Consider the following 72,089-nt stretch of genomic DNA (forward strand, 5'->3'; position numbering starts at 1 on the left):
CACAACATATCAAAATCTATGTGATGCAACTAAAGCAGCAATGAGGGAAATTTATAGCACTAAATGCTTAAGTTAAAAAAGAAAGCTCCCAAATCAATAATCAAAGTTTCTACCTCAAGAAACTAGAAAAATATTACAATACTGTCCTCATGGGGAAAAAAAACTAGAAAAAGAAGAGCAAAATAATCCCAAAGCAAGCAGAAGGAAGGAAATAATAAAGAACAGAACAGAAATCAACTGAAAATAGAAAAAGAAGAGAGAAAATTAAGGAAATGTAAACAGGTTCTTAAATAAATAAATAAATAAATTTTATAAATCCTTAGCAAGATGGACAAAGATAAAAGACAGAACATATATATCACCAATATCAGGAATGTTGCTAAAAAAAATTAAAGCAAATATGAAATAACAATTTTTACACATTGGCTAGGCAAAAACCAAAAGAATGATAATTTCCAATGTCAGCAAGAACACAGGCAAATAGACATTCTCATACTTTACTAATAAAATTATGTATATAATTTTGGGGGGAAGAAATGTAACAATAAAACCCTTCATCCCCATAATCTATATCTTAAGAGTACAGTTGGCTCTCTGTATCTATGGGTTCCACATCCATGGATTTAACCAATCACAGATCTAAAATATTTAGAAAAAAAATGAGTAAAGGGACACAAAAATCTACTACAATGTACACTGAGAAGTTAAAATAAAAAATAAATAAATAAAATAAAAATAAATAAAAATGCAACAATAAAAAACAAAAACAATACAGTATAATTGAAAAGGACGAGTCAACACCAGTTAACGATCCACCGGAGAGAGCTCGTTTTATTAGGCAGCACACACACATATATATAGGGCTTTAAGGGAAAGCTGATTGGTTTAAAATACAATCCCTATTTAGCATACTGCATGGGGCTTGGGGGGAGCTGACTGGCGTGCGATTTGCGACGGCAGGAAGGAGAATGCGGAAGAGAAGGGCAACCAGCGCCATGATGGGGTGTGGCCGAGAAGGATTTATGTGATCAGGGTGTGATCCCTTGGGGCATTTGGGTTCTTACAATAATAACCATTTATATAGCATTTACGTTATATAGATATTATGAGAAATCTAGAGATGATTTAAAGTATACTGGAGGATGTGCATAGCTATATGCTATATAAGGAACTCGAGTATCTACAGATTTTGGTATTTGCAAAAGGTCCTGGAACCAGTCCCCTGTGGATACCAAGAGATGACTATATATCCTTTAGAAATATAACCCTAAATTTACACATTAAAAAGATGTTTATTGGTGGTGTCTCATAATAAAAAAAAAAACCTGGAAACTACCTGAATGCTAATGGAGATGAATTTTTGTTACAATCCTATTGTGGACTAATATGCAACTATTAAAGAGAAAGAATTAAGACGATTTACCAGAAATGATGTGAATGATATATTTTTTAATTGGCTAGGCAAGCTACAGAGTGCTGTGTGCAATACTACTGAACACATTTTTATAAAATTAAGCATAAACACCCTAAATATGTAGGAATACGCTTGTATATATTTGCTTGTGTGGAGAAAGATAAGGAAAGAAAACACACCAGGCCATTAACCTTGGCCATTGACATTGACTGGCTCAAGAGTTTGGAAATCTTGTCACAAAGAGCACAAACTACTTTATGATTATAAAAATTAAATAAAAATCAAGAAATAAAAAGTAAAGAAAAAAGAACTTTGGAGTAAGGTTAGATCAAGTTACTTAATTTCTATGAGCCTCAACTTGCTCATCTATAAAAAAGGAAAAATAATACACATTCAATCAGATTATTGAGGAAATTTAATGAAATAACACTATAAAGCACATAACTGTTCATGGTCATCACTCAATAAATTTTGGTTATAAACATGAAATGTAGGGAGCTAAGAACTAAGAGTTCATTAAATGTCTCTATTTAGAGGCAGAAGAAAGTGGCAATAGGAAAAGCAAAAAATAGAAAGCTGGCATAGTACGGTATGATACATTTGTCATCTATTTCCTTTTCTAAGTCTTGGCTTCTTCAGCTGATAAAGCCAAAGAAAATGAGAAATAAATAAAATTGCCACTGAAATAGTAAGAAAGGTGTCATTGGAAAACCTAAAAGGGGAAGTTTCAATATGATAATGGTTGAGGAGGAGAGAAAATCATGAATGAAAACACAAAAACAATGGATGTAGCTTTCTAGTTGGAAAATTCTATTAATGGAGATAAGAGAGGAAACTGCAGACCTGAAGAAACTGTTTTCTTCAAGATGGAGCCCACGCAAGATGAAATAAGAAAGGAAATATAAAAAGTATAAAGGAAATATAAATAAACATAATCACCAAACAGCCAAAGATCTGGGGAATGGTGAAATCCAAGGAGCAGGCCAGAGGGATATCTCTGAGACAAGAAAGATGGCCTTTCCTCTCCATCTGTGAGAGGGAGAAAAGAGTAAAAGAGGAAAGAGGAAGGGAGACCAAATACCCTGACAATACACATCTCATTTTGTGAGGAGAATGGAATAAGATTTTTTTTTTTTTCTCTGCTCCAATCTCAAGAACATTTCTTTGGAGAATATATGCACTTAATGGTTTGCTGATGCCTGACGCCCTGATTGCTCTTTCTCTGGAAGAAAAAAAAAATGGGTAAAATTAGGCTCTTGGGAAAACCCTAATGGTACATGAGAACTACACTTTAATGTTCCAATAATCAGGAGTAATTATTTCTGCCTAATTTGGGCATGAGAATTCTGTGTTTCTGGCTGCCAGAGGCAGAAGCCTGAAAAGTCCTGTTCTGTTGCACAAGTAACAGAGAAATTCTAGGTGAAGAATAAATGTTTCACCTGCAGAAGGAAGCATCACTATGATGGAAGTATCCTATAGGTTGTCCTCACCAGAGAAGCCATTAGGTATCAGTCAGTATCACCATTCATAATATATAAGGAACTCAAGAAATTACACAATAAAAAAAATAAAAATAATCCCATTAAAAAATGGGCAAAGGAGCTGAATAGACATTTTTCAAAGGAAGACATACAAACGGCCAACAGGTACATGAAAAAATGCTCAACATCACTAGTTATCAGGGAAATGCAAATTAAAACCACATTGAGATACCACCTCACCCCAGTTAGACTGGCTATAATCAAAAAAGACAGTGAATAATAACAAATGCTGGCGAGGGAGTGCAGGCTGTTGTCTCTATACTCGCTGTTTGGTTAAGTGATGAAGTATTTGGATCCATTCCTTCCTTCCTCATAATTACATTTTATTATGGTACAGAGGCTTTAGAATGAGATTCATCAATTGGATCAAAGCTGTCAAACTGATCTTATTAAAATTTTGTCTCCTATTTCAATTCAGGAAAAAAGTTTTCAATCACCACTATTTTGTACTAAGCGATTTTATATAGCCAGCTCTCTTTTCTTTCAAACAGAACTACCCAGTGATAACTTGGTTTCTTTTATTTTCTTATAAAGCTTTTCACCTTTCCTCTAGATTATATTAAAGATCTCTGTAATGTTGGTATTCTCTTGATCTAATAATTCTCGAAACAAAAGATGATCTAGGCTATGTATACCCTTGGTGTCAAATGCCTGGTAAAATGTTTATGAGTGACTTGAAGATTTAAAGGTTTTTAAGCTTCACAAAGAGGAGACTGTAGAGGATAATCTTCAAGTGTGCATATATGTATATGTGTGTGATTGTATATATATACATATATAATTATTGACTCATCTTAAGTCTCTAGTTCATGTCCTGCTTCCACTCCCTATCAATGTGAAATTTTACACTGTGAAAAGGGGGTAGAATTGGAAAACTTTGAAACATTTTAAGGAGACTTTTTTTTTCTTATTAGTTACATAATTTTGGGTCAAGATGTAGCTCTTTGAGATGAGACAACTGAAATATTTCATTGCCATTCCTAATGGGGCTCCTTGACCTCATGAGAACAACAAAATCTCCCAAGCTGCTACCAGTCATCTTAGTCTTTCTTTCTATTTCTGCATAGTTGTGGACACATGCGCCAAATGCCACATAGCAACTTGAACAGGGAAGTTTTAATATAAAAAAATTACAAACTTTTTACAAAGAATTAATTAAGAGGGATAAAAAATAAGAAATGTTCCAGTATCACAAACTCCCAAAATACTCTACAACTGAGGATAGATACCCAAAAAAGGATTAAACTTGGAAGTGGAGAGAGGGCAGTCCATCCCTTGGATGGGGGTTCAGCCCACTGGATAATAGAGAAAGACTTCTGGGTTTTCCTGAGCCAGAGTTTGTTCAATGTCAGACCAGGGGTAAATGCAGAGAACCATCTGTTGGGGCACCCACAAAGTTTTCCAGGAAGCTGCACACTAGGGTTGCTGTTGAACTTGTTGGCACAACTGGCACAACTGGCTTAACCAGGAAGCTACCAGGAAGCTGCCCACAGGAAACTCAATGGGAAGGCTCCAGGAAGCTGGAATGCCTTTGGAACTTGCCCTCTAGAAGCCAGCTGTGGTACCCACAGAATTCCGCCAGAAGCTGACATGCCACTGAATTTGCTTCTAGGAAGCATTTTAGTGTCTATGAAATTCATGAAGCCACCTGCTGAACTCATTAAAGGTGAGCTCCACTGGGTGTCCTACATGCCAGCCTAGATCCACACAAGCAGGAAGAAGCAAAGCACAGCAGGCGCTGGATGAGAAGCCCCTCCTCCTTCAGTGTCTCCCTAGAGCTCTTTACTGACAAGGTTAACATCGTGGCAGCGGGCAAGGAAGAAATGTTTCAGTATCACAAACAGCAATGAGGGTATATTTAGAGACAATAAATCTATAACTGGCACAATTTCATACATCAATACCCAAACAAACAAACTGGTAATACATTCACCTTCACTTAAGGTGTCAAGATTCAACTATGAACCTCCTGAAAAATAATGTAAAATTTTCACAGCATTAAAATGATGCTATTTTCTAGATGAACCAGCATTTTAGCTAACCTTTAGGTAAAAGACAAAAGACAAACACGACTCTTAAAATAATTTTCACAATATAATTCTTAAACCAATTAGCATATTCAAAATTTTGTAATTAGCATATTGGAAATCCTAAAGCATCACTACGTATTTCCACTCCAGTAATAACATTCCAATTATCTGGCAAGAAGTCAACATTTTCTGAACAGTTACTGTGAGCCAGAAAGTCTACAGCTATTTGCAGGTGTGCAGTGAGAATTAACTCCAGCAAGTCTGAAATTCACCTGAAATGTTTTGCTAAACAACTTGCAAGGCCCTGATCCTTAGCCAAAACATGAAACTTACTAGTTAATAGTGTTGCCTTATAACCATGAATCTGAGGACTTTCAAGGTCATTCATAGTATCTTGTCATGTCATCATTTTTTATTGACAATAGTAAGATTGGCGATTTACTCCTGATCTTGGTAAGATCCCCAGAGCCGGGAGAAAGGAATGATGCTTTGCTGTAAGGGCTGGTTAAGTAATGGGAATAGGCCTACCTAACCAATGAGCTATAAGAAACTCTAGCTGAGACTCTATTTTGGTGTCCCTGTTTCCAAAGTGTCCTATAACCATGTCAGTTCTTTCTGATCTCAGAGAAAAAGTGTTCCTGATATAGCCCTTACAGAGGGAAGGCAATTGGAGGTCAGCATCTGTCAACTCTGGACTCCTTGCTGGGAGTCAGCCTTTGGCTATCATGAGTATCTTTACTATAATGATGTTGCTATATTGTATCCTTTTCTTGAAACAAACCGTAGCTTTATAAGCATTGTCTTTTGGGGTCCTAAGTCTTCTATAGCAACTGGACCCTGTCTAACTGATATTATTAGTTCAGCAAGGCTGGTTTAAGGTATAATAATTGCTGGGCCTTACAAGGTGAGTGAAAAAACGTTCCAAATATAGCATATGTTTTACCCCAGAGAGAACCACTGGAGAAACAGTTTGTAAAGACTTTATGAGCCTCAGAAATTCTCCATTTGGCACCTCCCCTCTTCCCTTGCTTGAAATTTCACTAGATTTGACAACTATTAACAGAATCCTACATCCCATCATGTTGCCTTGAATATTTCCAAGCCAGTAAGTTTTTGTCATTTTTATAATGAAACCCAAACGATGAAATGTGTTGGCTCTGGGCTGCATTTTTTCTTTTTCTGAAAAGCCAAATATTGAAAACAGTTTGTAATAAATGATACTTACATTTCTCACCTCAAATTTTCATCTACTTCTTTGCTAAAAATCTGAGGGATCCATTGGATTTGCTTGGTTTTTGTATATGACCCTCCCCATAAAAGGTATTAGTTTCTCCTGTATAAAAATGTCTTTCATTTTGCAGAATTTCTTTCCTAAAGCTCTGCTTGTTAATCTAAATTAGGATGAAGAGTAAAATATTGGACATTTTTCAATATATTGTTATTTCAATAACATTCAAATAATGTTATTTGTCTTCTCCAAAACACAGAAATACAAACTAAGATTTTGTTTGGGGCTTAAATAGTAATTATGCTTCAAATTTTACCTGATTAATATATTGGACATAATTTTTTACTAGTCATTATAATCTAGGCAAAGACATATTTTAGTTTCTAAAATTGCCAAGCGGGTGAAACAAAATATCAAGCCGTTCACCTCCCCTGTCATCTCTGATGTGATAGCTTTGGTGAAGAGCACAGCAAAGACCTAGCACTACTTCAATGCACAGCATCTGGGGGAAGAATTATGATCAAAGGAAGGAGAAGTGGCCACTGTGCACAGCTTTCTGGTTCAGATGATGATTTGAGATCTAACTCAATGCCTCTCAACTTTGTCAAAAATCAAACCAAGCAGCCTAAAATGGGAACCTGAAAGCAGAATAGGCCCAAGAGAGACAGTAACAACACCTCCATCTCCAACCACATCATTTATCTTTGGGACCTGAGGGGTGAAACTGGGGTGTGGGCAATTGGGACTATTTCTACCTTTTCCCATTTGGCCTGGTAAATAGACCCCCTTCCTTCTTTTCAATTGTTAAAGCTTATTTAATTTAGTTGAACCATGAGGGTACAAGCTAGAGAAAATTGAAATAGGCTGTCTGTAAATCAAGTGAGCCCAGAAGCCATACCCAGCACATTTCAAACTGTTCCTTTAAATGGAGTTCTTACTATAAAATACTTCTGTTTTATTAAATTATAAAGAATGGTGTTCACCTTGCAGAATGTGAACTCAACCTGACAAAGACTTTAGAAGCTGAAAACATATGGTAAAATCATATATTTAAATCACAGTTAAATTTAAATATTTGCATAAAAACGCCTTCACAATAATTGCAGAAATCTTTCATCCATAACTCCATCTTTATTAAACAGAAATAGTTACTGAGCAAATAGCCATTTTCTGTGACTTTCCTGCACTGTAGCAGGAAGACAAAGCTTAATAGATAGGATTGGCAGTCACTGAATATAGATATTTTCAGTGGAAGACATTTCTTCAATGATCATATTCAGTTTGCTACCCTTTGTCATTGGGCATAGATGAAAAAGGCAACAGGTAAAATCATCAAACTGAAAAATTAGCCCCAATTTTGGATTGGACCAATCTGGGAGTAAATCCAATCTCCCAGCTATGCCATTGACTGGTTGTATGAACACGAACAAGTTACTTGAGTTCTCTGAAACTCAGTTTTCTCACTTAAAAAATGAAAATAATGTTGCGGTTATTTTAAGAATCTAAGTGATGACTAACATATAGCCTAAAACTTTAGGCATATTAAAATCATTGCTGATACTATTATCCTATTTATCTTTATGGTTTATCTGAATTTCAGGCATAGCTCTGAATTTCTGCTTCACTAGACCTTAGTTTGCTTGTGTATCAAATGCTAGGTTGATTTAGACCTATAATCATGGTTCTAACCACCACTGACATTCTTTGAATCAATGACATTTTCTCTTAAGATTCAAAGGAAGGAGCAGGTAGGTGCTGCCCCTGCCAGACCGCACCCCCAGCCTGGGCGAGTGCGTGCCAACCAGGGAGGCACCCCTGGAGAGGCCAGAGAGAGAGCTGCGGTGACCACGCACCCTGTGGTGCAAGCGTGACTGAGCAGGTAGGCACCACCACCACCGGACCCCACCCCCAGCCCCAGCAAGTGTGCACAGACCAGAGAGGCCTCCCTGGAGAGGCCCATGAGCTGCAGTGACCATGCGCCCCGAGGCGCCCCTGTGGGAACAGATAAGTGCCACTGATGGACTCCCAGCCCAGTGCAGTCTGCACGCCCAAGAGGACGAACCTTCTGCCCACAGGCACTGAGGCAGCTGTGCCAAATTGGCAGGCCCGGCAGGATCCTAGACAGACAATAGGGTCGAACCAGTGGACTGTGAAATCCCTTGCCACAATGACTAAACATCGAAGGAAAGATACCAGAAATTTGGAAAATCAAGAAAGTATACCACCAAAGGGTAATAACTCTCAAGCTCTACATCCTATAGAACAAGAAGCCCTTGAAATGTCTGACAAGGAATTTTGGTCATAATTCTAAGCAAACTAAATGAGATACAAGAAAACTCAGCTAGACAACATGATGAAATGAGGAAAAGTATACAGGACCTGAAAGAATAAAAGTACAAGGAAGTCAATGCCCTGAAAAAGAAGGTAGCAGAGCTTGCTGAGCTGAAGAATTCATTCAACCAAATAAAAAACACAACAGAGAGATTAACCAGCAGGCCTGCATTAGCAGAAGAGAGAACTTCTGGCCTTGAAGATGGGCTATTTGAAATAACACAGGCAGACCAAAAAGAAGAAAAAAGAATTAAAAACATTGAAGAAAATCTAAGAGAGATATCAGACAACCTTAAGCATTCAAATATCTAAGTCATTCCAGAAGGGGAGGAAAAAGGAGATTGCATTGAAAATATATTCAACAAAATAGTGGCAGAAAACTTCCAGGTATAGGAAAAATCACAGATCTTCAGATTCAGGAAGCTCAAAGATCCCCAACTATATTCAATCCAAAAAGGTCTTTTCCAAGATGTGTTATAGTCAAACTGGCAAAACTCAAAGACAAAGAGAGAATCTTAAAAGCTACAAGAGAGAAGCATCAAGTAACCTATAAGGGAGCCCCAATCAGACTAACGTCAGACTTTTCATCACAAACCCAAAAAGCCAGAAAGGAATGGGATGACATATTTAAAAAACTAAAAGACAGAGATTGCCAGCCAAGAATACTTTACCCTGCAAGGCTATCCTTCCAAAATGAAGGGCAAATAGTATTTTTCTCAGACAAACAAAAACTGCAGGAGTTCACTACCACACAACCAACCTTATAAAAAATTCTCAAGAGAGTACTGGGTTTGGTACCTGACAAATAACTACCACTGCCATAAAAATTCAAGAAAAATCAAAACCCACTAGTAAAATAAAAATGCTAACAAGGAAGAGAAAAAAAAATTTATCTACCACCCAAAGAAACCAACAAATACATAAGACATACAGGAAATCAGAAGAAAGGAACAAAAGACACTTAAGACATCCAAACAAAAATCAATAAAAATCTAGGAGTAAATCAACACCTTTCAATAACAACTCTTAATGTAAAAGGATTAAATTCACCACTCAAAAGAAACAGACTGACTGACTGGATTAAAAAGGAGGACCCAACTATATGCTGCGTCCAAGAGACTCACCTCACCTATAAAGACACAGATAGACTAAGAGTGAAAGGATGGAAAAAGATATACCATGCAAATAGAAATGAAAAATGACCCAGAGTAGCTGTCCTTATATTTGATAAAATAGACTTTAAACTAAAAACCATAAAAAGAGATAAAGAGGGCCACTACATAATGATAAAAAGTTTTATCTATCAAGAAGACATAACAATCATAAATATATATGCACCCATTGTTGGAGCAGCCAGATTTATAAAACAAACTCGATTAAGACCTAAAGAATGAGATAGCCACTAATACCATAATAGCAGGGGACCTGAACACTCCACTATCAATATTGGACAGATCATCTAGGCAGAGAAACACAAGATCTAAACAACATTTTAGATCAATTGGACTTGGCAGATATCTACAGAACATTCCATCCAACAACCTCAGAATATTCATTCTTCTCATTAGTACATGGATCATTCTCCAGGATAGATCACATGTTAGGTCACAAATCAAGCATCAACAAATTCAAAAAAATTGGAATTATCCCATGTATTTTTTCAAATCACAATCAATTAAAATTAGAAATCAATAACAAATGAAATTCTGGAAACTAGACAAACACATGGAAATTAAACAGCCAGCATTCTACTTAATGACATATGGGTCCAAGAAGAAATTAAAAAGGAAATCAAAAAATTTATTGAAACTAATGAAAACAATGATACATCATACCAAAACCTGTGGGATAGTACAAAACCAGTACAAAGGGGGAAATTTATCACATTAAATGCTTACTTCAGAAGAATGGAAAGATAGCAAGTGAACAACCTAATACTTCACCTTAATGAACTAGAAAACAAGAACAATCCAAACGCAAAGTTAGCAGATGGAAAAAAATCATTAAGATCAGAGCAAAACTTAATGAAATTGAAACCCAAAAAACAATACAAAAGATCAATGAATCAAAAACTTGGTGGTTGAAAAGATAAATAAAACTGACAAACCATTAGCATGGCTAACTAAAAAAAGAAAAGAGAAGACCCAAATAACAAAAATTAGAGATGAAAAAGGTGATAGTACAATCGATACCTCTGAAATACAAGGAATCATTAGTGACCACTATAAACAAATATATGGCAACAAATTTGAAAATGTGGAGGAAATGGATAAGTTTCTGGACACACACAAATTACCAAAACTGAGCCAAGAAGATGTAAAAAATCTGAACAGATCAATAACAATAAAAGAGATTGAAGCTTTTATCAGAAGGCTTCCAACAAAGAAAACCACAGGACCAGATGGGTTCACAGCAGAATTCTACCAAACATTCAAAGAGGAATTGACACCAATTCTCTACAAACTATTCCAAAAGATTGAAACAGAGGCAATTCTGCCAAACTCATTCTATGAAGCAAAAATCAACCTGATACCAAAACCAGATAAAGACACAACAAAAAAGGAAAACTACAAGCCAATATCCTTGATGAATATAGATGCAAAAATCCTCACTAAAATAGTAGCTAACAGAATACAGCAACACATATGCAAAATTATACACTGTGATAAAGTGAGATTCATCCCAGGGATGCAAGGTTGGTTCAACATATGCAAATCAATAAATGTGATGCACCATATCAATGAAATCAAACACAAGAACCATATGATCATCTCTATAGATGCTGAAAAAGCATTTGACAAAATTCAACACTCATTCATGATAAAGACTCTCTACAAGTTAGTTATAGATGGAAAGTATCTCAACATAATTAAAACCATATATGATGAGCTCACTGCCAATATCATCCTGAATGGGGAAAAGCTGAAAGCTTTTCCCATAAGAACAGGAACTAGACAAGGATGCCCACTCTCACCACTCCTATTCAACATAGTGTTAGAAGTAATAGCCAGAGCAATCAGAGAAGAGAAGGAAATAAAGGGCATCTAGATTGGAAAAAATGAAGTCAAACTGTCCCTGTTTCCATATGACATGATCCTATATACTGAGCAGCCTAAAGCCTCTACAAAAATCTCTTGGAGGTGATAAACAATTTCAGCAAAGTTGCAGGATACAAAATCAATGCACAAAAATCAGTAGCATTTCTATTCTCCAATAGTGAATATGCATAAAGAGAAATCAAGAAACCTAGCCCATCTACAATAGCCACCAAAAAAATAAAATACTCAGGAATAGAGTTAACCAAGGATGTGAAAAATCTCTATAATGAGAACAACAAACCCGTGTTGAGAGAAATTAAAGAGGACATAAGAAGATGGAAAGATATCCCATGCTCTTGGATTGGAAGAATCAACATAGTAAAAATGTCCATACTACCCAAAGTGATATACAAATTCAATGCAATCCCCATCAAAATTCCAAAGACATTTTTCTCAGAAATGGAAAAAACTATCCTAACATTTATATGGAATAACAAAAGACCATACATAGCCAAAGCAATTCTGAGCAAAAAAAATAAAGCTGGAGGCATAACACTACCTGACTTTAAACTATGTTACAAAGCTATAATAACCAAAACAGCATGGTACTGGCATAAAAACAGACACACGGATCAATGGAATAGAATAGAGAATCCAGAAATCAACCCACACACCTACAGCCATCTGATCTTTGACAAAGGCACCAAGCCTATACACTGGGGAAGAGACTGCCTCTTCAGCAAATGGTGCTGGGATAACTGGATATCCATATGCAGGGGAATGAAACTAGATCCATACCTCTCACCATATACTAAAATCAACTCAAAATGGATTAAGGATTTAAATATACACCCTGATACAATAAAACATCTTAAAGAAAACACAGGAGAAACACTCCAGGAAGTGGGACTGGACTCAGACTTCATGTATACGACCCCAAAAAGAATGGGCAACCAAAAGAAAAATAAACAAATGGGATTGTATCAGACTAAAAAGTTTCTGTACAGCAAAAGAAACAATTAACAGAGTTAAAAGGCAACTAACAGAGTGGGAGAAAATATTTGCCAAATATACATTGGACAAAGGATTAATATCCAGAATATACAAGGAACTGAAACAACTTTAGAACAAAAAACAAGTAACCCAATTAAAAAACGGGCAAAGGAGCTAAATAAGCATTTCTCAAAGGAAGATATACGAATGGCCAACAGACATATGAAAAATGCTCAACATCACTCATCATTTGGGAAATGCAAATCAAAACCACACAGAGATACCATCTCACCTCAGTTAGGATGGCTAATATCCAAAAGACTGTGAATGATAAATACTGGCAAGGTTGTGGAGAAAAAGGAACTCTCACACACTGTTTGTGGGATGGCAAAATTGTGCAGGCTGTATTGGAAAATGGTATGGAGGTTCCTCAAACAATTGCAGATAGATCTACCATATGACCCAGCTATCCCACTGCTGGGAATATATCCAGCGGAATGGAAATCATCAAGTCGAAGGTATATACCTGTTCTCCAATGTTCATTGCAGCACTACTTACAATAGCTAAGAGTTGGAACCAGCCCAAACGTCCATCATCAGATGAGTGGATAAGGAAACTGTGGTACGTCTACACAATGGAATACTACTCAGCTATAAAAACGAATGAAATACTGCCATTTGCAGCAACATGGATGGACCTAGAGAAAATTATATTAAGTGAAACAAGTCAGGCACAGAAACAGAAATACCACTTGTTCTCGCTTATTTGTGGGAGCTAAAAATAAATAAATAAATATACAAATAAACTGTGGGTGGGGGAGGGAAGAAGACACAACAATCACAATTCCTTGATGTTGTTATGACAAGTGAACAGATATGAGGTTGTTGGGATGGAGCGGGAGAGGAAGGGGGAAAGGAGTTTTTAGTAATGCGCCACAATAATCAACCATATTGTATATTGATAAAATTAAATTAAATTTTTAAAAAAAGATTCAAAGGACAGTGGTCAATATCTTTTGCACAACACTGTGACTTGAGATTATTTGTGCTATGGGAAGCATTGGTGTCACATATGGGTGTCACTTCCTGAATTTACAGGCAAGCTCCCTTATTCCATATTCTTAATTAGAATATCTCTAATTAAGAAAGGCTAGAGTGGTCACTGTGACTGTAAAAATGCATTCACATTTGAGAAACAATGGTGAAGAGATAAATTTGCTCAATTATTTATCAAATATTAGTATTTGTGAGGCTCCAAAACATCACATGCACATTTTGCACATTATTCTATAAAGAAATATGACTTTTAAAGCAAACAAATAAAAGAGAAAGAAAGAGACAACAATCACAATAATCTGTTGAACTTTCAAAAGGAGAAAACAGAACCAAGGCCACCAGAAGTGGGAAAGGGGGAGGGGAGGGGAGGCTAGTGAGAAATTGGTAAACGGCCACAAAAAATGATTACATTGTGTAATGTTGAACATACTAGTTATACTGAACTGAGCATCACAGGTATTGGTATCCAATTCTGCATCCCACAGATATGTACAATCAATTATGTTTCAATAAAAAAAACCTAAAAACAAATATATCTACCATAAAACTGGGCTTTTTTCATTTTTATTTTATTTTAATTGACAAAAAATAATTGTACATATTTATGGGGTACAATACGATGTTTCAATACATGTATACATTGTGGAATGACCAAATCATGCTAATTAACCTCTTCATCATCTCAATACTTATCATTCTTTGTGGTGAGAACATAATATTTTTAATAAATAATGTAGATAGATGCACAGATGCAGATATATAAAGGATACCAGATTTAGAATAGAATCATGCTGTATATATCTCTATATTTGTGTAAATATTATAATTGTGTACATATTTTAATGCTTTGTATACTATGAGAAGCATCTCTGTTTTGAAAAAATAGATAATTTATAGTTTCATAATATTTTACTTTAGTAACAGAATTTATATAACAACTTTTCTCATATTTTAAATGTAGGCTTATTCCAAATTTATGTTAATCTAAAACAAAACTGAAATGGATATCTATGTAAAAAAAATTTATTCTATCTGTGATTGCATTTTTATTTAAAAATTAATGTTTCTTTGATATTCATATATTCAGGTTGCTTCCCATCAAGTATCCACCCTGACATTCCACAGAGTGCAATACCCAGTTATGTGACTTTACTCACACCACCACTGATAAGCACACGTTTCCTCCCTAATTCAGCAAGTAACAGAGGGGGGCACTACTGTGCACTTTATTATTAATGTGTTATTTTATGTTTACAGTCGTCTCCACTAAAACGTTTGTGCCAGTTTTTAAATTGATATGTCTATCTTCTTCTAGTTTATATGTAAGAGATTGTTATACATTCCTGATCTTTAGCTTTTGCTGTGTCATATGAACCACATAAATTTCCTAAATAAAAAATATTTTAATATGAAAAAATAATAAAATAAAGCAAACAAATCATATTTTTGTATATTAGGTTGTAGATAAAAATTTAAAAGGAAAACAGTGGATTCATTACAGTTGGAATTTCAAACTAGTAAAATTCATCAAAAATTTCAGTGCAAATGCCTAAATATTGCATGAAGAGGAAGATAAAAATTAAGGGAGGTCTCTGCCATATACCATACAAAAATAAATTCTGTATATATCGATGATTTAAGTGTTTGTTTGTTTTTTTAAAAAAAGGTTTAAAAATAGAGAAGTATATTTTTAGGTTTTACAGTGGGAAAGTCCTTTCTTAATACATTACCAGTGAGAAATAATATAGGAAAAAAACTAACAAATTTGACTACCATCCCAAATAAAGTTTCTCTATGGCAGAAGACACTCTAAAGAAAGTTTTAAAAGACAAATGACAAATTTTGAGAATATTTATCAACATCTACCAGACCAAAGGTCAATGTCATTTTAGATGAGTTCGTGACAGCATTTTGAAGGCATTACTGCCATGAATCCTGAGATATTTCAATTCACTGTCAAGCCAAGCCAAGCCACTTCTACCTCTATACAGGATTTCCAAGGGACCCTTACACAAGGAACCAAAGAGAAATTGAATCAAATTGCCACTTGTTAACAGCTAACACCTATGCCAAATATGTCAAATGCACCAAAAGTTGATTCAGAACAAAAGCCTTAGTCTCATTAGGGCCTCTTTTTTTTTTTTTTTTTTTTTTTTGACCAGTAATGGGATCACAACCCTTGGCTTGGTGTTGCCTGCACCACGCTCAGCCAGTGAGAGCACCGGCCATCTCATTAGGGCCTCTTAATCTTTCTATCCTCACCTTTTAACACCACCCCTTTCCCATACGAATTATGAAGAGCATTCTCAGGAATGACTACACAGAGCAAGCAAGGTAACTAGGCCTTAATAGTATCCCTAACTTGGTTCAGCAATTCTCCTACATAGAATTTAAGCAGAAATGGCAAGAAATTGACTGTCTTGACCTGTGCCTAAAACTGGAAGATGTAAAGAGAGAGGGAGGGGAACATGGGTCTCTGTGCATGTAAGATACAATAATGTTACCCATGATTAATTGTAGTCCAATTAATGAAAAGCTCTGACTAGACATATCAACAAATGTTTTTTTCTTTGGAAAGGAGTGGATGACACAGAAAGTAACGCTATATGGGGAAGACGTGGTAATTCTCTACACTATCAGAAGAACTAAGCTGAAATCCAAGAATCCATTTTGAGAATATTACAGACACCTCAGTTCTCACTAAATTTTGAGGTAGCCCCAGTTTAAAAGTATGAGAATTATTAAGAAAATGGTCCTAGAATTAGAAGCCTGTCCTCCTCATAATTAATTTTGTGACCATGGGTGCATGTCTTAAACTCTTAAGCTCATTCCCTCACCTGATTAGTTGAAATAATACCTCTTTGAGTCTGTAGCAAGCATTAAATAAGTTGCACTTTAAAAAACATCCATTTTATGCTACCTTACCCTGTAGTGTTTCTTGTTGAGAAATAACCCAAATTCTAGGTTTATTCCAATGCCTAGAATGTAGTAAAAAATCAATAAATTTTGTATATTTTAGTCCTCTACCATTCTTAAGAGAATATCAAATTTATCATCAGTACCTTTTAACTACCACAACATTAACCAAGCCTGCATTTCTAGCTTTTGTACTAGCAAAGAATCTGGCTCAATATTTGGTAGATGCTCAATATTCTATTTAATTAAGGGACTTTATGTTTGAATCCTGAACAAGTCACTGTCAGAGGGGAAATAATTCAGCAAATGTTCTGAAAAAAAGTCTTTGACCTCCTGATGGCTTGTCACTTTTGATTTAGTGACTTGTTTCCAAGAAATGAGGCATTTTCTTTGAAATTCGGTACATTAGCTTTTACTCCAAGTCCTTAGGAAACCTTTATAACTATTGAAATGACTGTTGGATGGATTACTCTCCCTGTTTTGGTTCCACTGTGTATCAGTCCTAGCAGTGCTGCAAACTACCTAAAAGTTGAAACCTAATACTACCACATCCCTGCAGGCAACTGCACATATACTGGAATCTTCTTGGAGAAAACTGGATTGACAGATTTTTTTTTAGACAGGACAGTTTTCAAATAATTTGAAACTACACGCCCTAAGGCCTCCAGAAGAGTTGTTTCCTGTCTTCTATTTCCTATACTGATAGTAAGCAGTAAAGTATAGTCACCTTTAATTTAACTTGTAGGTGTTATTTGCATGGAACAAAAATGTGAGTCTCTACAGCTTCAGTCTGCCTGACTACGTAGTATCTGCTCTCATTGCCTAAGGATTTGCAGAAAGGGATATCTAAAGGGTAGAAGACTGGCTTAGCAAATTCATCCACCCACTTTTCACTATCAGACATGGTCAAAGCTACGTAAAACCATTATCCAGATTCTCCTTTTGCTACCAAGATTTCTAATTCATTATATGAGAAAAACTGCTTTGATGGAATATTTAAATATATCTTTATGTACAAACCTTGATCTTGATCTTACAGCTAATCCATGATGTTGATGAGCCCTGATAGAACAAAAAAACATTTTCTGTTATAACTCACATTGTACTATGTTCTCACAAGCAACAAAAAATATGGTAGCTCCTTTATTTAATGTGTGACTGCACATCTGAGTCAAATGAGAAATGCAGCAGACTCTCACACAGCAACACAGGCTAAACTATATTTTTTTACATGGACATAGCTCTGTTTTTATTTTTAAAGAATATAAAGATAGCTGATTCACATAGGTTTCTGGGCTTTAACACTTCATTCCTTTTTAGTTACTACAGAAAATTAAAATCTGAAAGTCAAACTGCCAGTGAAGCAACACATTCTTTTATTCTTTCATAACTATTTTATATTAAATGCATCTCACGTAGCAAAGCTCTTTTTCTCCCCCAGCGAATCTGGCAGCCACAAGACTTAGCCTTACCAGTGTCTGTGGGTGTCTCTGAGCAGCAAAGTACTCCAAGAAAATAATGGAGAAGCCACTGATATGTTCCAGAAAATCAGTCTAGCAGCTCATCAAAAATTTGGCAAAAAGAAAATTAATTTTAGAAATCTTTAAAGACTTTATTTAAATTCAATTTTGAGAGACCAACTGGGAAATTATATTCTTTAAATCTCATATAAATGAGTTCCATGGTCCATTAAAATCTTTTTCCTGTTGTATGATTTCTTTTGTAGTAAAATACATTGTTCATGAATACATTTCCACTCCATAGTTCCCTAAAATAAAAAAGCAGCAAAGAGTAGAGAGGGGAAAAGGAACTAATATTTGTCAGGTACTGATGCTTTGCCAGGAAGATCATAATTCATTATATACATTATCTATTTCAATCTTTACCACAATCTTGAAAAATGTGGAGTCAGTAAAATATAATGGTTAAAGATACGAGCTTTGGAATCAGCTTCGTGTGGGTTCATATCCATTCACTAGCCAAAGTGACAGTCAAATTACATAGCAACTCTGCATTTCGGTTTTCCCCTCTGTAAAGGAAGTTGAAGTATGCCATAATGTTGTTTTGAATATTAAAATAGATAACAATAAAGTTCTTAGCAGAGTGCAGTACACATAGCAAGTATTCAATACATGGGAGCAAATTGTTCATTTTACAGATTCAAAAAGTGAGGCTCAGAAGTGAAGTAACTAGTCCATAGCACAAAGGTAGATAATGGGCTTCAGTTTAATTTTTATCTCTCAATTTCCAAAGTCCGTAGTCTTCAATTACAAGACTCCTTTTAGAATCAGTGTCTAAACTTCACATTCTCACTCAAAACTGGCTGCTAGGAAGGAAGGAAGGGAGAGAGGGGGATAAGGAAGGAGGGAAGAAGGAAGGAAGGAAAGAAAGAAAGAAAAGACCGCAACAATACGTTGAACTTTGAGGAGACAACAAACCTAAAGATGCTACAGACAGGAGGGAGGGAGGGAGGGGGTTTGGGGACACGATAGGTCTGGCAAAAGGCATAAAGAAATATCATGATTTGTAAGAATGAACATGCTAATAATAAAAGTTTAAAATTAAAAAATTTAAAAAATCAAAAGAAATGTTTTCATTATTTTTCAGGGAAAAAACATTGCGCAATTATTTCTTTCTTGTTTATGTATAAGGTAAATAATGCAGGTATGTGATCTCTTAACTATCCATACTTCACAGAAATAATTGGAATATTTCATGAAGAGAAGGGTTAGTGGCAAATGAACGAAGGTGAAATGTCATATGATACAAACAAAAGATGCCCACCTAAATGACAAGAGCTGTGAGCTGGGTAGTTTCTTTAGAAGGGATAGGGACAGAACAAGATTGTGATTGGCATATTTAGTTCACAGATAATTAGAGGTTAGTGAGTTGTTCATGGTCACACAACTATTTAGTAATAAAACTAGGATTTGAAATGCATAAAGTGTCTTGCATTTTAAGCTACAGGTTTTATTTTATTTTAATTTTTACATTGACAGATTAAATTGTGTGTATTAACCACGGACAGCTCGTGCAATGTGGAATGACTAAATCTACCTAATTAATATACGTGTTATCTTACATAGCTATCATTTTTGTGGTAAGAACACTTTATGTTTACTCTGTTAGCATTTTTCAAGAATAGAATATACTATTAACTGTAGTCATCATCTTGTACAATAGATCTCTTGAACTTATTCCTCCTAACTGAAATTTTGTATCATTTGACCAACATCTCCCCAACCACCTCCCCATCCCTACCCGACCACCCTAGCCCCTTGTAACTGTCAATCTACGCTCTATTTCTATGAAATTCCACATGAGTGAGATCACGCAGTATTTGTCTTTCTGTGCCTGGCTTACTGCACTTAGCATAGTGTTCTCCAGGTTCACCCACGTTGTTGCAAATGACAAGGTTTCCTGTTTTTTAATGGCTGAATAGAATTTCATTGTGTATGTATGCCACATTTTTTCATACATTCATCCACTGATGAACACTTAGGTTGATTTCTTATCTTGACTATTGTGAATAGTAGTGTAATAAACATGGGAGTATAGACATCTCTCCAACATACTGGTTTCATTTCTTTTGCATAAATACCCAGAAGTGGGATTGTTGGATCACATAGTAAGTCTGTTTTTAATTTTTTGAGGAGGCTTCATGTTGTTTCTCACCATGGCTATACTAATTTACAGTTCCACCAACAGTATGCAAGGGTTCCCTTTTCCTCACGTAGTTATCTTTTGCCTTTTTGTTAGTAGCCATTCTAACAGGTTTGAGGTGATAGCTTATTATGGTTTTGACCACATTTCCCTGATGATTAGTGATGTGGAACATTTTTCATGTACCTGTTGGCCATTTGTATGTCTTCTTTTGAGAAGTTTCTATTCAGGTCATTTCTCCATTTTTTAAATCAAGTTATTTGTTTTTTTGCTACTAGTTGTTTGAGTTTCTTATATATTTTGGACATTAACCTCTTATCAGATATATAATTTGCACATGTTTTCTTACATTCTGTAGGTTATCTCTTCACTCAGTTGATTGTTTTCTTTACTATTCAGAAGCTTTTCAGTTTGGTGTAATCCTATTTGTCTACTTTTGCTTTTGTTGCCCATTAAGCTACAGGTTTAACACAATATAAGCTACACTTCTAAATCCTTGTTTTTAATCATAATAAAAATATTTTTTATAAGTCAAAAAACAAATCCATTAAAGAAAATGTACACATTTTAATAAGATATAATCCTAAAGGCGTTTTAAAAAAATAGTTCATTCTAGCCTACACTGTACTGAAAGGTGTCATATTAATGACTATATTTTGTGAAACTATTTTTTTACTTAAAATGATACACTTTATATAAAACTGATTGTAATTTCTGGAACATATGTTTCACGTTTCCCGCCTTTGCACATAGGAGGGCCACTGCCTGGAATATCTTCTGTCCTTCCCTCCTTGCCTATCTGGCAAATCCATTGTTACCATTTTAAGCCTCAGTCCAGATATAGCTTCCTCCAGAAAATTTTCCCTGGCTGACACCCGTGCATTGCTAATTGTCATATTCCCTGGGAGATATCTGTTCCTTGTATATATGTGCATTGCAGTAATCAGACAGTAGAATTAAAGTGTCTATTTTCCCTGCTAGACTAGAAGGCTGTTGAGCATAGGCACTGTGTCTCAGTCATTTAGGATGCACCATGTTTAGCAGAGTACCTAGCACACAGGAGGCAACCAATAATTTTGTTTAATTGAATTACACAGAAACCACAAAATTAGCATCCTATATAGGATTACTTAAAAAGACATAATTCTTTTATGGAATTATGAGATACTGATATTATGAGATCATGACACACATTATGTGATATTCATATGTGTTCATATTTATAGATACTCATAATGAGATATAAAGAGATTATGAGGTACTACAAATTATGACATACTATGAATTATGAGATAATTATGTGATATTATGATGGAATATATGAGATATGATGGAATCAAGAGATAAATGTATTCATACCTTTGATTCTTTTACAATGATTGCAATAATATATTTTTAGTAAAATTTATAGGAGCAGTTTATCTAATTACAACTTTTACTTTACAATTGGATTCTTTTGTTACCAATTTATAAAGTAAAATACTTCAATAAAGACTTCAAGGACTTCCAGTCAAGATGGCAGAATAGACCATCCCCAGCATCACTCTCTCCCACAAATCAACCAATTTACAACTATAAAAAAGCAATGACAGACAAGCTGGGGCCACTAGAGCTCAGGGGAAGAGGAGGAGAGAACTAGGGAGTGCATGAAGGCAGGAGAAGCCACGATAAGAGAAAGAAAAAACCACTCTAACCATTTCAAATCCCAGCCACTTCCAGGCTGGAGGAGCTGAGTGCACAGAGCAGGAGCTGGCAAAAGCTGCAGCTGTGTCCTTCAGATGAAGTTGCGTGGAGGTGGCAGGGGAGAAAAAGGCCTTGGTGGCCCCCAGGCCAGCAAGACCATTAATAGGGTTCTCATGGACCAACACAGTTGCAAGGAGCCACAACAACTGAAAAAAAGGAGCCACTCAGAGGCCAGTAAGTCATCACAAGGGACCAGCACACTGCTTGTCCCATGGGAAGTGTTTGGAGCATGGGTGCTGGGGGAGATGGGCCCACCGGGGAAATACTGGGGCCAGAAAGGACAACTGATCTGCCCCCCAGTCAGCATAGGACCACTCAGAGGAGACTGGTCAGGACTGTAGAATTGCATGGAGTGCAGTTTGCTGAAAAGACTCAGGCCCAGACCAGTGTTTCTACACAATCCAGATGCACCGGATTTCTTTAGACCCAGAAGTACCTATAAAGTCAACCACTAAAACCTAAGCTGCATAAAAAGCCTTCCCTAGGGAATCAGCAGCAAAGCAGCAATTTAGCTCAACCACAGAGCTCAAGTTCTAGTCCTCACAGGAAGTTACCCCACTTTAGAAGTAAGCAAAGGACAAAAAATTAGTTCCAGTGCAGAGTTAAAGTGGTGGGAACAGCAAATAATCCAACACAGAACAGAAAGAAAAAACAAAGTACCCACAACCAGAGACAAAGTTTGATACTAACTGGTAAAGGTCTCATTTCACCAAAAAACACCTATAATGCCTAGAAGGACCAGAAGTCTCATGGGCTACCAAGCCAAAAAGAGGGGAGGGTGGGGGCCTCAGCCCTACCCACTGGCACCCACAACCAGTCCTGAGGCTGGGGGCTGAGGACTTCCACCACAGCCCCCTGACATGCACTACCACCCCAGTGATAACCACTGGGCTGCCACAGGAAGCACCCTGGGCTCTCCCAAGCTGGGGTGGTGGGGGGCCAAGGGCCTTGGCCACATCTTCCGACACCCACAGCCATCCCAACAACGACCACCAAGCTACTGCAGGAAGCACCCTGGGCTCTCCAGAGCCAGGGTGATGGGGGGCCAAAGGCCTCGGCCACACACCCCCAACACCTGCAACCAGCTCAGCAACAACCACCAAGCTGCTGCAGGAAGCACCCTGGGCTCTCCAGAGCCAGGGTGATGGGAGGCCAAAGGCCTCGGCCACACACCCCCAACACCCGCAACCAGCTCAGCGACAACCACCAAGCTGCTGCAGGAAGCACCCTGGGCTCTACCAAGCTGGGGCAGTGGGAGGCCAAGAGCTTCAGCCATGCCCCCTCAACTTGCACAACTAACCCAGCAATGGCCACTGAGCCACAACAGGAAGTGCCCCAGGCTCTCCTGAGCTGAGGCAGTGGGGTTCCAAGGGCCTTGGCCATGCGTCCCCCGCAACAAGTTCAACCAGCCCAGTGACAACCACCAAGCCACAACAAGAAAGGCCTTGGGTTCCCGAGCTGGGGTGGTGGAGGGCAATGGCTTTTGCCATACCCCCCTGACATCTGCACCCAGCTGGGCAATGACCAAGCCACCACTGAAAGCCCCCTGGTCTTCCCTGTGAAAATGAAGGGGGTGCCACAAGCCTCAATCCAGCCTTTCCTCCTTCCTCCTGCTTCCATCACATTTCCTTCCCTTTTCCCCACCCCACTCCCTCCCAGCTGCTCTGCAACATCATAGAATGTAAAAATATAATAATAATTTTTCAAAAAGACTTCAATATTTCAAATCTATCTGTATTTACTACTTTAAAAAACATAATGTTAAACCTATGCCTTTATTTACATTCTATAAACTATTCAAATCCAGACTATTTTCAAGAATTACATCTAATAGTTCCTAACTAATAACGATTCTGCCAAGGAAATAGTAGTTATATGATATAATAATACTCTTTCCCTGTTTCTTGATATTTTTGGCTTGCAAACTGGATTTGAAAAGCACTTTTGACAAAGATCACAGTCTATACACGCAAATTACTATTGCCTTTAAGCTTAACTGCAACTCTCAGTCTGTGCTTTCCAAGCAAATAACAAAAGGTAGCTGAATCATCCACAAAGTTAACATGAAACCCTCCCCAGCCCATCTGACTTTTCAGTACAAGCATTGCTTAGAAAACGAAAAAATGCATTTAGGTAAAATTGCGGATTTGGAACTAATAGGGATTTCTGTCAAGACTTTTATTTTGTAGTGACTTCTGATTCCTTAAAAACATATGTCAGCCTTTATTCTCCTTTGAAAGCATCATTGTTATATTACACATCTGTTTAAGAAGATCCTCGGCACTATTTGGAAGTTTGTTTGCTTTGTCTGAATTGTATTTCACTGACCTCCCACTGGTTCCTCTATTTCACACAGCTGGCTCTGCCCTCTATGTTCCCTTAGAGTGTGAAAATGGAAAAAGGTAATGGCCATCCAGGTACAGGAGTCTGGCTGTGAAAATTCTGGTTCTTCTCACAGTACTCATCAAGACAAACCAGTTTCCTGGCAAGTCATTCTTGAAGGTATACATTAGTACAGTTGCTGGTGTGTTCGGGTAATTTTCCACATGTTCTCATCTGTTTTGACCCTTCTTTGATTGGCAGGTCCTATCAGTTTTGTTCATTGGCCATACATGGGTTTTGAAATGCAAGAGTAATTGTTTAGTCACCTCTGGTCTATAAACTAGTTAAAAGTTTACTTCCCTAATGTTGCTGATTATATTTTAGACTATTGGTATAGTTTACCATCGAATGCATATTTCAGTAAACTCATTGGTATATGTCTCTGTCTAATGATGTGAAATCTAGTAGTAACTGAGACTGGACAACTTTAGAACTAATTCCTTATTCACACCCATTCATTCACTCATTCATTCAGCAGTTATGAGGCAACATTATCTTCCAAGTACAGTGTTAGGAACTGCAGATAGGCATAGATTAGTAGATATAAATATAGATCACTAATACAAGTAGGCATAGATAGATAGGTAAATAGATATTCAACATAATGTGGTAAGCAATGTAACAGAAGTGGTAAACAAACTGATTTGGCAAATAGATTAAATGCCTGTGTGCATGGGTCACAATTTTACTCACAAAATCATACGGGTATGATGAGTCCGGCTGAGGGTGATAATTCCTTGAAATTTTTCATTCTCTGATTGGCTTAACTACACTAAAATACTTGTATATTGTTTCTTGGAGCTTAGTTCAAAACAAAGTTCTGACACATGCTGCTACAACATGCATGAAACTTGAAAACATTATGCTACATGAAAAGAAACCAGTCACAAAAGACCACATATTGCACAATCCTATTTATATGAAATGTCCAGAATAGGCAAATCCATTGAGACAGAAATAAATTAGTGATTGCCAAGTTCTAAGGGAAAGAAGGAATGGGGAATGACCACTAACAGGCGTGGGGTTTCTTTTTGGAATGACGAAAATATTCTAGAATTAGATAGTGAATATATTCACTCTGTGAATATACTAAAAACTACTGAATTATACACTTTAAATGAGTGAATTGCATGGTATGAAAAGCTGTTATATTAAAACACGTATGTATGTGTGTGCACGCACACATGCATACACACTAACATACATCAAAATGCATTTTTTAAAAAGTTTCAAAATTCATTAATCCAAATTGCTGAGTCTAGGTTCTGACACTCCATTTTAAAGAATTTAAAAACCCTTTTGAAATCAATTTACTTATGTGACTAAGTAGTGAAAACCTAACAAATTCTGTAATTCATATAATAAAATAATAGAAAATAAAATCAACAAATGTTTTGGTAAAGATCACATGCTTTATATATCATAATTAGGCTCATGTCTAATTATGTAACTATATATTTCCTATCTGAAAGTTTAAGGTAAGCTGCTAATACTTCTAGACAAATTATAAAATGCCTCTTTCACTTTTACCCCCTTCCACAGCTTCTCGAAACTATTTAAACAAAAGTAATCAATTGGTATGCCAGGAATTGTCTAGAAAAGCAGAATTGTCTAGAAAAGCAAAATTGTCTAAAAATGCAAGACAATAAAAATATGCATACCATTTACCAAGTTTCTTTAGTACAATAAAAAAAAGGCCATATCTTAAAGTTTTCTCTTTGTTTTGTTTTTTGGACAAATGTGTACCCATTTGCACAAACAGACCATTAATTTAGTCCAGTATTTATTCATTCATATAAGCTTTCTGCAAACATTGAGTACAACTGTGTTCCATACATTCTCTTCTACACTCAGGAATTAAAAGACCAGTGAGTGTCTTCAGGATAGTCACAATCTGATAAAACTGTTGCTATAAAATGAATCAGTAGAAATGAGACTACAAACATCAACTCTATTCTGAGAAAAAGACAACGTGGGTGAAGGAAGTGCTTTTTACAAGGGTATAGGGAAAATACAGCCAAAAAGTCAAGTTAAGAAACAAGGGGAACAGAGTCAAACAGGATATCTGTGGTTATGCACCTGGGCCCCGGCCCGAGGCAAAGGGCGGATAGTTCCCAGAAATAGACAAGTCAGTTAAAGTTTCAAGAGTGCCCCTCAGCTGTTTCAAGGACTCCCACTTGACCGAAGTTCACCCCTGGCTTGATTTAAACTAACCAATTACCTTGCTTCTCGCTTCTGTACCCGCGCTTTTTGCTATAAAAAGGACCCAGGAGCTCTACTCGGCGCGCCAGTCTTTCGAAAGACTGAGTCGCCCGGGTACCTGTGTGTTCAATAAACCTCTTGTTTTTGCATCCGAAGCCGTGGTCTCGCTGTTCCTTGGGAGGGTCTCCCTGAACTGACTGACTACCCACTGCGGGAGTCTTTCATTTGGGGGCTCGTCCGGGATTGGAGACCCCCACCCAGGGACCACCGACCCACCAACGGGAGGTAAGCTGGCCAGCAGTCGTTCTGTGTCTCGTTTCTGTGTCTCGTCTCTGTGTCTGACTCAGTGATTTCGACTGTCTTTTCTGAGCGCGCGCATTTTGGTTTCAGTTTGTTCCGGGTTAGTCGCTCTGGGAGCGAAGTGCGGGTAGCGAACAGACGTGTTCGGGGGCTCGCCACCCGGCAATCCTGGGAGACGTCCCAGGATCAGGGGAGGACCAGGGACGCCTGGTGGACCCCTTGGCAGAGGATTATTGTGTTTTGGTCTCACCGCGTCTCGGGAGGCGCGCTCTGCCATCGGACTCTTTCTTCTATTTCTACGGCACTCGGTCTCGTCGCCGTTTCTGGTTTCTTTTTGTCTTAGTTGTGATAGGTCTTTGCGTCGTCGTTCCCCTATTGGAAATTTTCGAGATGGGGCAAAGTGCCCTTACGCCCCTCTCCCTTACTCTAGATCATTGGAAAGATGTCAAAGCCAGGGCTCACAATCTGTCCATGGAGATCAAAAAAGGAAAATGGCAGACTTTCTGTTCGTCTGAGTGGCCCACATTCGGCGTAGGTTGGCCGCCAGAGGGAACCTTTGATCTTACTGTCATTTTTGCAGTTAAAAAGATTGTTTTTCAGGAGACCGGAGGACACCCGGACCAGGTTGCCTGTGTCGTGGTATGGCAAGACCTCGCCCAGAATCCCCCTCCCTGGGTGCCACCCTCCAGCAAAGTCGCTGTTGTTTCGGGATCAGAAAATACTCAAAGGCCACCTACAAGGAAGCCTTCCGCCCCTCCCCAACCCCCCGTCCTCCCGACACCAGATGACCTATTTTCTCTCTCTGAAACCCCACCTTACCCGGCGGCTCCGCTGCCCCCTCTGGCCCCTCAGGGAAACAGATCGGCACCAGGCCGAGCGCCCGGTGATCCTAGCCCTGAGGGACCGGCTGCGGGGACTAGGAGCCGCCAACCTCGCAGTCCGAGAGACGGCTCCGGTCCTGACTCCACCGTAGCTTTGCCCCTCCGAGCCATAGGGCCCCCAGCTGAGCCTAATGGCTTGGTCCCTCTACAGTATTGGCCTTTTTCCTCAGCAGATCTTTACAATTGGAAGTCTAACCACCCGTCTTTTTCTGAAAAACCAGCAGGACTCACGGGACTTCTTGAGTCCCTTATGTTCTCTCACCAGCCCACTTGGGACGATTGCCAACAGCTACTCCAGATCCTCTTCACCACTGAAGAGCGAGAAAGGATTCTTCTGGAGGCCCGCAAGAACGTTCTCGGGGACAACGGGGCCCCTACACAACTCGAGAACCTCATTAATGAGGCCTTCCCCCTCAATCGACCTCAATGGGATTACAACACGGCCGAAGGTAGGGAGCGTCTTCTGGTCTACCGCCGGACTCTAGTGGCAGGTCTCAAAGGGGCAGCCCGGCGCCCCACCAATTTGGCTAAGGTAAGAGAGGTCTTGCAGGGACCGGTAGAACCCCCCTCGGTTTTCTTGGAACGCCTGATGGAGGCATATAGGAGATACACTCCGTTTGACCCCTCTTCTGAGGGACAGCAGGCGGCAGTTGCAATGGCCTTCATCGGACAGGCAGCCCCAGATATCAAGAAAAAGTTGCAGAGGCTAGAGGGGCTCCAAGATTATTCCTTACAAGATTTAGTGAGAGAGGCAGAAAAGGTGTACCACAAGAGAGAGACAGAAGAGGAAAAACAAGAAAGAGAAAAAAGAGAGACAGAAGAGAGAGAGAGACGGCGCGATAGGCGCCAAGAAAAAAACTTGACTAGGATTTTGGCCGCAGTGGTAGGTGAAAGAGGGTCTAGAGATAGGCAGACAGGGAACCTGAGCAACCGGGCAAAGAAAACACCTAGGGATGGAAGACCCCCTCTAGACAAAGACCAATGCGCGTACTGTAAAGAGAAGGGTCACTGGGCAAGAGAATGTCCCCGGAAAAAGAACATCAGAGAAGCCAAGGTTCTATCCCTAGACGACTAGGGGAGTCAAGGTTCGGACCCCCTCCCCGAACCTAGGGTAACATTGACAGTGGAGGGGACCCCCATCGAGTTTCTGGTCGATACCGGGGCTGAACATTCGGTGTTGACCCAACCCATGGGGAAGGTAGGGTCCAGGCGGACAGTCGTAGTAGGAGCAACCGGCAGCAAAGTCTACCCCTGGACCACACAAAGACTTTTAAAGGTTGGACATAAACAAGTGACCCATTCCTTTTTGGTCATACCTGAGTGCCCTGCTCCTCTGTTGGGCCGGGACATTCTGACCAAACTAAAGGCCCAAATCCAGTTTTCTACAGAGGGCCCACAAGTAACATGGGGAGATCACTCTACCATGTGCTTGGTCCTAAACCTAGAAGAAGAATACCGGCTGTATGAAAAGCCGGCCTCTCCCTCCATCGACCCATCCTGGCTCCAACTTTTTCCCACCGTATGGGCAGAAAAGACAGGTATGGGACTGGCCAATAACGTCCCACCAGTAGTAGTAGAGCTGAAATCGGGTGCCTCACCGGTGGCCGTCCGACAGTATCCAATGACTAAAGAAGCCCGGGAAGGCATCAGACCCCACATCCAAAGGTTCTTAGACCTAGGGGTCTTAGTGCCCTGCCAGTCGCCCTGGAACACCCCTCTGCTACCAGTAAAAAAGCCAGGGACCAATGACTATCGGCCAGTCCAAGACTTGAGAGAAATTAACAAAAGGGTGCAAGACATTCATCCCTCAGTCCCAAACCCATACAGCCTCCTGAGTTCCCTTCCGCCTAGTCACACTTGGTACTCAGTCTTGGATCTCAAGGATGCCTTTTTTTTGCCTCAAACTACACCCCAACAGCCAGCCACTGTTCGCGTTCGAGTGGAGAGACCCAGAAAAAGGTAACGCTGGTCAGCTGACCTGGACACGGCTGCCACAGGGGTTCAAGAACTCACCCACTCTCTTCGACGAGGCCCTCCACCGGGATTTAACTCCTTTTAGGGCTCTCAACCCCCAGGTCATATTACTCCAATATGTGGACGACCTCCTAGTGGCAGCTCCCACATATGAAGGCTGCAAAAGAGGGACACAAAAGCTCTTGCAGGAACTGAGTAAGTTGGGGTACCGGGTATCAGCTAAAAAGGCCCAGTTATGCCAGAAAGAGGTCACCTATTTGGGGTACCTGCTCAAGGAGGGAAAAAGATGGCTGACCCCGGCCCGGAAAGCTACAGTTATGAAGATCCCTACTCCCACAACCCCCAGGCAGGTCCGCGAATTTCTGGGTACTGCCGGATTCTGCAGGCTCTGGATTCCTGGGTTTGCTTCCCTGGCTGCACCCTTGTACCCCCTGACAAGGGAAAACATTCCTTTTACCTGGACTGAGGAGCATCAAAAGGCTTTTGACCACATAAAAAAAGCCTTGCTGTCTGCCCCCGCCTTGGCTCTCCCAGACCTCACCAAACCATTTACTCTATACGTAGATGAAAGAGCCGGTGTAGCCCGAGGAGTGCTTACTCAGACCCTAGGACCATGGCGACGGCCAGTAGCTTATCTATCAAAAAAACTGGATCCAGTGGCCAGTGGGTGGCCAACCTGCCTAAAAGCGGTTGCTGCAGTGGCACTCCTCCTCAAAGACGCTGATAAGTTAACCTTGGGGCAAAATGTGACTGTGATTGCTTCCCACAGCCTCGAAAGTATTGTGCGGCAGCCCCCCAATCGGTGGATGACCAATGCCAGAATGACTCATTACCAGAGTTTGCTGCTAAACGAAAGGATATCTTTCGCGCCCCCTGCTGTCCTGAACCCAGCTACCCTACTACCAGTCGAGTCAGAATCCACCCCAGTACACCAATGCTCAGAAATCCTTGCTGAAGAAGCTGGGACTCGACGGGACCTGAAGGACCAGCCATTGCCCGGAGTGCCTGCCTGGTATACAGACGGTAGCAGCTTCATTGTGGAAGGTAAGCGGAGAGCAGGGGCCGCCATCGTAGATGGCAAACGGACGGTATGGGCAAGCAGCCTGCCAGAAGGGACATCAGCCCAGAAGGCCGAGCTAATCGCCTTGACGCAGGCATTACGCCTAGCCGAAGGAAAAAACATCAACATCTACACGGACAGCAGGTCGCCATTATCCACTGCCCGGGCCACCAGAGAGGAAATAACCCTGTGGCGGCCGGGAACCGGAGGGCCGACGAGGCTGCAAAACAAGCCGCCCTGTCGGTCAGGGTGCTAGCAGAAACTATAAAGCTTCAAGAGCCAATCGAGCCTGCTCAAGCTAGGACCAAGCCAAGAGAGCTCACTCCTGACCAGGGAAAAGAATTCATTTAGCGGTTACATCAGCTAACACACTTAGGACCAGAAAAGCTCCTTCAACTAACGAGCCGCACCAGCCTCTCCATCCCGAATCTCCGGTCCACCGTTCAAGAAGTCGCCAATCGGTGTCCGGCTTGTGCCATGACTAATGCGACTACCACCTACCGAGAGACCGGAAAAAGACAACGGGGAGATCGACCCGGCGTATACTGGGAAGTAGACTTTACAGAGGTAAAGCCTGGCCGGTATGGGAACAGGTATCTGCTAGTATTTGTAGATACTTTCTCTGGATGGGTAGAAGCTTTCCCTACCAAAACTGAAACGGCCCTGACTGTATGTAAAAAGATACTAGAAGAAATCCTGCCCCGTTTCGGGATCCCTAAGGTGATCGGGTCAGATAATGGCCCAGCCTTTGTTGCTCAGGTAAGCCAGGGACTGGCCACACAACTGGGAATAAATTGGAAATTACATTGTGCGTATAGGCCCCAGAGCTCAGGTCAAGTAGAGAGAATGAATAGAACCATCAAAGAGACCTTAACTAAATTGGCCTTAGAGACCGGTGGAAAAGACTGGGTGGCCCTCCTTCCCTTAGCGCTGTTCAGAGCCAGGAATACCCCTGGCCAGCTTGGTCTGACCCCTTATGAAATCCTCCACGGGGGACCCCCCCCCATACTTGAGTTGGGAGGAACACTGGGTCCCGATGATAACTTTCTTCCTGTCTTATTTACTCACTTAAAGGCTTTAGAAGTTGTAAAAACCCAGATCTGGGACCAGATCAAGGAGGTATACGAGCCAGGTGCCGTGGCCATCCCTCATCCGTTCCAGGTCGGAGACCAAGTGCTGGTCAGACGCCATCGACCCAGCAACCTTGAGCCTCGGTGGAAAGGCCCGTATCTGGTATTGCTGACCACCCCGACCGCAGTAAAAGTTGATGGCATTGCAGCCTGGGTACATGCTTCTCACCTCAAGCCTGCGCCACCCTCCGTACCAGATGAATCCTGGGAGCTGGAGAGGACTGATAATCCTCTTAAGTTGCGCATTCGGCGGCGGCGGAGCAAGCCTACCAAGTAATAACCCTAACCAGCCCAACACCCTCACCTGGCAGGTACTGTCCCAAACTGGAAAGGTTGTCTGGTTCAAGACAGAAGTCCACCCCCTTTGGACTTGGTGGCCCTCCCTTACCCCTGATATATGTGCCCTGGCGGCGGGTCTCGAGGCTTGGGATATTCCAGAAATTGATGCACCGGCCTCTAAAAGAGTCAGGCCTCCTGACTCAAACTATGAAAATGCTTATAACCAGATCAAATAACTCCCCTTGGTTGACCACCCTACTGTCAACCATCGCCGGGCCCCTATTACTCCTCCTTCTGTTGTTCACCCTTGGGCCCTACGTCATCAATAGACTAGTCCAATTCATCAATGATAGGGTAAGTGCAGTTAAGATTCTGGTCCTTAGGCAAAAATACCAAACCTTAAATGGCGAAGATAACTTTTAATTCCGCTCTAAGATTAGAGCGATCCACAAGAGAAATGGGGGAATGAAGGAAGTGCTTTTTACAAGGGTATAGGGAAAATACAGCCAAAAAGTCAAGTTAAGAAACAAGGGGAACAGAGTCAAACAGGATATCTGTGGTTATGCACCTGGGCCCCGGCCCGAGGCAAAGGGCGGATAGTTCCCAGAAATAGACAAGTCAGTTAAAGTTTCAAGAGTGCCCCTCAGCTGTTTCAAGGACTCCCACTTGACCGAAGTTCACCCCTGGCTTGATTTAAACTAACCAATTACCTTGCTTCTCGCTTCTGTACCCGCGCTTTTTGCTATAAAAAGGACCCAGGAGCTCTACTCGGCGCGCCAGTCTTTCGAAAGACTGAGTCGCCCGGGTACCTGTGTGTTCAATAAACCTCTTGTTTTTGCATCCGAAGCCGTGGTCTCGCTGTTCCTTGGGAGGGTCTCCCTGAACTGACTGACTACCCACTGCGGGAGTCTTTCAGTGGGCATATCATGTTTTATTGCCTATCATCTCCAAAGGACATTTCTAAGAACAGTATGTCATTCTTCATGTGTAAAACAGACAGAGCCACCTCAGAAAGGACTGGTCAATCAGGATACAAGCAATCAGTTAATGCAAGAAATTCAGCTACTTATACTCCTGCCCTGTGCTTTCAGTAGGTCTCTGAAGGCAAAGGATTTACATAACTAAACTTATAAAAAGGACAGAACCTATATTTTAATCATCCAATTAAATCACTCTTTCCATTCTGATTTCTTTAATCTTATACCTTTCATTTAAATTTTGCCTAAGACTGTAAACCAAACTCCCAAATGTTTACTCTTCATAGAGATAGAAGTAGCTGACCATCAAGATTCTTTTTTTTTTTTTTTGCCTTTAGGATTCTGAAATTTAACTATTATGTATCTCAGATTCACCCTATTTGTCATTTGCTCAGCTTCTTGATTCTGTAGGTTTATGTCTCCTTTCCAAATTTGCAAAATTTTCAGCCATTATGTCTTTTAATACTTTTTCAGCCCTATCTTCTTCCTCCGCTTTCCTGGAATGATGATGATATGAGTGTTAGATATTTTGTAATAACAGCACAGGTCTAAGGCTTTAATTTTTTCAGTCTGTTTTCTCTCCATTGTTCATCGTAACTTCTACCGCTCCAATTTGCTGATTCTTTTCCCTGTCCCCTCCATTCTGCTGTTGAATCCATTCACTGATCTTTATATTTTGCAGTTCGTATTTTTTGGTTCTAAAATTTCCATTGAGTTTCCTTTTTTTTTTTTTTATTTCTTGGCTGAGACTTCTATTTTTTTTTAATTTGTTTTTTATTTGTTTCAAGTGTGTTCATAATTGCTCATCAAAGCATTTTTGTCATGGCTGCTTTAAAATCTTTGCTGATAATTCTAACATCTCTGTCATCCCAGTGCTGACATCTATTGATTGCCTTGTTTATTTTGAGATTGTCCTGGTCCTCTGTACGATGAGTGAATTCTGATTTACACCTGGATATTTTCATTTTATGTTATGATATTCTGGATCTCATTTCAACCTTCTGTTTTAGCTGGATTTTTTGGACCACACTCAGTCAGAGAAAGGCGGGGATGAGCTTAACCAACTTAAATGTCCATCGATAGATGATTGGATAAGGAGACTATGGTATATATACACCATGGAATACCACTCAGGCATAAAAAAAGAATGAAATTCTCCCATTTGCAACAACATGGATGAGTCTGGAAAAACTTATGTTGAGTGAAATAAGCAAAGCACAGAGGTATAAGTACCACATGTACTCACTCATAAGTGGGAGCTAAGAGAGAAAGAAGGATGGGAAAAAAAATCCACAGTGTTGGACAGTTGGACTGGAAGAGAGAGAGAACATACCCTGGGATAAAAAGTGGAGTGGGGGAAAGGGGAGGGGGAAGGAGGTTGGGGATAATTGGATGGGGGATATGGGGTACAATCACAATTTGTGGTAATGGGCATGCTGCCAGTATGGATCTGGCCTTCACATCTTGGGCACGAGGGGTGACAATCAGCTTCATATCTCATGAATATTCATAACCAATAAAAAAATAGTGGTTAATGCTGGGACATGGAGTTATGCATGATATTACTTTCTTCCCTCTGGTTTTCTGGATATTCTACATTTTCTACAATGAACATTTCTTACTTTTAAAACTAGGAGAAAAAAGAAAAATAATAACAAAGTAACATCTTCACCTGAAACTGACAGTCTGTAAACAAACAGCTGGAAGCAATACACTGAGCAGTAATACAAGTACATCTACTGCAAACGTGTCACAGTTTCTTACTCTTTCCAATATAGTCTAGTCCTCTAGAGAAGCAGAATTTAGTAGAGAAAGCAGTATTTCAGCTCAGTTTACACAGTTTTCTTGGTCTACTTACTCTGCTAACTTTTTTTCATTTACTACATCATTGAACAGATGTAGCGCCATTATTTTTAATGTACAGGTTAGCAAATTTTGGACATGAAACTGTCTTAAATGGTTCTATATCGAGTACATGCCAATGACTTAGTCTCAGAACAAGGTTTATTCTTCTATAAAAATAATAATGATCACATGTTGACCAAGGGTATACATGATGATTAGAAAAAGAATTCAGAATTCTGAAGCATCTTGGCTTGGGTCCCCCACAGCAAAGCTGATATAAGGATCTGAGTATAGGTAGTTTATTTGGGAGGTGATGACAAGGATTACCTGTAATGAGAGAGCAAAGAGTGAGAGGTAGGTAAAAACAAAATAATAACAGAACCATTATTGAACCAATTATTGCTATAGGCAACTGGTGCTCATTTGCTCTGGGAACCATCTTAGTACTTCTTGGAATCTTCCAACCAAAATCCAAGAATCTAATGTATTAAACTCCCGCACTGGTTGAGGACTTCTTAGGAGGCGTTAACCTCCCTGCATTTCTTGGCTGGCTACATACAAGCAGTGCAAGCTGCCGAGGCTTTGAAGAGATACATAGCAGAAGTTTGAGATGAGATGCTTGTCAGGGTGTTTAGGAACCATCCACCACAGCTGCAGCTGAAACCAGAGGTGAGCTGAAGGAATCTGACATGGGGCTCTAAAAACGTCCACTATTGGAGAATAAAAAGAGGGGAGGTGGAAGTGCAAAAATGAATATTTTGCGATGTGACCTTGGGACAGGTTTTTAAAAAATGAAACTGAAGAGAAGTATGTCTGATTCGACTGTTTGCCTCTGTTAGTGGGGAGGTGGAGGCACAAGGAGAAAGGAGGCTGACAGAGCAGGGCACAGTTCTTTTGTGTGAGCTATGTTCTGGCAAACAAAAAAATTCATGGACAAGTTAAAGATGTGGGACATTGCATATTGGGAAGGCAAATTGAATAACTACTCTCAGATATACGTAGGAATCCTCTGCTTACCACCCTATGAAAATGAAATATATTTTTCCTATAATTCTTTTCTTTGCCAAGCATCCAAATAGTTCTGCATCTCTGGATACATACCCAAGGCTTATTTTTAGAGGATTATTATTTCAATGCTTCTTAAACAATAAAACCAAAAGTAATCACTAACCCACAGGTCTATGCACATCAACGTAACTAGATATACCTTGAACAACCTGTCAAGTCCAGAGCAGGTTATGTGACATATACTCTGTCACCATTGCTGCCTTGAAAGAAATGTTCAATGACTTCTAGTGACATGACAAATGCATTGCAATCAACTGTTTGGTGAGTCCCTCCTCTGTGATTTCTCAGCACTTTGTCCATGACCCTGTGGTAGCACTTAACAGAGTCTACAGTAATGCATCTTGTTACTTGTCTGACTCCCCAGACACTGGCAAGGAGCACAGCGAGTGAAACCTTATCTCGTTCACCTTCGCACACACAAGGGTCACTGCATTGCCTGATGCAGAGTGGGTGACCAACGCAGATTTGCTGAATGAGTAGGCAAAATATTTTCTAGGTTAACATTTTCTTATTTGTGTCAAACTGACCAGTCCTGACATGACTTAATCCATCAGAGATCTGAACTTGGTTCTGTCACTACCAAATGCGGTATCCTCAGATAAGTCAATGACCTTTTTTCAATCTCATTTTTATCTCATCTCTACAATTACAAGGGTTGAGGAGATGGTCCCTAGAGTGTCTTCAAGCTCCTGCAGTCAATGATCTATGTGTCACAGCTGTTAGCTCATTACAATTCTCTAAGGGAATTCTGTCCCCAATTCTCTACCTAGCTTTCTAAAGCATATTCGAGTACCTTGTGACTAATGATGTGTCTATTATAAATGTGTTGATTTTATAAAAGGGAAATTAGACTTTTAAATCAGGAGGCTAACAAGGAGGTTTATTCTTTCATTCTCTTGAAGTTTTAAAATCAGGCATCTTTGTTTGCTTCAGAGGGTTTTCTCTCGTCGCCTTTATGTTCCCTTTCAATTTCTAATTTTTGGTTTTAGAGATCAGGGGATGTATATTAACCTGTCAAAAACAAGAAGTAACACTTATGTTCATCAGTTCACCCTTTGTCTTTGCAACTCCAGCTTCTGATAAAAAAAAAATAAACAAAAAACCTAGAAATTTTATTCACTCTAACAACAAACCTTAATGAAATGTTAGGCATTGTGCTTATTCTAGAACTTGGGAAACAAGTCAGAAATGTCTTAATGAGCTAAGGAATAAAGTCAGTGCAAACATACTTCCACTATTCATGCGGACCTCAAGAACTAGAGAATTTTATTTTAATAGTGGATGTTTATCTTTAGTGCTCTTCTACTCATAGGTGTGCTAAAGAAATAAGATAGCAATTGAGGAAGGAAATGAAAATAAAAACTATGGAATCTATATTCAAAGCAAAGCAATGAATTTAAAACTATAGTTTAATGCACTGAAATATTTGAGAAAAAAAGTAGAAAGTTTTAAAATAAACATATTTTATAATAACAGTTATTTTAATCAAGGAGCCTTTTCTCATTTTGAGGGGGGATTTAAATTATATTTTCAAATTTTAATTCCAAAAGAATGCTCGAATGACCTTGCCATAAAACCGATTTAGATTTTGGTCTTCCAGAGCACTAATGGAACGTGATATACATACATCTGGCAATATATGAAAGTGTTGTGACTTAGGCAGAAAATGTAAAAATATACTCATTGTATCCCAAAGGCAAAGAGGGCAGTAAACATAAACAGGCAATATTTCCTAGTGATAGTAATGGAAAAATTATAATGTTGAATCATGAAGGAGAAAACTCAGAAGGGAATGCCACATGTCTGAGGATACGTTTACATTAACAAAAATGATCAGGCATCAACTTGTATGAATCACTATGAAATTAGGCTAAGCAGAAAAAAGCCAATCTCAAACATTTTCATGCTATTATTCTATGTATATTACATCCATCAAGTGACAAAATTAGAGAGACAGAGAACAGATTAGTAATTTTCAGGTAATGGGGGGTGTGAGTGGAAAGGTTGGTATGGTTATAAAAGGACAAGAGTAGGGAGGATTCTAGTGGAGATGGAATTGTTCAGTATCTTGACTATAGTGGTGGATACACAAACTTACACAAGTGATAAAACTGTGTAGAACTAAACTTACACACCCATGCATGTATACACAAACATATGCACACATGAGTACATACAAAATGAGAAATCTGAACAATATCATTGGTTTTTATCAATGTCAATTTCCTGACTGTAATATGGACAATAGTTATGCAAAATGTTACCACTGGAAGAAACTCGTTAAAGGGTAAATGTGATCCCTATGTATTACTTCTTACAACTGCATGTGAATCTACAATAATCTCAGAATATAAAATTAATTTACAAAAATCAATAAGAAAAGTACAGACAATTCATTAAGAAAATGAGTCCAAGACTTGAACAGACACTGAACAAGAAGGAAACCCAAATGAAAAATTAATTTATGAAAAGTAGTCAGGCTCATTGACAATCAGAGAAATGCAAATTAAAATCACAGTAAGATACTATTACACAGACTAGCTATGAGACTATCATGCAGAACATTTGATAAAACTAAATGTTGCTAAGAATGGATCAGAAATCTGATACACTGCTAGTGGGAGCATAAATGAGTATAATGACTTTGGAAAATAGGGTGGTATTTTCCAATAAATTTGAAGATGTATGTACCTTTGGCCCAGAAATTCTACTTCTAGGCATTAGGGAAATGCTTGCACATATGTGCCAAGGTTGTGTGCTCATAAGAATGTTCACAACTACTTAGTTTGCTTTGGATAAAATCTGGAAATACTGTGTCCATTTACAATAGAATGAATAAATAAATTGGAGTGTATCAATACAATGGAATTCTATATAACAAAAAATATATATGGTGTTTAGCCACCCAGTGTAACGTAAATGATTCTTGGGGAATATAGCATTAAGCTAAAATGCAGAAAACTAAATAACTGCTATGTTATCCTATTAGTGTGAAGTTCTAAAGCTGCTGTCTCATTTAAGAATAGCTATACAGGTGGCATGTTTAGACAAAAAGGCAGGGGAAAAAATTACCTCAAAAGTCAGTGTAATGGTTACATATGTAGGAGGGAGCTGGATAGGATGGAAAGTAAAGGGGGGATGAGTTCTGAGGTCCTAGGGTGTCCCTAGCATTCTATTTCTTGATCTGAGAGGTGATATGTGTGTTTGCTTCATAATCATTGGTTAATCTGGAAATGTATTTGTACAATTAAATATATAAAAACTTCACAAGCTGCAGACTATTTAAAGAGCAATACATAGAGCTAAATGTACAAAGTAAAATCAGTTGAAAGTTACAGCATCTCTAAACATTAACCATTTTATAATATATTCCTTTCCCACCCTCACCTCTACTCTAAGGATATATGAAATGTAAATGCAAATAATTGGCTACCCATAAATAAAAGAATTTTCATTTAATAGTGCATGGAGAATGAATAAGCATAAATAATTTTACCCTTTGGTTTAAATGATTTCATTGACAACTTTTGTCTTTGTTTCTCCTCATCTGAACAGTATTTCTGATCTTAAGTTTTTTTCTGATACCATAATGAGCACTCAAGTATTTGTAGAATGAGTACGTTTTAATTTAATTTAAAAAATCATACTTTATATTCTTCATTATAATAACTTTAACTGTAAACAGATTATATTTTTATGCATAAAAAAAGGACTAGTATAAAATAAACCAGAAATATTTTCTTCTTTTTTTTTGCATTCTGGTATATTTTACATTTTCTCATCTTCTACAATGGATGTACTTTGCTTTGATGAATACAGAAATAAAAAGAAAGAAAAGTTATTTGAAAAATAAAACTGAAAGCCACAATTTAATGATCAATTTAAGTAACTGAAAATATAAACAGGAAGAGTCAAGCTTCTCATTATTTTGACCAACGTTTTATTAAGAGAGTATTAGGAAATGTGGTCTAACTGGCTTTAGATTGTTTTTGTTTAGTAACTGTGGTTGTTGCCTCATAAAATGAAAGATATCAGTGGAAGTAAATACTCCTTAAATTATTCAGTTACATTTTTAGCCTTTGAAATTCAATTTGGGAGCCAAGATTGTTTACTGTGTTCAAATGTTTGTGATTTCTTTCTCCCACCTCCTGCCTTACTCCACAATTTAAATTCTGCATATAATTCTTTATGTGATAATTATTTGTGTATTAAATTTATACAACTTTTTTGACTAAGTATCCAGGATTTGTCTGAAAGTTCCCATTACGTCAATAAGAAAAAACAATGTAGTAGCAATAAGGCCTGTATGTACCGAGTTCTCTTGTACTCTAGATGTGCCTGGCCTCCCATGGCCAGTCTCTGATGTCACGCTACATCTGTCTTAAGGACTCATGTCTAAAAAGCAGATCACTTCCCACAGCATTGATGAGCTATACAGGCTTTACTAGAGATTACACAGAAGACGTGAACATGAGCATCTATGTGGCAAAAGGCAGCAATTTTACTTCAGCGTAAAAAGCCTTCACTGGACATCTCTTACCAAGCTTGTTTTCTTCTCCACGAGGTTCTTACGTCTCCTTTTATCTTTTCAGTCTCCTCTCCTTCCCAGCCCCCCTCCCACCTCCCTGATTGTTCTTTCTCCTCCTTTACGTTTCCTTTCTAAATCAGAGAAAGGTATCTGTGTATGATCTTCCAAATTTGCATCACTGCACTCACATTTAACATTGTTCTCAATCATGCAAAAGGCTAATAAGCTGAGGATTAGTTGTGTGTATGCCGTGTGGTATGTGTGTGTCCCCACTTAGAAATTACAAGATAGTTACAGAGTCACCCTCCTCAGAGAGGGAAAGGAGGGGAGGCAAAGGGAATATAACTAATATATTTTTCTGAAAAATGTTTTTCTGTCACAGAAAGCTAAATTTTGTTTTCATATTTGTGATGTTTATGAAATAGGGATGCACCAAACAATTGACACATATGCAAGTATTTACTGTGGTGGTATTCTATTTCTCTCCCAAATTTTTATACAAATTGATAGTCATCTCACAATACATAGTAACTCAAAATTGAAGATTATGCTGTGTATTTTTTAAGAAATTTTTTTATTTTTTAAATTATGATTTTACAAAAGCCGTACTTTCTTGTTGGATCCAGTGATGTAGTGAAGACATGCAAAAAATGTATAAATAAAAAGCTAGCAATCTCATCCCTCGTTTGATATAATGGATACACCTGTGTAAGTCTTTTGGCTGTGGTAGTTTTTACAAAAATAAACTCATATTATTCTACTTGGTTTTCTTATTTAAAATACATCATGGATGTTATTTATAGTTGATAAATCTCTGACTTATTTTCACCTGCCTATATGGTAATCCATGGTATAGATGTATCACAATTAATTGAACCAATTCCTCATTCAAGTAGTTTCCAGTTTTTTTCTTTTCTCAACTTCCAGTGATTCTTCAATACATATCATTGCACATACAAGTATATTTTCATGTATTTGGTGCCTTTAAATCTACAAGCTAGAGGCCCAAAAGTGAGATTGCCAGATTAAATATGTACATTCTAATTTTAACAAATATTTTCAGATGAATTTCCCCAGAGGTCTCAGGGAATCACACAGCCACCAGCAGCATTATGAAATGGCCCATTTCCTGACATTGTTGGCACTGCTGTAATTGCTCTTTTTAATTTTTGCTAGTCTAATGGATGGAAATGGTCTCATTGTACTTTAGTGTTTATCTCCCTCACCGCTGGTAAGGTTGGGCATTTTTTCACACACTTATTGGCCATTTCCTCACTGTCTTCTCTCTCTAGCCTTTGCACACTCTGGCTATTTTTCTATTAGGTTATCTTTCTTTCATGTAAAGCAATTTATAAGATTGCATTACTCATTAGAGATATTTACCCTTTGTCAATCATATAGGTTGCAAATATTCTTTTGTAGTTTACCATTTCCTGTGAAACTCATACTGTAACATATTTTTAAAATTTGAGGTAGATTAATATGTCTGTCTTTCCTCTTCTGTTTTGGAAACTTTTCCCCATCCTGAGGTTATAGAGTACCCTAAATTTTATCCTACCGTTTTTGGTGTTTTATTTTTATTTACTGTTTACTTTTATTGAGGTATAATTTACATACAATAAAACTTGCCGATTTTAAGCATACAGTTTGTGTACTAATATTTAATTCACTTTTATTGTTGAGTAGTATTCCATAGGGTGGTTAACCCACAACTTGATTATTCATCTACCAGTTAATGAATATTTGAATTGCTTCTAGTTTGGGTTCTTATGCATAATGTTGTTATAAACATTTGAGTAAAAGTCTTTGTATGAACACATAGTTTTATTTCTATTGAGTAAATATCTAGAAGTGAGATTGTTGGGTTGTATACTGTATAAGTCTGTTTCTATTGTCTTTAACAGAATACCTGAAACTGGGTAGTTTATAAAGAAATGAAATTTATTTCTTAGAGTTTGGAGGCTGGAAAGCCTAAGGTCCAGGGAACACATCTGTTGAGTGCCTAAGAAGGCACTGTTTTTTCCAAGAGGTGGTAGCTCTCTACAACAAAGCCAGGTATTACATGGTGAGAGAATGGAGTGAGCAAGAATAAACTAACTTTGTCACTTGCCCTCCTTTTAAAGCCATCAGAACCACACCCATAACTCCATGAATGGATCAATCCTTTCACAAGGACACAGTCCGCACAATCAAATCACCCTTAAAGGTCCCACCTTTTAATTACCATATTAGGATTTTCCACCCTCTTAACACTGTCACAATGAAGATCAAGTCTCCAATACATGAACTTTTGGGGGATACATTTGACCCATAGCATATGGTAAGTTTATGTTTAATTTTATAAAATAATGCCATATAGTCTTTCAAAGTAGCCATGCCGTTTTGCATTCCCAACAGACATGTATAGAATTTCCAGTTGTTCCACATTCTCTCAAGCTCTTGTTATTGTCAGGATTTTTTATTTTAGCCATTCAAATAGTGTGCAGTGGTGTCACCATGGTTTTAATTTGAATTTACATGATAACTAGTGCTGTCAAGCATCTGCTCGTGTGCTTATATATTTGCCATTCACAGGTGAAGTGTCTGTTTAATATTTTTCCTTTTTAAAAAAAATTGGGTTGCTCTTATTGTTAAGTTGTAGGTATTCTTTATATATTCTGGATGCAAGTCCTCTGTCAGAAATATGGTTTGCAAATATTTTTTATGGCTTTGCAATCTGTGGCTAGTCTTTTCATTTTCTTAACTGTGTCTTTCAAAGGGCAAAGGTTTTTAATTTTGAAGACATTTTATCAATTTTTTAGTTTTTGTCTTTTATGTCATGTTTAAGAAATGTTTGTCTAACATAATGTCATAAAAATTTTATTTTATGTTTTTTCCTAAACATTTAATACTTTTAGGTCTTATATTTATATCTCTGATCCATTTTAAGTTAATTGTTGTATAAGGCATGAGGTAAGGGTTGAGTTTTTCTTTTTCCGTACGTATATTTAGTTGTCCAAGCACCACTGGTTAAGTTGTTAATTCATCTAGAATTAACTTTTATGTGATATGAGACAGGACTTTAGCTTATTATTTTTCCTAATGGATAATCAATCATGTCAATATTTGTTATTGTCTTAGTCATCCTTTTCCTATGCTATTGAAATAGCATACTTGTTATTTCTTATTGATAATTCTAGTTATTTCAAGACTTTAACTCCCTTCCACAGATTTATTTGCTTATTTTTGTGGAAATAGTTCAAAATGGAATTTTTGTTTCTAACCCCTTAACATATTTCTTTTTCCATTTTTCCTCATTTTATTAAATCTTACTACCATCTACCTAGCTGGTCAGGGTACCAGCCTAGATATCAGCCTTTTGTTCTCTTTCTCTCACCAACTATAATCAATCTATCAGGGTTCTCCCTCTATACTATAAATGTGTTCACTTTGCTCCATCTCCATTGCTAACAGATTCATCAGACCCCCACACTCTTTTCTTGTACCATTGTATTAGTCCGTTTCTGTTGCTTATAACAAAGTACCTGAAACTGGGTGATTTATAAAGAAAACAAAAGTATTGCTTACAGTTTTTGAGGCTGGGAAATCCAAAGTCCATCTGGTGGTGGCAACAGTCACCCAGCGGTCTCATTGCAAGATGGTGGAAACAGAGAGAGTAGGGAGAGAGACAGACTCCCCTCTTCTTTTAAAGCCCACAGAACCACTCCCCTGACCACCATTTTTAATCCATTCACTACTGCACAGTCCTACAATCTAATCACCTCTTCAAGGCTCCACCTTTCAATCACTGTAACAGGATTTCCCAGCCTCTTAACAGTCACAGTGAGGGCTGAGTTTCTAATACATAAAATCTGTGGGACAAAATTCAATCTTCAGTGAGTTTGGGGGGAACATAATTCAATCCCCTACAGCCATGCTCCCCCACACCCACTAACTCTATTCACACAGGCCATCTTTCTTTCTTTGACCATCCAAGTTTTTTCCTGCCTCAGGGCCTTTGAACTTGCCATTCCCTCTGCCTGGAATAATCTTCCTTTGAATGTTTCTTCTATCTCTTTCAGTCTGAATCTTTCAGTCTCTGGTTAAATGATAATGACTCAGATCTTTTGAAATATCTTATATTTAAGGTCCCCCTTACTACAATTCTAACTTGAGTTTGAGGTGAGTACCTCACCCAGGGGTTAAATATGCACACTTCATAAGCTGCACATCTGTATCATTGACCAAGATCAGTCACTGGATATTTCCAATCTTGAATGATTTCTCCTCATCTTTATAAGGGCTGAACCAGCAGCCAGCACCACGCTAATTGCTTAGGGACAAAGAAGAGCAAAGAACTAACCCCGGTCAAACTGATTACTACCAGACAGGGTGCTCATGAAAATGTGATGGTCTGTGCCTTCTGGGATGTCACAGTAAGAGAGCCCTGGGTCCACCCTCAGATGAGGAGCAGGGGGTTCTCTGACCACATGGCATATTCCAGAATGGCAGTCCACCTTGGGGGGAGGTCACTTGAGTCCTGAAAAGTATACCTGAAGAAATGTCTGCTACTGACAAATAGGACCTCCACACTTGGATAGGAGTCCCTTCTGGAGGCCCTGGGCATTATCCAAAAAGAAGAATCACACAGGGCTAGCTTGCCTGCTTTACAGAACTCCCCTTTGTGTGTGTGTGGCTTTACTCATTCTGGATCCACTCCCCTAAGTACTTGTATTCTGTGTGTTCACTGTATTCAGTGATGAAGCAGCAGCTGCTACTGCTCCTGTTGCTGTGACAACTCTCATCAATTTGCTGTTGTTCTACGTGAGACTGAGCCCTGGGGTGCACCTTCCTCTCTAAACCTTTCCCTATAGCTCCAAATGCCATTTGACTCATTTTCCATTACAATCATCAAAGGACCTTCAGCAATTCTAAGGGAGTTATGGCTATTTTTCACATCTTTTCTCAAATATCTGATTGTAATTCAGCTCTCCAGAGAAAATCCAAGCTGCCTTTTTGAAGAGAAAGGGTGAATTTTATCCCAGATTCATTGTTTTAAAGCTGAAGTAGACTTTGAATACAATCCGATTATGTCCCCACATTTTACACATGAAAAAAAAATGTTTCATGTGCCTATAACAGGACCTGGTATGCATGGTAGTCACGCAAAAAGATTGTTCAGTGAATGAATATTCAGGAAATCATGACTTTTCCAAGATCACACAAGTCTGGCAGCACAAAGATTAAAATATAGATTTTTTTCATTCCATAATTAAGCCCATTTATAGGAACAAACGGATATTGATTTATTGAAATAATCTAAAGAAGATATTGTATATGTAAATATTTGCCAAAAAAGTTGTTAGTCTTGTAATATTGTTAAAGTTACAAGTAGCCTTAAAAATGAAGTGTCTATTAGTTAGCCTATTAATAATACATAGAATTCACCTAAATTAATTTTGATAAAAGTTTTTTTTTTCCATTTATTTATTGTTAAATGCATATTTTCCACCTTTAAAATTCCATTAATTATAATTGGCTAAAACCAGGATAAAAATATTTTAAAAATCACATTGGAGAAAATAAAATGTGCATCACAGTAAAGTTTAAGATCAGATATCTTTGATAACAACATACATCTAATAACGTGATTCAAAATTTGGAAGGAATTGCTCTTACCTCATGACTGAGCTACCTTTCTTAGCCTATGTGATCGGGAGATTTTTTTCTTGAAAGAATTGGAAGGAAGTAGGAAAAGGAGAAGCACATGGAATTCAGAGACAGTGTTTTAGAAAATTTTAGAACTTGATAAGGAGTCTAAAAGCATCCATCCTCAACATCAATTCAAAGTAATCATCTATTTTGCAGAAGAAGAAGCTGTGAATTAAATTTGGTTGCAGTCTAATCATTTGTAATAAGAAACTCCCCAAGGAAGGTCTTTGAGGAAATGGTGTATTTGTGAAACCGGCTCTGTATGACAATGTAAAAGGTCATCAACTTAGTTTTTACCAAACTTGACTGACTGTAGAATCTCCTGTAGCACTTTTAAAAATATGTGCATATTCTAAAACACATACAAAACCAGAATCTCTGCCTATAAGTCCCAGGAATCTGTTTTAATAAGCTTTTCTGTGCTCTTCTGAAGCCAACCTGATACTTCAGCCACATGGCTTTTGAAAGCATGGGCTGTATCAACCTATCCTTGGAGAAATAGTTGTGTCTTAATTTTATGCTGTGCCTGCAGACAGTGGAATGTTCTTGTGTGAATGTAAAGTGCCCATAGCTGTTCTGCAATAGAGACCTGAAATACTGCAGGAGAAACTGTCAGGCCTTGCTTCTCCCTCTCCCTGAGAAACATCCATTTAAAAAGACACGATCTATTTTAGTCTAATAACTCAAAATTGGGAAACATTCTAAAATTTATATTATTGATTTCTTTTGACACAGTTCTGTTGGGAGACCACAAGTCATGACCGCTCGCCATTAGTTGGAGAAGAATTTTTCTTAAGGTAATGGACATTCCCATTATCAGCCTATGAAAAGCGAGATCCATGATTAGAAAATAAGGACTTAGGCTGGTGATAGATGGGAACTCTGGGTCTTGCAATTGATCAAATCTAGACTCTTAGAAGTAGAGGCTCTTGCCCAAAAAGGTACCTGGGTTTTAGGAGAAGAAGATATCAGGCCTCTACCACTGAAAAACAGGTTGGAAATGAGGCAGAGATGGACCTGTGAGCTCTAAAGCAGCTGTGATAATGCACACTTATTAGGAACTTAGAGTCCCCTTCTTAGAATGGCCATGTCGCCAGATTCATAAACACGTCCTTTCTAAGGTGGTTTAGAGAGTGCGCTTATTTTATCTTGATCCCAAATTTTAAAAGGGTGCTTTGACTAGACCATGTACTGCCACTACGCTGATTTGAAGTGAAAAACTATAGTTTATTTTGCTTCCTGATTTGAACTGCCAGTGATATCCAATGACCAGGGCTAGAACCAGGTTACATGTAGCCATGCCTGGAGTCTAGATAGAAGATAAATTGAAATAACGTAATTGTATACATCATATACTGTGACAAGTTAAGAATATGAATAAATTTCTAACAGAATAAAAAGCGATAAGACCTTGTGAAACAAGCAACCTTGTAGTGTCAAAATTACATTTCCTTGGCAACGGTTTCAGAATTCCAATAGTGGTAAAGGGTATTTATCTTTCATATTTGTCCAGCCAAAAGGTCTACTTTCATCTTGAAAGGATTACTGACTTGATTACAAAAATATTGTGCTTTTATTATCTAGGACCAAAGGCTTTTTGTACCTGACACAAATGCCTGATGAGTAAAACTGCTATCGCATTTTAAAAGGTTCCCATTTTAACCTATATGTTCACTTGTTTTATTATCCTAGTACAAAAAGAACACATCATCACTACTAAAACTCACATACTTAAAATTACAACAAAAACAAACTATATTTTCTTCTTTAAATATGGCATTCTGAGATTAAATATATATAAATCACGTAAGACAATTAAATTGCTTCTTAGATAGTGTCTTCAAATAACAGATAGCTTTCAGTTTGTGTCTAGAGAAAAAAAGAAAAAGGATTTTAAAAATTTTCCTCAATAGTTTCTTCATAGTTAAGAAGTAAATAAAAGTCTAGATATTGGCCTAGTCAGTGTGGTACAGATGCCCTGACTTTTCGGTGCTCTAAGATCTTACTCAGAGATTGACTGCAAGGTTTTGGGGTTTATCTGGTTAACTAATGTGGCCAATTAATTACCTAGCAAGGGTATGATACAACCCATGATGGAGGTGCTATTCAGAAATGTCCTGGAAAGGCCAGCTTTTATTTTGCTTCCGTTATAAAAGAAGGAAGCTGGGTCTTGCTAAACAGAAAGAGAGGCATTTAAATATTCATGCCAGATGGGAATTCAGGCATAGTCTAGAGGCAATCCAATGCAAATAGGACTCCGATAATTTACCAAAGATATTCAGGTTCACCAGGCTGAACTTTATTATTTCATCTGTTAGTTAAATTTATGGAAAGATTACATTGTGTGATCCTCTCTCCTTTAGCATATTTCTCATTTATTTCTTACAACTGAGAGTAGATAAGTCAAATCTGAGTGACCTTAAGAAGTATGCACTAAATGACATTATTTCCAAATATAAAATATATTTTTAACAAATTCTTGAAAGACCACATTTTCAGAAATATCTTGCATATATATTATCTCATTTAATCTTCTCAACAATTCTGTGCGGTGTGTATGACCATCATTTACATTTTTATAGCTGAAAAAACTGAGATTTTATCCAGGTAAGAAACTTGATCAAGACCATACCATTTGTACATGTTGAAAAGTATTATTTCAACCCAATGTTCTAATCACAAATTCTTTGGTATTTTTACTGTACTACAAAATAATAAAATCCATTTAAAAACAATTAGCTGGACCCAAATGAGGAAAAAACAGTGTTCTAGTAGTTCCAGCTCTAGCTAGCGGTTATTATTCTCTTTTTAATCCAGAAGTCTTCTGGATTCTCAGGAGCTGGTACAGTAAAACCCTCTTATCCTACCCAGACAGGTTTTTATTAATTGAACAGTCATTGCAAGTAATTTATAAATGCTATACACGTATTTTAACTAACATAAACTACATACTTACTCATTTGTTTCTTAACATTTTCTTATGTAGGACCAAAATTTGTGTTGTTTTATTGTTTGGTCCAATAAAGAAGTTCCATTGTTATTTTTGCCTACATTCCATCAGTAATGCATCATCTACAACTTTTACATTCTTTAAAGTGAATGAAGAATTGAATGATACTGTGAAGCAACCTAAGCTATCTAAGCAAATTTTTCTAGATTTGCATGATTTTCCCAATATTTTATAGTTGTGCAGTCCACACCTAATTTTTTAGAGTGCTGCCTTTATTGAATCTTTCCAAGCCTTTTAATTTGATTTTAATAAACTCTATAATTTTACTTAGCATTCATACATCATCAGTTGTATAATATTAATTATATCATAAAATTACAATACTAAATATAACGAGTATATAGGTATATTAGTCCATTTTCTGTTGCTTATAACAGAATGCCTAAAACTGGGTAATTTATAACGAAACAAAATTTATTTCTCACAGTTTCAGAGGTTAGGAAGCCCATGGTCCAAGGGGCCCATCTGGCGAGGGCCTTCTTCTGGGTGGGAACTCTCTGCAGGGTCCCATTGCAACACAGGCAATCACATGATAAAGATGGCAGAAGATAGAGCTAACTTGCTCACCTGCTCTCCCTACAAAGCCACCAGTGCCCCTCCTTGTTAACCCATGAAATCATTAACCGATTAATGGATTAATATATTCACAAGGGCACAGTCCTCACAATCCAATCATCTCTCAAAGGCCCCACCTTTCAAATACCATAATCAAATTTCTCACCCTCTTAACACTGTTACAATGGGAATCAAGCTTTCAACACATGAACTTTTGGGGGACACATTCAGCCCATAGTCATTTGTTTGTAAATGATCAGCAAGTAACTGAACTGGTGAAAGCGGTAGTAGTGGCTATCAGAGTCTACTACTCAGAGCATCCATCAATGAGTTTTACAGATGGAATTGATAGAATGAGTTAATCTAGCAATTCAGTTAAGTGGAAGTCAGTTATGAAATGTAGAGGCTGGGATATCTGTCTGCCTTTCCCATACTGCATTTGATATCAAGTGGGTCCCTTAGACTTGAGAGAGATGTCTACTTTTAGAAGTTAAGAGGATTTCTAAGGAGCCGATAAGGAAAAAGAAGCTTCTTATTTAGGGCACCTGCTATCAACCAGGCTGCTCCTTTGTTTTGACCTTTTCATTCCTCCATAAAACTACAATAAAATGTAAAGCAAATGGGAAAAAGCTAAAAGATAAAATATCAAATATTAAAATGCTCACATAATAAATGTTTCACTGAAGGTCAAGGAAAGCTAGACTTCTAAACTAAAAGTGATGGGAAACTTCAAGACAAATGAAGTCATAGAGTACAGGCAATTTGACTTGTTGTGCATCAGGGTGCTTGAAAGAATCCTTCAGAAAGTAAAATTAAAAAAGAATGAGTCCCCGGCGGACCTCATGCGTAGACTCAAGTTCAACACAAAGAATCCAGGCTAGAGGCTGATGACATACTTTTTTGAACCATAAAAAATTTGAACTACCTATTATGTACATTTGGGACATAGTAAAAAGAAAAATAGACATTATCTGTGTCTTCAAAGATTTACAATCTCGTGGCGGAGAAGGCAAATTTAAATTAGTAGGTGAAAGGCTATGGTTTAGGAACAACCTTAGAGCAAATGCCAAACTGACCCCGTTACAGCTACACTTGAAAGTTTAGTATGGATAATTCATATGCAGAGTGTTTTCAAAGAATTATCCAAAATTATAGACAGATCATCTTGAGGAAAGGTTAAAAACTAAAATCAGAGTATTTTAATTCTAGATGCCTAACTTTGTTCTTCAGGACTAGTGGGCTTCATCACCTTCAGACCTCTAAAGGTCCTCAACTGTACTAACAATGTCCTCGAGTTATTTTTTATATGACGAAAGCCTTTTGAAACTATGTTCTTATTCTTAGTAACACAGAGAATAAATAAAATCCTTTCTTCAATTTGAATATCCTCAATTAGGGATGAGATCTAACCAAGCACTCTGACTGGCCTTGGTGCTTTTTATTAATAACAAATAGAAAAATTAGAATAGCATTGTTTAATTAAATGCAATTTTGAGGTAGATGGTGCTTTATAAAACTCGAGTTTTAAAGAGTAAATAGTAGAAATGATCGGGTACCACTGCAGTATCTTTACCTCATCTTTACTCAGAATGACAGAATCAATCCGTAAAATCATTTTTTTTTAAATTTATCTCAGTGATAGACATCTAAAGAAAACCCTGTGTACTGAGAGGTACCTTCACTTTTAACAACTGAGAACTCCTGGTATTGAAGTCTCTATTATACAACAAAACAACCCAGGAGTGAGAGGCCTCAAATATGAATGGTGATTCCCTCTGTAAAGAAGACAAAAAAGAAGAGCAAGAGAAAGGAGAGGAAGAGGAGGAAGAAATGCAATTTTCTGTTCTCTGCCTAGAATATTCCTCCTTTTGTCCCCACCACACACTGTTTCTTCTCACCTTTCAGGTGTTAGCTTAACTCCCATGTCCTCTGAGAGGACTTTCCTGGCCAGCCTATCTGCTTTCCTCTGCCCACCCCCTTGCTTTCTTTCAGACAAACTTCTTTAATTACTTCATGGCTCTTATAACAGCCTGTTATTATTTGTATTATTTATTTGCTTATTTGTATATCATTTGATTCTACCATTAAAGTGTAAGCTCTGTAAGGAGGACATTGTATGTCTTATTCCTCTATTTACAATACCCAGTGGGGGATCAATAAATATTTATTGAATAAATAAACACACAAGAACCAAAATCTCTCTATCTGGAGGTCTACTAGGTATTTCATTTATATGTAACCCTTATAAGAGCCCAGCTAAGTACATATTAAGTACCTTGATTTTTCCAGAAAGGAAAACTGAGGCTTAAAGAGATTGAAACTGGCATTACCAATGTCAGTTAATGTGGACTGGTGATTCAAATGCATTTCTGTCTGCCTCTAAAGTCTGTTTAAATATATCCTTTTAGCTGAGAACCTCAAGGTGCAATTACCTCATCTGTACTGTCCATGTTTGTGTGACAAGAAAACACAATCTCCCTCAAGGATTTGCTCCTCATTTGTTATTGCATTTTCCATGCTGAATTATAATGGGTCTCCTTACCTGAGTGCTTCCTCCGTCAGTCTGAGAGCTCCTCAATGGCAATGAATTATTCTCTCTACCCAAGAACTTCCACAATGTTCCAATGTATGTCTGCAAAAAAAATGAATGGGTTGAGGATCAAGATCATATTAGCTTTTCAAAGTAAAAGAAAAAAAACCAGGCTCTTTCTAACAGGAAGGGATCTGGGATAGATGGTGTTTTATACAGCAAAACATACATTGAGTGACATAGAGACTTCTAGATTATATTACAGCCTTAGTGATCTTGACATCGAACCTTTCAGCTGGTAAGAAATTTGAGTAAAGAAATAACACATGATTTGCCCAAGGTCATGCAGCATTTTTGCATTTAGTAATTAGCCTATAAATTGTTGACTAACAATCACATAATAATTAAGTACATCAAGTCAAAACTAAGGATTTTATTTTTTAATTACTGTCACTAAAGCGCTTATAAACAACATTTAAATACTATGGTAGGAGACTTGAGGGAAGATGTGAGCCCAGCATTCTCTCTCAGATCTCCACTGAAATGGCTAAGGAAATAGGAAAACCTCAGTTAATCACTGGCATTAGAGAAGGGTGTCACCTAAATGACATGCTTTGAAAACATTCTGCCTACTATCGTGCACATAAAGCTAATGACATGCTCTAGAGAGAGATCAAATGCCTTGGACCCTATTTTGTTTCTGTGGGTCAGTAGTATTTGAAAGTAAGCATGATGGAAGGCCATAGGATTTATGTAGCAGCTATCCAAAACAGAAAAATTGTGGAGTCTTGTCTCTGAGCTGATTGTAGCGCAAAGTAGAAGGTTGGTCAGCAGATTCAATCTGGTCTGGAGCCTGACCAACAGAAAGCTGAAAGTAGAACCTCAACCCTGGTACAGCAGCTTGAAGTAATAGCATAGAAACAAGCATGACCTGGTAGAGCTGTCCCTGGCCCAAATCCTCCTCCTCTTCCCTAAAGTTTCTAATACTGAACTTATACTATACAGCATGTTCATACCGATCTGACCTTCAAATTATAATTAACTTAAAGGGAGAATTCTAACAGCAAACAGTTGCTCATGAGGAAAATCTAGGAGAGTCTATGTGCTCTGTTAGGGTCAAACACTAGGCCTAAATAGAGAAATACATTAATTTGGCAGAAATATGTTTATTATTATATTGTTGGTATCAAAAGAACGAGAAACAGCCTAATATCCACCAGCAGAAGATTTTTTAAATAAATTATCATTCATCTCTGCAAGGTAATCTAATGCATTTGTTAAAAATAATTTTAGAAGCATAGCAAGATGGAGAAATACTGATGATATATATACTAATTATACATATATTTAAATACTTTAATGTTTTTGGAGCAGTTCTAAGTTCACAGCAAAACTGAGAGGAAGGTACAGTTTTCTCATACACCCGCTGCCCTGACAGTAGCACATGCATAGCCTCCTGCATTTTTAACAACCCCCACCAGAGTGGTATGTTACAGTTGATGAACCTACATTACCTATGTTTTAACTGACGCTGTATTTTTTCAATGAAAAATTCTGATGAAAAGGTATTATTACCATGATGATCATACTTCTGTTAAAAATGTATATGTGAATATGCATTTATCCATAAAGTTAAAACTAGAGATATTATTAGTAAAAGGTAATCATTGGTCATGTCACTCCTCTACTTTAAACCCTTCAATAGTTTCCTGTTATTACACTTAAGAAAAGGTTGACATTCTCAAGGTCCTCCTTGATAAGTCCTTTGCTTACATCAGCAGCCCTGTCTTGTATCACTCTCCCCCTCTATTCTCTAAGCACAGGAATTTTTTTTTTAATGCCTTAAATATACCAAGATCCTTTCCACTTAAGTTGCCTGGAACAGTTTCCCAACCCAGCCTCTTTTTGCCACACACACATACACATACACATCGCCCCTCACCTTGAGAATTGCTATTCACATTCAGAGTCTGGGTCAAATGATCACATATTCAAAGAAATACTCCCAGACAACTATGCTAGGTCCCTCTGATATATATTCTCATAGCTCTTCATCCTTCTTCAAATTTCTCTTTACATTGAAATACTATTTACTGGTTGAAATTATGACTCTCAGTGGTCTGCAAATATGAGAAGAGAGATTTTATCTACCTTGATCCCTTATATGTAGCATAGCTTCCCACACATTATTTTGAGTAAGTACTCAAAATATATTTTAATAAATAATACAGCTGGTAATGAATAATTGTTTTAAGTGACCTACATATATTAACTCATTTAATCATTTAATCTTCACAACACATAAGAAGTGGGGCCTGTTCCAACGCCCACTTTTAAAATGATGAGGCTATGACACTGACAAGTTGAACAACCTAAGTCACATCAGCTGAGATTCACACTTGGGCAGTTTGGCTCAACAACCTGTGTTCTTAACTACGACTAATAATAGCCAACACTTACATAGCATACAATAAGCCAGTTATTACTCTAAATGCTTTACATATATTGGCTCATTAAAGCTTCATAGCAAATCTCATAAACAAAACCTGGGAGGTAGACATTACTTATATCTCTATTTTATAGATGAGAAAACTGGAGCACAGAGAAGTTAAAGTAACTTGCCCTAGGACATGTGGTTAGTAACAGGCAGAATGAGACTCTGAACCCCAGCATTCTTTCTGCTGTTAAAACCACTGCATGCTCCTTTTATATGGTAGCAAAGAACGGAGAAGAGAAAGGGAGCTGTCTTTCTTTTTCTAAGTGGCATCTTTCTTTTTCTTTCATTTTCCAAAAATTATGTGGCAAATGCATTTTTATAAAAAGAAAAAAATTACATTGAAAAAGGTGTAATTTAAAATAAATAGCAGTTGGTACAAAAATATTCATAAAATCATAAATACATGACTTGGAAATTTACCTAAGCGCTTCTCTGATACAACAGTCTCTCTGATATTTGTGCACACTCCACAATATACCTGGCAAATACATCTGGGTTTTCAGCTTCTTCTAGGTCACCCTCCACTGATAGTGGCTAATTAAAATGTACCCTGAGGAACTGCAGGATCTACCCATGAACTAGTGATACCATCTCCCCTGCATTCCAGTAGGAAATGACAATGGCTAGAATCAGGTGATTCATTTTTAAAATAATTTCACACTGTGCGGATGCTGTGAGATACTGAAAAAAATAAAGCTTTCTCAAAGAAAACTATTTTTAAATAACACTTCAGCCTCATCTGTATTGCTTTCTGAACCCCTATAATAACAAGGGGAGAATAGTTTAATCACAATAATTAAGATCACTGAAGTGGTTGTATCATTTTTTTCTTTGACGATCAGGAGAAAAAGGGTTTTGTGTGTTTTACTTTTTAAAACTGGACTTGCAATGACCCCTTTATGGTCCCCTTCCATATAGAAATGGTGACTCCCTCCTTGTTGCCTCCAAAGGACCCTGTATGTATTTCTATCACAGCCACTTTAACAATTTTGCTATTCATTATTTATGTGCCTACTTCTCTTTCTTATTCCTATTTTTACTGTGTTTTCTCTGGCATCTAAATCCAACTCATTTTAAGAACATTAAAAAACTATAACAGCTCAAGAAACACAGTTCCTCAAAAAAAAATTTCCATAATAGCTCAAATTCTTTACTTGATTTCTTTTACCCATTAAAATAGATATATGTGAATAATTTCTTTTTCTAAAAAGTTTCCCCTCCTTACCACTTTCTTCACTCATTTCAGCCACCTTTTTATTTCTAATACACCCAAACTACCCTGGAAAAAATCTATCCCTTAGCCCCTGCTCAAGGCCTGTCATTCTCCCTTTTCCCCCTTTCCTCTCATCTGAATTCTCAACCCCCAGAGAACTGATCTGGCAAAGAAGGCAGCTTCTCAGAGGGCAGAGGAGGATAAGAGACTGTGTGACCAACACAGAATCTCCTTTCAAGTACAAAGAAAGGGGAAAGGCTGGTAATCATATATCAATACTTTTGTCCTATAACAAATATTTGTTGGAAGAAAGGAAGGAAGGATGGAAGGTAGGAAGGAACTGAGCCAACTTTTGGGTCAAAAGCTGCAGATCTCTTTTTCTTTTCCTATCCCTAAACTCTACCTACCAGTTATTTTACAGGTCTATGGCTACTGTCTTTCCATATCATTGGCTTGAAACAGACTCAAAAAACTTTAATGAGAGGTTATCATGGAACTATTTTCAGAGCAACTCTTAAGTGGAGGATAAAGGTCATAATACCACTATAGCAGCTAAAAGCACTTTTGCTGACATTATCTAATTTTCACAGAACTCTAGGGACATAGGCAATTATTCTGATTATGCTTCTTTAGATAAGGTGTTTTAGGCACAGGGAGCAGCATAACAGCGGTCAATCACGGCTTGCTCCAGAAATAGACTTATACCTACTAATATTTGGGGGAAACGTATTTGGATGACACAACTTGGTCTTCACAAAAGGATATTTTACCATCCTTCTTTGTCTAATAGAGAAAAGCCCTTAGGAAGCTATAGTTGCACTGTTAAGTCACACATCCTAAGAATTAAAGGCCCCCTCCTCACCCCCCCAAAAAACAATGTGCTGCCTCTTACCATAAACAGTTGATAGCCAACATTTTTATGACAGCTTTACTTAAAAGAAATCCTGCTTAACAAAAAAAAGAGAGGTTTATTTTTATTGGAAAAAACCTTTAAGTTGTTGGCTAATCCAAATTATGGGACAATTCCCTCTGTTACCCAGGATGTTATTTACCTACTTTATTTAAAATATTTCATTGCATTTAAAAAGTTGATAACTGAATCACATACTCTTACTGCAATTCCCACTGTTTGCAAGCCTTTACTTAAAATTCACCTAGACGTTTTCCTTGAAATCACACTTCATGATCTGCTACTCTCCCTTTTTGCTTCATATATTGGTTCTAGTCACTCTTTATTGGAATTACTGCTCTGCTGACCCATTCTGGGCACACTACAGAATTCAAATCTGAATGAAGAAAAGATTAAGTTGCAATACAGATGCTCCTTGACTTATGATGGGGTTACATCCTGATAAGCCCATTGTAAGTTGCAAATATTAAGTTAAAAATGAATTTAGTACACCTAACCTACCAAACATCATAGCTTAGCCTCGCCTACCTTAAAAGTGTTCAGAACACTTACATTCGCCTACAGTTGGGCAAAATTGTCTAACACAAAGTCTGTTTTATGATAAAGTGTTGAATAACTCAAGTAATTTATTGACTACTCTACTGAAAGTGAAAACCAGAACAGTCATATGGGTACTCAAAATACAGTTTCTGCTAAATGTGTATTGCTTTTGCCCCTCGTAAAATCAAAAATAGTTAAGTTGCATTATCATAAGTTGGGGACATCTCTATTTTACTCGGGAGGTGGAAGCACAGGATAGCATGGGTAAGAGATAAAGGGAAGTGAAGGATGGAAAGGGGGGAGGGTATAGCATGATGTGATGTGTTCCAAATTGTTATTACATACACTTTCCCTTCACAGTAACCATCAAAATGACACAGCAGATCATTCAGCAGACAGGAGTTCTCCAAAAGGGCTGCAAAGAGGAAGTGAGTCTTGGAGTAGCCCACAGGAGCAGGAAAGGAGGGGAATTTTGCCTAGCTCCTTCCTATCTCACATTTCACATTGGTCTTACCATGAGAGCTAGCTAGCTCCCCTGCACTTTTGGGTTCCATTATGCAGTCCCCTGAGATATCTCAGGAAACCAGAACCCCTGGCCCAAAGTGTGGTGCTGTATCCAAGTCCAAAAATGCAGGAGCTATCTACTGTGGCTGGAGCACTGGTCAAGAGAGAAAAGAAGAAAGAGGCACTGTGAGGAGAAGTGCGATGTTATTTTCACAGAACAGACTCCTGGGACATAATCATGATTTATACATACTTGCTGAAGACACCACAACTCTTGAGCAAGAAACACATCTGGCCTTTCTCACCTACACGATGACTATGGTAAGGGATCACGTAAAGATCAGACAAGATGCACTGGGGTTCAAGTCCTGACCCATAGCTAAGCCAGGGTAATAAACTTGAGAGGGCCAGTGATAGAAACGGTCAAGGTTGAGTGCAAACCAGTCCCTAGAGAGTATAAAAGATGAAGTTGAGAAAACCAAAACCAAGGCTGGGGTCACAGGTGGATTGAAAGGTGGTAGATGAAGCCCAAGACTAAAAACAGGAAGAAACAAAAGTGAAGTCATAGTAGAACAGAAGTAAAATGAAAAAGAATCTCATTCAGTTGTTTTTAAAGTGCTGAAAATTGGGATTTTAATCTTTATCATGCCATTAGGCATGTGGCAAATGGGTAGGCAGGTCTCTCTTAAAAGTATGGCATCATTGCAGACAGAAGAAAGGTACAGGAATATGAAGCTTCTGAAAATAACCTTTATGTAACATAATTGTCCCTTAGCCATGCCAGTCTGACTACTAAAATGAGGTCACACATTATTCATTTATTCAAAAATTTGTATTAAGAGCCTACCCTGATCAGAGGACTGCAATTAGGACCTCATTATGTAGCAACTTATTTAAATTGTCATATCCCCTGCCTTCATGGGTTTTGTAGTCTGGTAGGGAATATAGGTAATTAACAAACAAATATATATTTATAATTGTGACGGGCTGTGAATTAAATGAACAGGGTGCTGTGGGAGAAAAAAAGCAGGGAAGGAGAAGAGAGATTGCACTTAAGTACTGTTGTAATTTAACTACTTTAAGGACTCGTCAATTAAGCTGTGATTTGAAGTATGAGAAAAAGAAACCAGCCTTGAGGGATCAGAGCTTTCTATACAGAGGAGACAACATGGCTAAATCCCCAAAGCTAGAGAGGGATTGGCTTGATCAAGAAACTAAAAGAAGCCAGGGTGTCTGAAACATAATAACTAAGGAATTACCTGATGTAAAGATGGAGAGGGCCTCGTAGGCTTCAATTACCATTTGAGTTTTAACTCTCCAATGGGAGGTCATTGAAGGGTTTAATTATGTCAGCTGTAATGATTTAAAGCCCCCATCCTGCTTAACTGCAAGAAGTCTCCTCTTAACAGGTTGCCATCCTCCAGATATAACCATGAGTCCCTGGAGGGCAATTAAGTGTTCCACAGATATGTCCTTTTGTCACTTCTGGGCTCAACCTTTGTCCTGCTGTAGATAGTTGCCTAAAAGGCTGGGATTACTAACTCCCTTCGGTGTGTACTGCTCTCTGCCACACTTCTTTGTCCCAAGCATGAACAGCACTGCTCTGATTTTAACAGTACTTTAAATGTGAGAGAAATGAAAAAAAGTACAACAATAACTTATAACCATTTTTAGGTTTATCTCTTCTTAGAGCAGACCCATCCTTTGGTTTGGACAGTCCCACTCTGAAAGATGTCTGGCCCAGACCATCCTGGACAGGCTCCATAAAGCAGAGAGGTCATATTACCTTCATTCTTTCCCACACTTACCCACCTCGTCTCACTTCCTATCCCAGGATGATTGATAAAACAAGTAAATTCTTTTCAAAGGAAAACTTAACCTCCAAGGTCTTCTTACCCACGTGGGTGAGGGCCCCACCATGAACCTGACTGAGCTATACTAGAACCCAACACTCCAACATCAATACAGGCTGAAGTGACATGATGTTTGGGATGTGAACATATCAGCCCAGTTTGAGCTTATCCAAACCAAGTCTCATTATTTTCTATAACTAAGGTAAAGATCAGGCTTGCCACACATCCTTCCTGCAGAATCTTTGTCCATATGATGAAGCAGCAGATTTCAGGCATAGTTTGTTTTAGATTTGTGTTTCTAATAGACATATTTCTCTCAAGGACACAGGCACAGCTGGGAAATCTTGTCTGCCATATAGAGCAAATCACAGTGCCTCAGGAATCCTCAAGTCTGGACTATGTCTCCATTTCACTTTTGTATAACCAAAAAAAAAAAAAATTAGTTTGGCTTCTTCAGCAAAGGCATAATCTGCACCAAACGCAAATTTACGTCTCTATCCTTAGCAAAAGAGAAAAATTCTTAAAGTTGAAAAATATGATCCAGCAATTCCACTGCTGGGTATATAACTAAAGGAATAGAAATCATCATGTCAAAGGGATACCTGCATTCCCATGTTCATTGCAGCTCTATTTACAGTAGCCAAGATATAGAACCAACCAATGTCCATCATCAGATGACTAGATAAGGAAAATGTGGTGTATTTACACAATGGAATACTACTCTGCCATAAAAATGAATGAAATACTGCCATTTGCAGCAACATGGATGAACTTAGAGAAAATTATGTTAAGTGAAATAAGCCAGGCACAGAAAGAGGAATATTGCATGTCCTCACTCATAAGTGAGAGCTGAAAAAATAAAAAAAGAAAGATACAACAATCACAATAAAATGTTGAACTTCCAAAAGGAGAGAACAGAACTGAGGTTACCAGAGGTGGGAAAGGGGGAGGGGGAAGGAGGTAAGAAAAGAATTGGTAAAGGAACAAGAAAAACAATTACACTGTATAGTGAAGAACATTCTAATTATCCTGATTTGAGCATTGCATATTGCACACAGACATTGATATTCAACTCTGTACCCCACAGATATGTACAATCAACTATGTTTCAATCAAAAAAAAGTAGAAAAAAATGTCTACAAAATTAAGGAAAAAAAAATACACACGTTGCTTTCCTTTCTAGTTTACAAACAAAAAGCAAAAACAACAACAGAAACAAAACAAAACCCTTACATTTGATGTCTTCTCCCAAGAATATAATCTTGTTTTACTTAGCAGTCACTAGTAAAATAGTTCCTTTCTTCAAAGTCTTGTCTCAAGGACTTTCTTCACTCCCTTTTGCCTGAGCACTGTTGCAGACCCTTTAACTCAAATTCTGTGCTTCACTCACCCATGGGAACGGTCTGTACCCTAAAGAAGGATGCCCTAGTTGGCTCTCACAGCAGTGTCCCTTACCATGAAACTCCCTGCCTGCTCCCACAAGGAGACCTATCTCCTGAGACCCCAGCCTAGTTCAGAATTCTGTTCACCCACCACGTGAGTCTCCAGCATTGCCTGAGATAAGTTGCAGTTGTCACCATCAAACACCTTAGGATTTCACAAACTCCACTGTGAATTGGTACTGTGATGCACACACAGCAGCTCCTCCTAAGCCAATATGGCTCAAGTCCTCCTCCACTAGACAGCAGAGGACCTGCACACGTCATTAGCCATGAAAAAAGAATCTCGAGGCTTTCAATACCAAGCTCCTTGCCTCCAGATCTTCCTCCACCCCCAATCCCACTCCACCCTACACCTACTTTCTTCCAGGCTGCCTCTTCCCAAAGCCATTCTAATAGTGCCCTCCAGTGGCAAGTGATTCAAATGCAGTTAAAGCAGCTTGACTGAAGAATCATACTGGGGCCGAGCCCGTGGCGCACCCGGGAGAGTGCAGCGCTGGGAGCGCAGCGACGCTCCCGCCGCGGGTTCGGATCCTATATAGGAATGGCCGGTGCGCTGAGTGCCGGTCACGGAAAAAGACAAAAAAAAAAAAAGAATCATATACTGTAGCTTAATTCAACAACCACCTCTGACCTGAATACTTTCTAGCTCTTCATCTTGTGTGTATATATATATGGGTACATGAAATTACCATCAGTCGACAAAAAGGTAGTCAGACTCTTTCTTCCAACTAGACAGTCCACTGAGCAAAGACCAACTATTCTGCCAAATAGTACTAGATAAACGGTATCGTTGACAATATCACTACCAGTAGCCACAGACATCGAGAAGGGGGAAGAGTCTGTAACTCCAACTTTCATGTATTTATGGCTTCTTACAGAAAATATGAAATAAAATGGTATAGCTTTATGATCTCAGCTCTGAAAAGTATTCGAATAAGAGCTTCACTGCACCTTTGTTATTTCATCCACTTTGAAGATAAAGACAAAAAACACAATGTTCACACTGCTGGGATAAGTGCTATTAACCTAACTAGATTTGGGGTGGAGGAAATAAGCTGTATAGAGTGGGCAGCCAGGATGTCCAGCTCTTGGCTCCACAGAGGAGCCCACTGCACTCTCAGCATCATACCATGAAGCATAATGCAAGGACTATCTTCATTCTGATGGAGCATAGCAGGGACATGCATTCATGTGAGAATAACTATGGACTCAAGCGTGGTGAACGGCTTTGTAAACCAAACAATTATCACTTAGGTCTGATCTCCCACAAGACCCATAATGGCAAACATTGTCAATGGCCGCACTGATACTCCCCATCCCATGAGCCTCCTCTATGCCGTGAGTTCCAGATAAATACACCGTCTGGGAGAAGGCACATCAGACAAGGAAGTAAAAAGCTCCCTTGGTGATTATAATATGCAGCCAGATTTGGGAAGCAATGCAAACTACCCTAAAACATCTTCTCAGTGTTCAATTCCTGGATGTTTATGTGTTATACTTTATTCTCTGTGAGATCTAGGCTATTTATGATTTTTTGATGTAAAAAAAAAAAATCTGTGATTCAGCAAATGACTTAAAATTGAATTTCTTTTTCCTCTTTGGTAAATCCGTGGTCAAATGACAGATATTTTTTAACTCTTTTTGGAGAATATCTGATTGATTAATAGAAAGACTAAATTCTCTAACAGTGCCATTAGCAATCAATGTACTGCCTAAAGTGCTATCAACACTGAATTTTACCATGATCATTAATTTTTTCTAGTGTAATTGGTACATAAAAACACAACTAAGTTGTTTTAATTCCTATTGCAGTGATGGCTCTGCAAGCTTCTATGTGATAGAAGCCTTCTGAATGTCCTCAGATACAAACAACTAGGCAAGATACCTAACCTAATAGATTTACTAATGTGGTCATGTGATAAATAGAGACTATTATTTTCTAGGACAAAGTGCTCATGAATATGCAATGAATTGGAAAAATTCTAAAGGGATTTGTTTTGGTGATATTGGGAATTTCCTTTTGTCAACATTTTTTATAACTATGATAGCAAATTAGGCAAAATCAAACACATTGGTTATCTTTCAGCTTTGATGATCTCTGATGAATAACTACAAGGTTTTTAAATAGTGCAAATTAAAACACTTTTTAGAGAGCTAACCTATTGAAAGTTATTTTTATGATTCTACTAATGCAAACAATAAATAAGACCAGGGTAGAGTTAGAACATACAGAAATTTTGTTTATGCCTTTGGATGCCACTAAGATCTGCAGGGTACAGAAGAGTATAGTCCCAGGGCCTTTTCATAAATAACAGAATTATAAAAAAGTTCAGGGTCATTGCTACGAATCCTGGGTAACAGGCTGATGCAGGCCTGAAACAGTCCCTAGAAATACAAACACGTTTCCTATTCTCTCTCCTATTCTCTTGTAATTTCAACAAAATGTGGAATAACAACTAGTCAAACAAATGTCCCCAAACTTTGCACATAAGTAAGTTTTAATGCAATACCACAAGTATGTCCTTGCTCTGTTCTCCCCAAAGTTTTATCCGTAAACAAACTAGAAAGCTCACCCGTATATGTGAATGGGACAAAGAACTTGGAAGAATAACAGGTATATTGGATGACAGATTTTAGATACAAAAAGAGTCCATTTGGACTATAAACAGGAAATATGAGGCCAGAGGCAAAGTGTCTAGTTCAGAAGGAAGTTAGGAAGTGGTGTAAACAAGGGACACTATGAGGTAAAGGATCCCATGAGGTCTCTTGTTGCATGCTAGCCATCAGGCATAGGACACTTTTTATTGATTTCAGGTCATGAAACTGGGCTAAAGCAAACCCAGTCTCAACACTACTTTTGTCTTGCCTTTTCTCAGGCACTTAGGGATGATTACTTCTGTCTCTCTAAAGTATGACAGTATTTTTTCTGATGGGCAAGTGTGTAGTAAAGAATTTGGCTTTACCCAAAGAGAAGTATGGATGTTTTTTCTTGGCTTCTGAGAGGTAATTTATGTCATATCTGATTCAAGTGTCTTTGTTTAGGTGGCACTAGGCAGACATAATAGTCTTAGAGTGGGGGCTGGTCATGCCAGAAAGACCAGCCGTGTGATATAAGATCAGGGCTTTGAGTCACACAGCATCAGTTGACCTGGAGACGACTGAGTTTGACCATGTGAGCAATCAATCCATCAATCAATCATGCCTACCTAGTGATGTCCAAATAAAAACTCTGGACCAAAGCTCAGGTGAGTTTCTCTTTTGGGGAACATTTTGCACATATTGTCACATAGAGGTCAAGATGGTAACACCTCCAACTCCACAGGAGAGGACAGTGGAAGCTTCACATTTGGAATCCTCCCAGACTCTGCCATATGCACCTTTTCCTCTAGTTGATTTTTATCTGTATCCTTTCTCTCTAATAAGCCTTAATCATGTGTATAAACATTTTAGTAAGTGTTGTGAATTCGTCTAGAACATTATCTAACCTAAAGATGGTTCTGGAAACTCTCCAAACTTGCAGCTGGTGTAAGAAGTGAGAAGAGTCGTGTGGACTGTGTCTTCAGACCTCAAAGTCTGGCTGACACTGGATAGCAACATACTCATATCTACCAGGTAGTACGACCAACAACCCATCAACCGGGTGCCTGTTCAAAGTATGACTTTATGCGTAGGAATTGTCTTACCCTGTTTTATGCAAAATCCAAGTTCACTGCACTGATATGAGGACATCCTTCTCCTATAGGAAAAAACGAATAATTTTTATTTTTTTCTTCTTGGAAAGATGAAAGTTCTTTGTGTTTTATAACAGTTCACTCAGATCTTTGCAATTATTCTGTTTAAGGATTAAGAATAGAACTATAACTTCAGGTTAGTCCCATCCTAGATATGTAATTGTGGTTGGCCAGTAATCTCTCTCAAACAGAAATATAAGAAAAGTGCTGTATATAATAAAACTGAGGGACTCTGCTTCTCAGCTATCATCTCATTCTTTCAGTTATCTCATCTTCCTGACCTATTGAAATAGTGTTTTATCTTTTCCAGTCTATGTTCTAGACACCCCAGAGATTGTTTCATCCATTAAGTATTCTTTGCTAGGAGATATGCCTGAGATCAGTTTCCTCGGCTCTTATAAAAAGGTGACCTTCTTAAATAAAAAAGCCTCCTATGACCTCAGCAGAATTTTTATAGTTTAGATTATGTGTATGGTGGTATTTAATTATTTGCATTTATTTAAAATGATTACCATTCACATTAGTCATCTTAGACTGCTGCAGCAAAAAATACTACAAAGGAGAAGAAGACGGAGGAGAATGAGAGAAAGGGGAAACCTCAATGAGTTAGATTTATTTCTTGCTCATTTTCCATGTCCACTGTGAGATAGTTGTCGCTTTGCTTTATGTCTTCTTCTTTCTGGGACCCAGATTAAAAGGTCACCTCAGATCAACCTGAAACACTGCTAGTTTTCATGGAAAATGGAAAAAAGATAGAGGGACGATGCAATGACTCGTAAAACTTCTGCATGAAAGTTGCTTATATCATTTGCGCTCACATTCAATGGACTGTACCAAGTCACAAGGCTAAGCCTGCTCAAGGGATAACACCCCAGAGTTCCACTCAGTCATAGCATCATACTCAATGTTCAAAACTTCATGATAATCTCATCATTATAACCAATTGATGATTCTCTTGATCCAGAGACTGGAAAACAGTTAATTGCATCCTTTAAACCTAATATAACATGATGGTGGAAAGTTCAAGAAACCAGAAAGCACAAGCACAGAAGCACAGTAAGTAAGATGATGTACTGCATCCCTGTTAATAGCAATTCTAAAACTCTACAGGGCAGATGTCAGAGAGGCCCCCTGCACTGGGGTGGGAAATGTTGCTTAGCAGCCTGCAGCCCATTGTGCTCCTTGACCCCTGGCTTCCAACTTCTACTTTTCTAGTGTCCTCCCTGGCCACAGCTGTCACGGGCATAAAAAGCTGAGCAATTTTTTTCTGTGTTCTTCCTGCATATGAAAGGTTGGGCACCTGATGATTGTTTTAAGTCTTAAACAGTCTCATTCAGCCCAGATTGCTGAAGCTTTTAGTAGTATAACTTACCTCTCTCAAAAACTGGGATTATTTATTTATTTATTTGATTTCAGTCAGTAATATGTACCAATAGCAGACTTAATTTTCCATTTCTGGAATTTAGCAGTTTTAGCAGGTAAGAAGACCACACCCTTAATTTTTCTAGTGCCCTTTTATTAAACTAAAACGATTTACTTCACAGGGCACAAGCATAATGTATTCAGAGGTTTTAACAAAGAACAGGAAAGCCAAACCCTTGCTTAGGTCCTTAGCAAAAGGCTGAGTTTTAATCAGCCTTTTTATTCATAGTCGATTCTAATTTATAGCTAAGGTTGAAAACCTCTATTAAGTATTCTGTTAAATTCAGCCATAGTAACCAGGAAGCACTACTGATATTTTGTTTCCTACATGTCTGCCTAAAGTCATGAGTTTTAAGTTACTGTAGCAATCTTCATAACAAACATCACACGACTGCATGACTTGGGCTACCATCTTTCTATCTGCCAATAATAGACTCTTCATCATTTGTTGCTCATCTTAGAGCCAGTGTCATATATTTTCAGTTTTTGTTATAGCCAAGTGTCTACTTGATGTACCAAGAATTGGCTCAGTCAGCTTTGGCAAGTCATGCTGTGGTAAACAGTGATCCAAAGTTCTCATTGGTTTATAATAATAAACATTAATTTCTTGTTCATCCTTCATGTCTATCACAGGTTACTTTTATATCCACTTCATAGCATCTTTGCTCCAGGACCCAGGCTAAAGTCACAGCCCAATGTATACATCCAGGTCTCACAGAAAAAGAAAAGACTGTCAGGAGCATGCAATGGCTCTTAAAACTTCTGCTGCAAAGAGGTATAAGCCACTTCTATTCATACTTTGTTGGTTTGTGTTGCTTCACCCCCCATGGATTTGTCACCCCACTTCCCCTGGGTGATGGAGATGCAAAGGATTACTCAAAGCCCATATCTTCTGAGCAGTGAGAAGCCCCAAAGTGGGCTTCCCTGGGAACTTCCCTGGGAATGCTCCAGTGAGAGGCAACCCTTCTTTGGGAAATTAACCCCAAATTGGGGTTCTCTTCCTGCATTTATTTTCCAGACCAGGAAGTTACAGGAAGAGAACATAGGTGGGGTTATAGCTTAACAATATAGGCTGGTAACTTTCAGTGAAACAAGCCAGATGACATTCCAGTAAGGCAATTAAGTGATCCACCAACAAAAGCTTGATCTTAGCAAACATTCCTTCTTACATCAATTTCTCAGTATCGTTACATAACAATCAGTAACTAGTAGTCTGTCCTTGAGCCAGCAACCATGCTGTGCCACAAATATTTATCTTACACTAGAGACTTTATAGCCTGAGGAAAATTTCCTGTCCTTGCAAGGTCAATATTTGAAACTGCAAGGAATTGGTAAACCAGGCCCTGTGAAGTACATTTGCTTTATAGTATATTACACAATACTTTATTGTCCGAAACAGTTACATGACTGTCTTAGTTCATTTTGGCTGTTATAACAACATATCATAAACTAGATATTTAATAAACAACAGAAATTTATTTTTCACAATTCTGGAGGCTGGAAAGTCCAAATTCAAGTCATTGGCAGATTTGGTGTCTGGTGAGGGCCCTCTTCCTTATTCATAGATGGCACCTTATGGTTCTGTCCTCACATAGTAGAAGCGGAAAGGCAGCTTTCTGGGGCCTCTTTCATAAAGACACTAATTCTATCCTAATCACCTCCCAAAGACCCCCACCTCCTAATACACAGGTTTTCAACATATGAACATATGAACACAAACATTTGGAACATAGCATAAGACCTAGCCTTGTATCACTGGAAGGAGGCAAGGTAATCTTCCCACAAAGAGAGGCAGAAAAGACCTTGAACAAGAAGAAAATCTACCATGCCATTATTTACAGATCTAATGCATTTTTACTTAATCACTGACTATTGATTGTGGGATATTATGGGTATTGAGTATATAATAACATATGCAATTATTCCTTTGTAACTACTAAGGACTCTCAAGGCACATCACCTTTGCTAGCAGGTGAACTACTATAGAGAAGATACACAGATAACTTGGTCTCTCTGACTTCTGGTCCTACCCCCTCCAATCTATCTATACACATTTTTACTATTAAAGAGCAAATTACCACAAATATATGAAACTCAACACAACACTCATTTATTATCTCACAGGTCAGGCATCTACATAGGCTCAGCTGGATCCTCTGCTCATTATCTCACAGGTCAAAATCAAGATGCTGGCCAGCTAAACTCTTATCAAGAGAATCCATTTTCAAGCATGTTCAGGTTATTGGCAGAATTCAATTCCTTGCAGTTTTAGAACTGAGATCACCATTTCCTTTCCTGGTTGAAAGCACTTGAGTTTGATCTAAGGTTGAAATATTTTACCCAAGAGCCACAACTTAAATCTCTCTTTATAATAAGGAAAAAAAATGCTAGAAAGCAGAATATTGACTAGAAGACAGATTGCATCAGAAAGAATTGTAGAAGCTTTCTAAAACATCCATAACCTACAGAATCTTCTTCTGAGTAGTCAAGAAGCATGTCTGCTTCCTGTGACAAAGAATTCCAGAATCAAATATTATAGAGGCTATAATTTTATTACATATGCTGTGGGGTTAACTGGCAGACATCTGTTAGAAAACATTCTTACATGATGGGAAAGTGGAACTAGTATTTAGTATGTGAATAAGAAATATTGCATCATTCTATCACTTAATCTCCAGAATAGTTTTAATTGGGCAGTTTTGTTCCTCTTTATAGGCTGCAAGATGGTAAACTAAGATCAAGCCAAGACTATAGAATGCCCTAAAAAAATGACTAACAGAAGAGAAAAGAAAAAGAAAAAGACATAACCCCACAACAACAACATAAAAAAAGGGGGCGGGGATCGTTAGCAGAACATAGATTTTAACAAACTTTTGGAAGATGGATATTGGAACATTGACAAATGAAGCAAAGGAAAGAGCCCTGAAACATCCAAAAATGTGAAGAGAATGCAGCAAAGAAGGCTTTTATTCAATCATCAAATCCCAAAAGAGAACATCTTGGAATTCTCAATACAATATAGACCAAGAATTAGATGTTAGGCTTAAAAAAAGACTAACTGACCCCCCTGAACACGAACTGTTGTTTCCACCGTGTTTAACCCGTACTCATCTCCCTCATAGAAAACAGCCTTTTACTCTAATTAAGAAAAGGGGATGAAAATAAAGTTCTTTTGAAAGAAATTAAATAAGGTGTTTAGGGAGAATATTGTTACTAAAAGTAAATTCACAGCTTAGAATCAACAGACATTTCAGAAAAAAGAAAAAAAAACCTTACAACATGAAAAAGAAAGACTGAAACAAACAAATGGGAAGAGGGTGATCCAAAAAGATATAAAACAAGACAGAGAAAAGACGTTTAAAACATTTTAACTAAAATTGTAAGAAAAAGCTCAGACAATCTGATAGTTGTAAATCATGAGCAATATGCTATGAAAAAAAGTAACAGTAAAAGAAATCCAAAAGAGCTCTTGGGACATTACAAAATAAGATTAACAAAATAAAAATTTCAATAGTCAAGTTGAGAAACAAGATTAAGAAAACCTCACGGAGAGTAAAAAGAAATTTTTTAAAAATGAGAGCAAATATAAAGACATATCAAGCCAAAAATATTAGTATTACTATCCATGTAATAGGATTTCCAAAAACAGATTACAGAGAACATAGAGAAAAAATTACAAAATAAATAATAGACAGGAATTTGCCAATACTGAATTCCCATCCATCTTGAAAGGCTCTAGCACAGGAAATAAAAATCCACATGTAAGTCCATCATTGTGAAATTTGAAAATACAAATAAGAAGAGTTTAAAAAGGTGAGGAAACAGGCACAAAGTTATAAGGACTTGCTTAAAGTCTTCCAGTTAGTGAGAGAGTTAATATTTGGGGCCACAATTTTTTTTTTTCTGATATCCATTTTCTTTCCTCTGTATAATCATACATTTATAAGGTTGTTTTGCAACTTTTACAGATAGATTTAGATAATTATTTCCTCTATTCTAATTTTCTCACTCACACTTCCACCCCACCCCTACCCCCAAAATCAGTCTTTTCACTGGTGCACATTTTCAGTTGCTTACTAGACATATTAACATGGATGACCCTGTGCAAACCCAACATATAGAAACCATCATATAAGAACTTTAATAACTAGTCCCTTGTCTTTAGCTTCTCCCTACCACAAACCCATTCTTCAAGCTGCCACCAGAGATATTTTCTAAACTTCAGATGTGGTTCGTTTATTCACCTGTGTAAAATGCTTCAGAGACAACACCAAGATTCTGACTGTCATTTAACTGCATATATTATTATATCTCACCTCCTTAGCCTTCTAAAATACTCATTAATTTATACTTTTACTTATGCATTGAGTTAATAATTAGGGTATCTACCATGTGCCAGATACTGTGATATGATATACTACCATATTCTCGATGCTGTGATACACATTAAAACACAAATGAATCTCAAAATGATCATACTGAATGAATCAAGCCAGACAAAGAGTACATGCAGTATGATTCCATTTTATAAAATTCTAGGAAATGCAAATTAATGCATAGTGGACAAGTGGTATCCTTGGGATGGGAGCAGAGCAGGAAAGAGAGAGAAAGACTATACAAACAGTAGGAAACCTCTCAAGTTGATGAATATGTTTATTCTCTTGACTGTGGTAATAGTTTCGTGGGTAAGTACATTCGTCAAAGCCTATTAAATTATACACTTTTCCTGGGCATAATTTATTGTATGTCAATTACACCTCAATAAAGCTATTAAACACACACACACACACATACACACACACACACACACACACACACATTTTTTAAAAATCTGTGTTATGGGTTGAATTCTGTTCCACCAAAATGCAGGTGTTGAAGTTTAAAACTTTACTATCTCAGAATGTGTATTTGGACATACATAGCAGTTTTGAAGAAGTAATTAAGTTAAAACGAAGTCTCTAGATTGGGACATAATCCAGTATGACTGGTGTCTTTATAAGAATAAGAGATTAAGATACAGACATGCGTACTTACAGAAAGAAGAACTTGTGAAGACATAGGGAAAAATGGCCATCTACAAGCCATGAACAGAGATCTCAAAAGAAACAACCCTGCTAACACCTAGACTCAGAATTTTCACCTCTAAAACAGTGAGAAAATAAGTTTTTGTTGCTTCAGCCACCCAGTCTACAGTACTTTGCTATGGCAGCCTTAGCAAACTAATATACCCAGTGAGAGACATGTCACAATATATACATCACATGCTTTCCGTGTGGCTGTATGATGAGTGACTTATTTTCTATTTAAATAATTTCATGTTTTATGATAATCACGTGCTTCTGTTATAATTAGAAAAATAGTTATAAAATGTTATATGGGATTCAACCTGGAAATCCTAAAAACAAAGAAGCCACAATGAAGTCCTATTTTCTAATTCTAAAAGAAAGGTATTACTAGTATAGGAGAAAACATGGTAATTTTATGAAGACAACTTAAAGAAAATTGGTAAGTATACTTTTGAAATCTTTCTATAAATATTCAGGAGAAAGCCTGCTGACTTTAAATTGCTGATACTGCTGTTTCAAAGATGCCTGCAACACACACAGGAAAGA

This window comes from Cynocephalus volans, chromosome 17 (genome assembly GCF_027409185.1).
Source record: "Cynocephalus volans isolate mCynVol1 chromosome 17, mCynVol1.pri, whole genome shotgun sequence".
In the NCBI taxonomy this organism is placed as follows: domain Eukaryota; kingdom Metazoa; phylum Chordata; class Mammalia; order Dermoptera; family Cynocephalidae; genus Cynocephalus; species Cynocephalus volans.